This window comes from Tubulanus polymorphus, chromosome 8 (genome assembly GCF_964204645.1).
Source record: "Tubulanus polymorphus chromosome 8, tnTubPoly1.2, whole genome shotgun sequence".
NCBI classification, from domain to species: Eukaryota; Metazoa; Nemertea; class Palaeonemertea; order Tubulaniformes; family Tubulanidae; genus Tubulanus; species Tubulanus polymorphus.
In genome coordinates, this window is record NC_134032.1 from 8,645,441 (window position 1) to 8,717,529 (window position 72,089).

The 72,089-nt window shown below is 38.1% G+C and overlaps 4 protein-coding genes and 2 long non-coding RNA genes across 8 annotated transcripts in view; 2 read left to right on the top strand and 4 right to left on the bottom strand.

The window, feature by feature from the left end:
- LOC141909655 (neuronal cell adhesion molecule-like) overlaps nucleotides 1–557 on the bottom strand; it is a 12,664-nt gene extending 12,107 nt beyond the window's left edge. For both annotated transcript variants that reach the window (XM_074800206.1, XM_074800204.1), the window contains exon 1: nucleotides 393–557. In XM_074800206.1, coding sequence (XP_074656307.1) covers nucleotides 393–520 — 128 coding nt within the window. In that variant the 5' untranslated portion in view covers nucleotides 521–557. The remainder of the gene's footprint in view (nucleotides 1–392) is intronic.
- A 4,034-nt stretch (nucleotides 558–4,591) lies between these two features.
- LOC141909743 (neural cell adhesion molecule L1-like) lies at nucleotides 4,592–9,747 on the bottom strand. Its single transcript, XM_074800341.1, has 9 exons — nucleotides 9,619–9,747; nucleotides 9,098–9,306; nucleotides 8,363–8,494; nucleotides 7,985–8,090; nucleotides 7,599–7,783; nucleotides 6,808–6,939; nucleotides 6,105–6,272; nucleotides 5,555–5,893; nucleotides 4,592–5,440 (listed from the first exon to the last, which is right to left on the bottom strand). The coding sequence occupies exons 2-9, from the start codon at nucleotides 9,225–9,227 to the stop codon at nucleotides 5,427–5,429; spliced, it is 1,206 nt and encodes a 401-aa protein (XP_074656442.1). The 5' UTR covers nucleotides 9,228–9,306; nucleotides 9,619–9,747; the 3' UTR covers nucleotides 4,592–5,426.
- Nucleotides 9,699–23,922, bottom strand: LOC141910332 (uncharacterized). The gene is made up of 12 exons (XM_074801066.1): nucleotides 22,524–23,922; nucleotides 17,103–17,205; nucleotides 16,746–16,939; nucleotides 16,140–16,349; nucleotides 15,076–15,213; nucleotides 14,796–14,901; nucleotides 14,070–14,254; nucleotides 13,086–13,217; nucleotides 12,505–12,663; nucleotides 11,896–12,246; nucleotides 11,626–11,726; nucleotides 9,699–9,857 (listed from the first exon to the last, which is right to left on the bottom strand). The coding sequence occupies exons 1-12, from the start codon at nucleotides 23,920–23,922 to the stop codon at nucleotides 9,831–9,833; spliced, it is 3,105 nt and encodes a 1,034-aa protein (XP_074657167.1). The 3' UTR covers nucleotides 9,699–9,830.
- Nucleotides 23,923–25,225: 1,303 nt separating this feature from the next.
- On the top strand, nucleotides 25,226–39,518 carry LOC141909610 (YTH domain-containing family protein 1-like). Of its 2 annotated transcripts, XM_074800116.1 has the most exons (5): nucleotides 25,226–25,445; nucleotides 26,704–26,728; nucleotides 34,671–34,732; nucleotides 36,143–37,699; nucleotides 37,896–39,518. In XM_074800116.1, exons 1-5 carry the CDS (start codon nucleotides 25,422–25,424, stop codon nucleotides 37,959–37,961), a joined length of 1,734 nt encoding a protein of 577 aa, XP_074656217.1. In that variant the 5' UTR covers nucleotides 25,226–25,421; the 3' UTR covers nucleotides 37,962–39,518. The 2 variants fall into 2 exon arrangements, with proteins under 2 accessions (XP_074656217.1, XP_074656216.1); XM_074800115.1 differs by lacking the exons at nucleotides 25,226–25,445; nucleotides 26,704–26,728 and adding an exon at nucleotides 32,748–33,434.
- Nucleotides 39,519–48,062: 8,544 nt separating this feature from the next.
- LOC141910259 (uncharacterized) lies at nucleotides 48,063–49,815 on the top strand. Its single transcript, XR_012619889.1, has 3 exons — nucleotides 48,063–48,127; nucleotides 49,557–49,693; nucleotides 49,777–49,815. It is a non-coding gene; the product is annotated as an uncharacterized LOC141910259 (long non-coding RNA).
- A 12,581-nt stretch (nucleotides 49,816–62,396) lies between these two features.
- LOC141910237 (uncharacterized) lies at nucleotides 62,397–67,283 on the bottom strand. The gene is made up of 3 exons (XR_012619879.1): nucleotides 67,219–67,283; nucleotides 62,643–62,713; nucleotides 62,397–62,553 (listed from the first exon to the last, which is right to left on the bottom strand). It is a non-coding gene; the product is annotated as an uncharacterized LOC141910237 (long non-coding RNA).
- Between the last annotated feature and the right edge of the window lie 4,806 nt (nucleotides 67,284–72,089).

Sequence of the window (72,089 nt, forward strand, 5' to 3'; positions counted from 1 at the left end):
ATTGCTGCCATAAAGTTGGTTCGAAAAACGGTATCAAAGAACTCGAACCCCTCGGGACTCTGTGACCGAAATTCCCCAATCATGTACTTTGATTCAAACAAAAAATGTTGTTAATTCGACCGACGATCGCTCATCTATATATCTGTAGTACTATTTCTCCCGGTGCGGTGGGCTCGTTAAGGGACTCCAAACAAAGCAAATCAAACGAAATCTACCAATCAAATAAATAATCGGATCAAACCCTGTTTTAAGATCATCAGTTAAAACAATCTATAGTAATCCTATCAGATTAAAAGAATCTACAATGTAATTTGAACCGGCGTCTTTGGAACTGGGTGCGGCCGTTGGCAGGGAACTAGATCGAGAAGGCACGGGAGACTTTAAAGACCTACCACCATAGTTCTTCGCTACCGTTAATGTGTTCTGCGCCAAGAAGGTGATCACTGCGACTGACACCAACGTTAAAAACCTCACTATCGGCGACATGTTTTCTACTTGTTCGGATTTCGAGTTTTAACATCCGATCCACACGAAATCTGCACGTGGAATGCGACTCTGTTGACAATATACCTGATAAACGAGCTAAGAAATTGTTCGACATTTTGAGTAAGGAGATTAGGGGCTTACAATTTTGCCGAATCAGGCCGCGAGAATTGATCGCGGGAATTTCCCGTTTCTCGCTAAAAATATAAAGACCAATCACGGCGACTTTTAAACAGACACAAATCGATAACAGCAAACGATAAACCGATGATTACTTGGAAAACGGAAGTCAATAGAATTTTTCTTTTTATCGTGATCCGCCAACTTCCGCGAATCAATGAATCATAGCAATTTTTCTAAATTCTATGAATTTCCATGAAGTATACAAAATTGCGGCCTACAACTGTGTGCTGGCCAAAAGAGCCCACAGAGCCCTACTACCAATCTGACCCAAGTTACCAACTGTTTTGTTACAACCTTCCGATTATCTAGTGTGTTTCTCCCTGGGTTATGAAATGTATACCATCATGGACTATAATGATCGTAGATTATTTTAATCAAACTGAACGAATCATGAATAAAGTAACGGTAATTTAAGAATTAACTTAATCATACCTACGCTTTGAATGTTTTTTGATGATCGTTGTTAGTTTGTATACGTTAACGAATGGTTCACACGTCCCTAGGTAAGCGGTGTTTCGCCCGATCGTCCTCAGAAGGAATTACTGCGGTTCGTCTGTTCGCCCGTTTGTCCGAAGATTCAGTTAATTTAGGAAGCTTTAAAGACGCAAGACAATAGCCGTCTTGATATTCAGTCTATACGTGTATCTACCCTAGACGCGTCTACAGAAAAAAAACCGGCCCGATTATGTTCAAGATGGCTGTGCGACGGGGATTCTTGCCATTAGTTATTAGGGCAAGAGGCATTTCTGTAGAAAATCCTTTCCTGAATCCAAACTGTGAACCAGTAAATAATTTATATTTGTAAAAAAAACTTGATGATACAGGTATAAACCGGTATTACTTTTCCAGTAATTTCGATATACACGGTAGTGCTGAAATAAGTCGATAATTTGAGAGCCTGTCACGATTTTTGTAGAATTGAGTAATAAGTGTATCTTTGAATAAATTAGGTACAATCCCAGAATATAACTACAAGTATAGCTGTAAAGAAGCGATAACGGGTTTTCTGACAAGCCATGCGGCTAAAATTAAGGAAAATTCAAACGAAATTTACCAACCAAATAAACAACAGGGTCAATCCCTATTTTACGATCAAAAAGACGAAAAAATTGAGGGATATAGAAAATAAAAATATTTTATTTGCGGGATTCGAACTTGATGTGGCAACTTCAGAAATAAAGGTAGGAGATTCGAACCAGATATAACTGAAGACAATGAAAAAATGTCATTGATGAAATTGGCTTCAGACAAAGATTTGGATATTCTCGGAGCATTGCCCTTTTGGACGTATATTTGGCACATGTGCATATGGATAGAAATAATTGTTTAAAGCAGTTTCTAAGTTTGCTATATTTTTGTTTGGAATCAGTTGTTTTCCGGGTTGAAGAGCGTTAAAACAGCAGGTCTTATAACGCTTTAATGAGGTTAAAACCCTTTGTCTTCCATGGCTGCTCGCGTCTTACATACCACGAATCATTGACACGTAGCGAGTAAAACTGAAATCAATGTTCATTTGAGGGCATTTCTACAGCGGATTTTCATACAGAAATATTCACGAATTTCTCGTCCCAGTAAAAGATATATGTAGAAATTTACCGCATAGTTACAAACTTGTAAGTGAACAAATATGTCATATAGAACTTCCCTCTGTTCCGGTGGGATTGGTAACAATGAAGTAATGGCGGATGGGAGTAAGAATATAGCAAATGCGAGTGAAACTGTTACAAGCATTATTGTTGTACGTTTTGAATTTGTAGTTTTCCGATCTGACGAAACCATTTTTGAACCTCTGAATAGCTGAACTATTATAGCGGTATTTGATATCACAATGAAGGATAAAGGCAGTATATAACCGTAGATAACAGATACCACAAAATATGTTATTTGGTCCAATAACTTATAGGAACATGCGAAAAACTGGTCGTTGAAATGTATCGACAATGCAGGTGTGAAATATATAACAAGTACATTCACTGAAGTGATTATCAGTATAGCAAATCTAGCGAATCCCGGTGTACATATTAGACGAGATGTGAACGGGAAGAGAACAACTGCCGCGCGTTCTAAAGATATCGCTACTATCAACCACGAACCATTGGCGGCTGCAAGCGCCATTATAAATTCATAGATTTGACAACCGATCACTGAATTTATCACATATATTGGGCCAGTGCTGAGATGAAAGAGAGCGAACTGTAAAACAGGCAACAGCGCCAGGCTTTCACTGTATACAAAATCACAGACTGACAGAACGATCAGATAGTTAGCGTACGATAAACCGCGGAATCTACGACTTATCATTACCAGGAAAGTAGCTGAATTTCCAAACGCTCCAAACAGGAAGATGATGGGCAGAATGACCAGTGACACGGTACGGCGGATTCCAGACCTGTTCACCACTGACATGAGAACGATGTAGCTGTTATACGTTTTGCCGATTTCTATCCGTGTAGAATTCATGATTCATATGAATATCAAATGAGAATACATCGACTGTCCGAGAGAGACGGACTATAGGAGGGCGCTCTGCTGGCTGTTTGAGTGTGTACGGACTGTCTGAGAATGACATTCTGAGATCGAGTGTGTTGACATTCTGAGAGTGTATTGACATTCTGAGAGTGACTGTTTTAGAATGCGCTGCCTGTCCCGAGAATGTACTGTAGCTGTGTCCTGTCGGGTATCAGAAAATCAATTTAACATATGTATGAAGATATCATTAAAGTCTTTATATTACAGCTACAGCTCATTTGTAAGATTTATTGCTGCGAATAGAATATCAGTCCTCAGAAATCTGACACTATTCACTCGGATTTAATGAAAGTTTAGTTGTATCTTATAAAAATGGAATATATTCGTGACAATAATCGTGACGATAAATTCGTGAATATTTCTGTAAATTTCCGTATTCATATTACAGTGGTTCATTTCTAATGATTTATGTCAGCAGTCAAATATCAACATCAACAGTTGCCAGTATCCAGTAACACAGTTTTGTGGAAACATTATGCCGCTTAATTCTGAGATTAGAAACCTCACAATCGGCGACTTATTTTCTACTAGTACGGTTTTCGAGTTTTAACATGCAATCGACAATGAATCTGTACGTGGAATGTGACTTCGTTGACAATATACCTGATAAGTGAGCCAAGATGTTGTTCGATAGTTCGAGTTAGGAGATAAGGGGCTTAAGATTTTACCGAATCAGGCTGTGCGAATTAATCGCTGGAATTTCCCGTTTGTCGCCAAAAAATAGAGACGAATCACGGCAACTTTTAAACAGACACAGACAATAACAGGAACGAAACGATAAACCGATGATTATTAGAAAAAACGGAAGACATTTGAATTCACCTTTTTTACGGTGATCATCGAAATTCCGAATCAATGTCATAGGAAATTCTAAGAATTTCCTTTGAATTATACCCACAGCTGTGGATCTGGGATCAGAGTTAACTGATATACCATAATCGACGGACAATAAAGATTCCGTACATTATCTTGATAATGGGATTTCATTCCACCTGGGTTTCTTATACTTTTGTATCGAAGTGGACCACACATTATCAAGTTTCACTTCTCTATCCTCGGAATCAATTAATTAACATGCGGTAAAGTTGAGGAAAATTTGATCTCAAATTGCAGTTACGCGGAACTATACAAGCAAAACGTTGTAGACCCTCACTTGCGACATGTGGAATCCTTCATTGCCACGGCCCTAGTTGATGTCCTCTCCTGTACTTGAGTGACACCTGATGGATCCTCGTGGAATTCTTTGCCAACAGTGGGCTACTCATTTGCCAAAATTACGTATTCTAGTTGTTCTACTGCAAACTAGCGTAAATCTGTTGTTGTTAGGATTCAGGCTAGAATACTGCTCTAAAGAAACGATCGTAAGATGAACCGATAAATAGACAACACGATGGCATTTCGATACTTGAATATTACATGATCAATCGAATTAATCAAACTTTATTTCATATATTTATTCACTTGGCTATGAATGAGCTATGATACTCGAGCTAGTATTTGTTGTATTAAAATCTTACGGAAAAATTTAGCATTAAGAGTCTTAGTTTAAGATTTGTTCATAGATTAGATATTACGGCGTCTAGATAAATTGACAACACAATGATGATAATCAGGTGAGATAATATTGTTTATCTTTTTTAAATTGCCAGGATATTTTCTGTGTAGACCTTCTGATGTACCTTCCATCATAGAACTAGAATTGAACGGAACGCCGACTCCATGACGTCATTTTATGAAATTGCGATTTTCAAAATTTCAGCACCCTCACCGTTAGCCATAAACAATAGATTATTCGGTGATAATTCGATATATTTTTCCCGCGAGCATTGATGATACAATTTAACCAAATGTTGAACAGTAAAGTTTGGACTAGTTAAAAATATGTGCCTCTATAGATGAATATCGTTGACAATGAATTATAAAATATGAGCAGAATGATATTCACGATTGATAATTTATTTGAGTTATATGTATATCGACTGTTGAATTGAATTGACCGGCGACCAGTCTAGTCCCGCGATATTGATGACGCAGAGCACATCCACTCAAAACTTTATTGCTAACGGCGTGGGGCTGTAAAAAACACAAGATTCCATGATAATCCGGAAAGATAAGAATTTTCTAAGTTTTAGCGGGGCGTGGTAAATTCCTTTAAGGAGTCGGCATCCACATTCGCTTATATTTCTATGCTTCCATTCGTCATTATTGATTGGTGAAGTTAACCGTATTGTTTACTTCAGGAATGCTGGAAAAAAAATAAAACAGACACTTTTCATTCATCTTTTTTGAAACTATCGACGAAGAAAGCCGCCGGTAGTTACTCTCGGTGTTTAAAGGGTTAACCAACGTAGACACATACCTGTCTTGTCTTCGAACGCGAGCGTATAGGTGCCGCGTACTTCCTGTACGGGTGTCATAGTCCTAGCGACGCACGTGTAGTCACCGCGTAGGTCTTCTTCCGTGATGTATTTCCACGAGTTGATATGCAGCGAGTTGTCGGCGTTGTCCTGCCAGATTTGATTCTCGATGTAGTCGATCGGGCTACCGTTGTACAACCATTCTATCTGCGGAATCGTCGCCGGATCAGACTCCGTTTTGCACGGAAGGATGACGGTATCTGTGAATTCGAACGTCATCACCGAAGCGTTCTTGCCGTTCTTGCTGTCGCTCGGTTTCGGTTCTCGCATGATGAGCGGCACTGCGGAGACAATAACGAAAAAGCCACGTTCAACTTTTACCAAATAATTCTAACGATAATGAGATGATTATCATTAGTATTTTTCATAGGTTTGAACATCATAATCATCACCGGTCGACATCGAAAATAAACTGACTCATCGAAGTAACCAAAATGAGATTAAGTTGCCATCAATAGGCGCTAATCATATATTGATTCTAATGATACTTACGGACAACATTTATATATCCGTTAGCTATGATGCTACCATGAATATTTGAAGCCCGACACTGGACGACTCTCATATCTGGAGTGTTCACGCTGCCATCCCCGCCGCGGATCAGGTGACGCAATATGTAAGTATTCGCGGTTACCGTCAATCTGTTATCATTCTTCGTATCTGAACAAAAATCATTGGAATTTGTTGATTCAAATATGTTTTCTCGAACTGTCTTTGAATTTGACTCAAATCAGCTCATTTTCGATTAGCTGACTTGAATAACAATAGGGGCATTTTGTCCAGTGACTTGACTGAAGTTTTCTGGAATTATTGACACTATAAAAATATCCGTTGAACTAGATTAACTGACACACAGTCTTGACCCTTGAGTCAAAATCTCTTCATGTCAAATCTTTCAAATAGGCAGTCAAAATTTAAACCTACTAGATTTTTAAACTCTAGAGACGAAATTACTAACTAGATTCGCTTGAGTCAAATTCTGGTCGTCCCATAGACCCACTGGTGCCGGTAGTCCATTTTCGAGAGTTAAGTTAGAAGTGATGTAAACGCCATTCTGCTTTTATAAGATATAAATCGACAAATTGGAATTGCCAACACATCAATGAGTATAAAACGTCTCCTTTCAAGTTTTCGAGCCGTGTTTAAGTTTTGACCCCACACTAAAACCCCATTTAACGATTGTCTCTGCACTTACGGTCAACTGGGACGAGATTTTCGAGCCATTCAGTAGTCGGGGTCGGGTTACCGGTCGCTTCGCATTCGAATCTAGCCGTGTCACCGATGACGTAAGTAGAATCGACCGGTTTCTTGGTGAACTTCGGTAAAGCTTAAATCAAAATTGTCGGCAATTAACAAGGATTTCATCGAGTTTTCCGGAAAATAGTATTATCTTTTTCTCTTTTACATGAAACTTTTAGAGATGGGAACGATTTCTGAAACCGTAATTATCGGTTTTGATTCGCAGCAAAACAAAAAATAAAAGCTTCTATCCGTGATGGAATTCTTCAATCTTAAAGTGGGATTTTCCTCATTATCCATTTGATTGGTAGATTTGGTCTGATTACTTCTCATTTCGTGTCCCTCAACAAACCCACTACACCTGCCGGGAGCGAAACATTCTTTGCCAGAACCAAGTGCACATGGAACCAAGGAGAGGACAACTTTGAATATCGTGACTTCTCAGAGCTCCAACAGGAAAATAAACAGCTCTTGAAATGGCAATTTAGATATCCTTGGAGTCATCCCTAGATAATGTTATGGCTTCAGAAACCATGATTGGGATATTGTTGGAGCCACCCACTTAAGAGAGGTTTAAAAGGCATGATTGTGAGAGTGATGACTGAATTTTTGATGATTTGGGCGTCTTTGTAGCCATCCTAATTTCCTTCAAAACTTCACATCAAATTCAAACTGTCATTGTGAAATATCATTAAGCTTTGAATCATACATTTTTCATGTTGATTTAGATTATAAAACAAAACTTACTGATGATTTCGACGCGGGTTCTGGACGTTTTACTGCCCATCCAGTTCGACACCGTACACTCGTACTCGCCGGCGTAACTCGGGGCAAAATTTATCAAATACAAGTGAACGTTGCCGTTCGAATACGAACGATTCGTAGGCATCGTCTTGCCGTCGAGGCGACGCCACGAAACGGTAGCGACCGGCCTGTAAAAAAATATGCAAGAATATATACACACCTTACCATCGCGCATCCTCGCTTTCCAGGGTTTGATTACCATCCGCTGACGTTCACGCCAAAAACCCTGGCCGCAAACCAGGTATCTTGGCCATTACGCTGGCCAAGATACCTTTGGCGGACAGGTTGAAACACCGGACTACTAAACTGAATAGGTTTAAGCATCTTACTTGGTGCTTGAAATACAATACAAATCGATCACATCGCGTTCTAACGCGCTTACAACCGGCGGTGGATTCGCAATCAACGCTGGAGGCTTGTTCGGCACGTTGGGATCTGCAATCGAAAAATATTGATATTTCGAAAGAAATCATTGAGCAAAGTATAAGCAAATTGGGGGGTAGTCAACAAATGACAAACAACGTTAACTTTTCGCAATTTTGAATTTCGGTCGGAACTTCCAATATTTCGAGGAAAAGAAACAAACTTTGAATTCGGGAAACATCGGAATCAAATACTCTATTCGAGATATTATCATATATTTAGAACAGAATATCTGTCAATATTGGTATGGAATAAACGAAATGAAATTTTCCATTTTGACTTACTTGGTTTCACTTTGATGGAAATCGGACTGCCCTGTTTGATAACACCCTGAGCGGCGTTATTGTACTGACAGACGTACGACTCATCCGGTTTGGTCGCGTCGGATGGTAAAATGTGCGAGAAAAACAGGTTACCTACGAACGAAGAGTTTACGCACGCTTTTAGAAAACATGGTCACGTAGATAGATCCTATCAGATCATCGTGAAGTTAAGCCTTCAGACATTTTCAGAAAATATGACTGCCAGTGACATCATTAAATTTACTAGGCATTTTCGAAAAAGATGACTGCCTTAGACATTTCCATATGACACCATAAAAATACACTTTGACACTGCCCCGGAAAAATGGCTGACATTAATTCCAAATTCATGGAACAATCTATACATCCTGATATTGAATTTTTTAAGTTAGCTGTGAAAAATTACATATTTTCGAAATCCAATATGATACCGTATTTTATTTACACTGCTCTGATACGCAGTTATGGGTTTATAAATGAATGGTGTTACATGTATCATCTATCATTATGGTACCAACGTACAAATAGTAGACTCCGCTCTTCTCGGTACCGGTCGACGAGATAACCGGCTGCGTCGGTGAAATTCCATTCTGATCCCTGTCGTAAAATTCCTAGACCTACCGGTCTCTATGTCGGTATTCGGTTCCAAGTAGAACCAAGTTAGGTGGAGTCTACTGTATATTGTTTCTGCAGATCGAACTATTTTTGAACTCTTACCGTTTGGACCGATCATAACCCTCGTTAGGTGGTGATCGCGCGTACGGTGCTGTCGTCGACCGTTCCGTACCCTTTGATGATCAACCACGAAGTGATGGCTCGCTTCGGGAACGAGTCCGGAGGGTTGCATTTCAACTCGGTGAACGAGCCTTCCTGCAAGAGCAACATCGGTTTCACCTTCTTATTCTCCGGGCTGAAGTCACCGGTATCTTAAGGAGAGCACAAAGTTGTCGTTTAAAATTTTCTGCAGCCCAGACCCAGAAATCGACATGGTTTATCAAAATGTTTATCAAGAAAAGAACAGGAAAATGATCCAGTGATCAGTTGTCGTACGGCCGGGGCTGCTTAAGTTCGGAGATTCTTTTAAATCTAAGAGAGCGTAGGGCTTAGTTCGCAAAAGGACTATTTATTCGATAGCCACCAACCGAAGAGTGAAAGGATAGGGAGAGATGAGAGGCGGAGGAAGTGAGTGTTTGACATTTTATCATCGATCTGAATGGCGATTGTAGTTGTAAACTTACATTTCTCATCGACGACCACGTTGTTTGACGCCGCTTTCCCGAAATCGTTCTCGGCGTAGCACGCGTATTTAACGTTCTCCGGTGGATTCTTCGCGGCCAACTCGTTGTTGCGACTCGGTCGCACCTTCAACTGCGTGCGATCGCGCGTTCCGTCCGGTTTAATCGGGAACTCGTAGACTCCAGGGATGTGAGTGATCTGAGTGAAATTGCCGTCACCGTAACTGACCATCCATCGGATCCTAAACGAAAAAGATAATGCGAATACGATGACCAGCTAATTCTAAGCACATAGAGGTCACCCTCAAGGCGGCATAAATGGGAGAGAGCCTCATTGACCATAAAGAGATGAACTTATCCTTTTGCAAGTATGAAATATATTTCGATGACTCATGACTTCTCTAGGACATTTCAGACTCGTGACCTCTTCTAGCATGTGGATTCATTTTAGTTATGCCATCATCAGATACCAGGTGGCACATACGTAGTATTGGAAGACGCAAGATGTTTTGCGGGTCAATTTTGGTCCTGGTTCATTGGATTTAACATGAATTTCCTCTTTGATGATGATTTCTTATTCAATACATTTATGATTATGATGTTATTGTTTGTTCTTTGGAGTCGAAGATGACAATAACTTCATTTCCAGGTCATGTGGGTTCTCGGGTGAATGATGAGGCCAAGTTTGGCTCTTAAGCAAGTTGAAAATTGTGTGCTATACAGAAGCTGGGTCGGGTGTAGCCTTTCCGAGAGTACGTTTCTGTATTGGCTCATCAGATCACCTGTTTTCGGTGCTCGTTGGCCCTTGTTGGATCGTGCTTCTGAAGCTAGCTCTGTCAAGGCAGGGCTATCCCAGCTTTTGGCATTGATAGCAAACGTAACATTTTTCGGCTGTCCTTGTAGCGATCCGTTTGCCCACCTGGTCATTGGACATTTTGCCAGAGGCAAGTTTACCAAATAGGAACTGTTTTGAGATGCGGACCATCTGACTTGTGCAATCTGAATCTAGGTATAGGTACTTTGGAGGCCTGCTGTGATGTGGAAATCAGTATTGAGGATTCTATCTTGCCATCTTATTTGAAGGATCCTGCGAAGACATCTCATGTGGAAGTGGTTTAGCTGATTTGCAGGTCTAATATCGACAGTCCAGGTCTCGCAGGCCTAGCCGTGATGCGAGGACGATGGCACGGTATACTGAGTAAGTTCTTGGTCATGGTTGTTATCCTTCTGCTGTCTCCCAGACGCATGTTTAAGTCTACATAAAGCAGAGCTGGCAGCGTGTTCACTAGGTAGACTTATAAGTGGCCAACTCCAACCAGGTTTATCCCATTTAATCTGAATTGCAGGCTTGGTGTAAAGTTTCTCGGATGCGGGTTGACAAAGTAATTTGTCTTTGGGATGGACATATAGCGAGACCGAACTTATCGCAGGCTGAAGAAAGGCGAGCCATGTCACGCTGCAAACTGCGTTAAGTGATGGTATACAATGCGGTATCGTCGACGAAGAAGATATTCCAGAGTTTCTTTTAACTCTATATATGATTCGTAAGTTGAACAGCCCTAAATCAGTTTTTGAATTGACCTTTATACCCTAGAGAGTCGCAAAATGCACAACAGAGCATTGTAGTGGCCAGAACACCCCCTCTACGTCCTACATTTTCCGTAAGCTGGTTTAACCTCTATATCTTGTACAGGATGTTGTTGAAATAGCTATTTTATATATCAAAGATGACCACCAGTCAGCCATCTTGAAAGGTTTTTTCGGTGATAAAGCTATTTCATCAGGGCTTTCCTGGAAGGTAGAAACTCTCAAATCAATAGGATTCTTCCCAACATAATGTCATAAATGTCAAAGGAATCTTAGGTGGGTCGCGCTACCCGCGGCGTTGCACTATGACAAATATTTTCTGGAGCTGTTCAAAATCGCTGATTTTTTAATGAGGCCTTGAAAACACATAACTTATAGGTAAGATACCGTCAACGTAGTAGTAACAGGTGGTGGGCTACCTACCTGGGTTTTGGGGAACCGCTTGCTTTGCACCTTAACGTGGCACGATACCTCGACGATCAGACAATTCCCTGACACCAAATCGATTGATGGTGGGATTCGCACTGAAATTTTAAAAAGCACACTGCTGCCTAATGAAGTGATGCAAAAATGAGATATAGAATGAAGTATCCGTTATCATCGAAAGTGGTATGAATTATTATTTGTCCATAGTCCTACATTTTGCTAAAGTGATGAATTTAAAAACAATAGAAATTTCAAAATTTCAATTACATTTGCGGCTATTTTCTACTTCCTTTCCGATCACGCTTTCGGACGCGAGCCTATAGGTGCCGCGTACTTCCTGTACGGGTGTTGTAGTCCTGGCGACGCACGTGTAGTCACCGCGTAGGTCTTCTTCCGTGTTGTATGTCCACGAGTTGATATGCAGCGAGTTGTCGGACTTGTCCTGCCAGATTTGATTCTCGATGTAGATGATCGGGCTACCGTTGTACAACCATTCGATTCGCGGAATCCTCGCCGGATCAGATTGCGTTTTGCACGGCAGGATGACGGTATCTGTGAATTTGAACGTCATCATCGACGCCCCGTTACTCGGTTTCGGTTCTTGCATCTCGAGAGGCACTTTGAATACAACGTATGAACTTGAAAAAATTTATTCATAAAAAGAGGGTCATACTTTATCATAGGTTTTAATATAATCAGAGGTTCGACTTCAGTAACAGATCATAATCTTACTGAATAACGTTCTGGATTGAAGACATTGAAAATTAGAAGGTCGTCATTATAGAAACTAATCATAATCTTTGAAATCATCGATAATGATAAGATTGCCACAAGTAGCCGCCTTAAATCATTAACAATGATTTTACTAATACTTACAAACAACATTAATATATCCGTTCGCTATGATGCTACCATGAATATTTGAAGCCCGACATTGGACAACTCTCATATCTGAAGCGCCTTCCCCGCCACGGGTCAGGTTACGCAATTCGTAAGTGTTCGCGGTTACCGTCAATTTGTTATCATTATTCGTCGCTGAATAAAATGCAATGTTTCTATAAATTTGCTGTCTTGGACTCTTTGGAGTTATTTCGATTTTATATGAAATTACCTCGATCATTTCGATTAGCTGACTCATAAATCATTTACTAACCGAAATGGCATTTTGCCAAATTAATCTGTTAAACTAGATCCAGGACCCATTTTCAAATTTTTTGAACATATTTCTAATCTTTAATCTCTCGAGTTGGAAACGTTAGGTACCGTTTGTCTATGTCGGACAGACAGTAAGACGTTATGTAAACGCGATTCTGATTTTATAAGAATAGACACAATATCCGTAAATCGACAAATTAGAACTCCCGATACTAATCAGTAAACATTTAAAAGTTCCCCAGCCGTAATTAAGGTTTGAGGTTACGACCTCCATTTCTATTCAAAATGTTTTCTTTACTTACGGGGTACTGGGACGAGATTTTCGAGCCATTCAGTAGTCGGAGTCGGGTTACCGGTCGCCACGCATTCGAATTTAGCCGTGTCGCCGATAACGTACGTCGAATCGACCGGTTTCTTGATGAACTTCGGTAAAGCTTAAAATGAAATGTTGGAAATTAACAAAGATTTCCTCGCGATTTCACGAATATAAACTATTTTTTTCTGTTTTACAAAATATTTCTGAAACCGTCATTATCGGTTTCGATTCGCAGCAAAAAAAAATCCTAATGGCGAATATTTCTTTACACACCAGGCTCGCCATTTTGTGACGGGCTATCACATGTTCTTGACATATAAATAAATTAACTTATACAATCCTCAGTTTAAGTCGGTACCGACAACCATATGGCCAAAAGACTTCTCTGCCATCAGATCTCAGCAGAATCTATGAAAAATGTATTCTAATTGCTAAACAATCAAGCCCAGTCCTATCTCTTCTTACAATATTGTCAAAGAAAGTATATAAGAAAATATGATACGAAATGAGAGAGCATGACTAATTAGTTTGACAGGGATTAACCTATTGTCACGTGAAGAGAGAAAAATTTGAAATCTTACATAATGCAAAATGAGACTCTTTATATTTTGATAATACAGCAGTTACGAAGAGCAAGACTTCAGAATGATTATTGCACTATACAAAGTAGGGTTACAGCAGTTTACTAACTAAAACTAACAGATTTGTCACGAAAGTGCCGCACTTGAAATATACAACCACTACGGGATTCGAACAGACCAACAAAAGACCAACCAGGTGTGAAAAAAATCGCTTCTAAATGCCGAATGAAAATATCTTAGGAAGTGTTGAATGAAACCCTCGATGCGGGTATTTTCGCAGCCATCCTAATTTCATTCAAAACTTCACGGTATATTCAGCTTGTCATTTGAAATATTTTCGCTGTGAATCATTAATTCTTTATTTTCATTTACTTATAAAAAAAACTTACTCATGATTTCGATGCGGGATCTGGACGTTTTACTGCCCATCGAGTTCGACACCGTGCACTCGTACTCGCCGGCGTAACTCGGGGCGACATTTTTCAATAGCAAGTGATCGAAACCATTCGAATACGAATGAGTTGGAGGCATACGCTTGCCGTCGACTCGACGCCAAGAAACTATAGCAATTGGGCTGGAAAATATGAAAAATGTACACAACTCGTTTGCGCAAAATAAACCGCTATCGCATAATGACTTTGGCTTCGGTCGATATTAGTTCATTATCAATTCTCAACTTTGAGCTGGAAAATAAGAATCGAATTGGTCCGACAAATGCTTTCAGACGAGCCTCGAAAAGATATATAGTGCGTAAAGATTCACTCTTCTACCCCCGGTATTTGGCGTCGTGTAGTATTCACTGACAATTGATCTACCAGAAGCCGAGGAAAATATGATTCGATTTTGTGCAGAACCGAGTAACTAGTAACGAAACGTGGTAGATCCTCATTTGCCACAAGAGTGGAATCCTTTATTGCTACGGTAGTTGATGTCCTAATTGACACCTGGTGGATCTTCACTGACCTCAAATGGATTCCTGTTTTCTATTGCCACGGTAGTTGATGTCCTGGTACCGGAATGATTAAACCTTGCAGTTTTGACTCGTCTCATGGAGTCAGACATGAGAAATAAACTAATTTTGACTATTCCGAACTGCTTAACCGAAATAAACTTACTTTGCACTAGAAATACAATATAAATCGATCGTTTCAGTTTCTAAGGCGCGTACAACAGCTGGCGAATTGGCAATCAATGTCGGAGGTCTGTGCGGCACATTGGCGTCTAGAATTGGAAAAATATCGATATTTCGAACAAAATCATTGAACAAAATCATTCTAAAAGATTGGTAGCAAATATTTCCCCAGATATTTGTAATGAACAAAATTCCATAGAACAGAGAGAAAGTAAACGGAAACTATTATTCATGTTTTTCAAATTCGACGTATTTTGACTTACTCGGTCTAACTTTGATGGTAACCGGACTGCCCTGTTTGATAACCCCAAGAGCGGAGTGAAGGTATTGACAGACGTACGTCTCGTCCGAGTTCGGTTTGGTCGCGTCGGTCGGTAAAACTTGTGAAAAATACAGGTTACCTATGAATAGAATGTTTAAAAGCACGGTTACAAAACATGGTCACCACGACAGATCCCTATGGTATCATCAAATTACCCCCATTTCCAGAAGATTCTGGCAGCTTTCGTAAATCCCCCATCAAATTGACCATAGAGGCCCTTTCGGGAAAGATGGCTAACTTCTATATGACCTCTATATGACCTTATCAAAATACCCCTGTAGACACTTCCAAAAAGATGACTGCCACCATCAAATCCCCTTGATATCATCAAGCTAGCATAAAACCAGAACGTTAGCTTCAAGATACGCGAAGCAGAATGTTGCCATAGCGCTACAAATAGGATAGGTGACAAATTACAGTTATATGTATGAAATCCGTTGGTCCTGGGAGACATATTGATGATTAAAATAGGGAATTCCCTGGATTGTTTATGTTCGAACCAATCATGGTAACGTTCCCTTTCATATTCGGCCCGGATGTATACTGGCACACCTGTACTGGGATACTCGTCCTTTCTTAAGGTGTGATTATTTCAATAATTCGTTTCTGTGTGTGGGGCTAAAACCGCTTCAATGCGTAGCTAATATGGCCTAGCTGCAGATTTCCCCTGGACTTATGCGCTTATATATGAACTTAACGCTTAAAAATCTTGTTTTTACTATGAAAGATTTCGGACTAGTATCTGTACTCTGTTACCCCTAATGTTTTGCCTCAGATGATCAAGTTTCATCGGAAAATCTACTTTTTAATTCTCGCAGCTGCGTCAGATATTGACGAATTTACGTGTTGTGTGAAAACTTACCTTTTTACAAAGATTTATTCGTAATTCATTATGAGGCCGTAAGCTTGTAAACTGCTCTGATACGCAGTGAAGAGTGGCATACGAATAATGATCTCATCTATCATGATATTAACGTATATCATTTCTGCGGATTGAACTCTTACCGGATGGACCGATCATAACCCTCGAATCGGGGATGATCGCACGTACGGTCCTGGCGTCAAACCTTCCGTAGCCTTTGATAATCAACGACGAGATGATGGCTCGCTTCGGGAACGAGTCCGGAGGGTTACATTTCAATTCGACCATCTCTCTTTCCTGTACCTGCAACGTCGGTTTCACCTTTAAATTCTCCGGGCTAAAATCACCTATATCTGAAGCAGATCATAAAGCGGTCGTTTGAAATTTCCTGCAGCCCACAATTTTCATCGAGAAAAATCTACAAACGAACATCCAGGACCTACGTAGTTGTAGTACGACCATGGTTGCTTTAGTGTGAAAATGGGTTCAAATCTAATGGATGATCGAGCTAAGGAGGTCTTATTCTAAGTCTTGATTGTCGAGTTAAGCCAAAAAAGATTCACTTCGAGCGTACAGGTGAACAACACCGTTTCTACCAACTATCACACGGTTATAAGTAATATTGGGGAGTGGAAGGGGAGATGGGAGAGAGAGGAGAATGGGAGGGGTCATTTCTAATTGATCTAAATACATCTAAAAGATGATAAACGGGATAGGGCACCTGGTAGGGAGGACGGTCATAAACTTACATTTCTCATTGACGACCACGGTTTTCGACACCGTTTTTCCGTAATCGTTCTCGGCGTAGCACGCGTATCTAACGTTCACCAGTGGATTTTTGGCGGCCAACTCGTTGTTGCGAGTTGGTCGCACCCTCAACTGCGTGTGATCGCGCGTTCCATCCGGTTTAATCGGGAGTAGGGATGTAAGTGACCGGAGTGAACTCGCTGTTACCGGAACTCATCATCCAGCGGATCCTAAAAGAAAGAAGACGACCGTGCGGGCAACTATTCGAAGTTCGGTTCAACCAACAAGCAATTATCTAAATATCATAGATAATTGCTCGTAGGTTCAACTGTCGACCTGACCAGCCAAAGGGTACTTACGTCGGTTTCGGAATGCCGCTGGCTTTGCACGTCAACGTGGCGTATTCGTACGACGACACCAGGGAACTTTTCGACACCGAATCGATCGACGGTGGAATCCGTACTGAAAACACAAATGAATGACCAACAGCTTGGTTTCGATTGACTATATGATCTCTGGAATATGATTTCGGATTTGACGCTTCTGATGATAGCATTTAATATGGACTTCATCAATAAGTTATCCAGTTTCATTGATTAATGCGTTTATTCAACGAATGAACCGTGCTGTTATACTGAGAATGTAACTCGTGATAGTTGAGTTTTTGTTGATTTGTTGAAAGGTAATGGAAATGAAAATTATTAGATGGTAATAACCCATAGCTGCAAAGAAATGAAATATAATGAGTTTTCTGTACAGCTGCAACTTTCGCATTCGTTCTAAAGAGAATTAAAACATTTGGAGAAAGATATCATCGCCGAACGATGTAACTGGAATTAATGCACGGTGTTACTGAAACGAATGCTACCTTGATTAATAACTTGGAGCCGCCCTCTCTCTTTGACTCATAAATGCGATTATCTCAATGGGTAAAGTGTTTGTAGCAATGTAGTGAAAGGACTATTCACGCATGTGCGAATTAGTCGGTGTTGTCGGCATTTTTATGCTTCATTCAAAGAGCAATACTGTACAGGGATCTACATGTTCAGACAGATTAAAATGCATTTCTGTAAGCATTTGCAAAGCGAAAGTAGTTGAATTTGACAGGAGACGAATCTATCAATGAAAAAAGCTGGGAAAAGTAAAATTATGATAATGCTTCGCTGAATAACCATAGGGTTTTCTGCCGAATTTGACAAAACCGCAATACAATCTAATAATAATGAAGTGGGGTTTAGTTTACGTTGGATTGTTCAGAAACTTGGTGAAGGGCTTGTGTGGTCGCGTGGTGGTGGTATTTTTCTTTTTGAAGCTCGGTAGGCCATCGATGGTGTAATAATTCCTGAGGTGGTTTTTTTGGAATGCAGGCTAGATTTAGCGGGAAGGGATCACGTGGTCGAAACTTGGTAGTAGATGACAGTAGGGGGTAGAGACGGTAGAACGGTACTGGCAACCATCAGTAAAGGACGCATTTCAAAATTTCGCATATCCTCGCTGTTGTTGGTAATTTTGTAGAGGATCGGATTCAGTCGTCACGCTTTTTATCTGAACGTATGTTTTTGAAAAGAAGTAGAAATATATGTAGAATATCTTTTCCGAGTAGAAAATGTTTTCATCATAGATCACAAGTGTTTTAAAGATAAACAAGATCGGATTCAATTGTTCACGCCGATCGCGCGATTTATTTTATCTTATGTTATGAAAAGAAGTAAAAATAAATATTGAATATCTTTTCGTGTCGATAAATTTTTTTTATAGGTTTCGAAGTTCATAGATCACGAAGCCATTTGCGACGGAAGGAATTTGTTCCAGCATTCAGCACCGCTAAACGAACAGCAACTTAACGTTAGCAACTGAACGTCCTATCCGAGATCGTCCAGAATTTGCTTATTTAGATTTTGGCTATTAGTTCCTGTCGGCAGACATTTCCTCGCATTTTCCTTGTGAATACAGTCAACCTCAATCCGTATAACTTGGGACCGAGCTTTTTAGTACGGATCGAGTGACTTACGGATAACCCTAATTCTAATTCTACGAATCAATGACCATTCGTCTAAGCACATAAAGCGTTAAATAGCCGGTCTAAAGATCACTAAATCGCCTCTTAAAATCATATGGCTACTGAAGATACTTTAAAGCAATGCGATAATGCACCATTATTAAATGTAGGAGCTATATATAGACTGACATTAGGTGGATTACTTCAGCGTTTTCGAGAATAGTAACATATATAACACATTGACCACAAACCTCATTACAATTGTTTTTATCTCTTTTTACTATATCCTCAACAGCTGGATTACACATTAGGCTTTACATAGAAATTGGATAACGGGACCACGTAAGTGAAAATACGGATAATGAATACGAATTATAGAGACAGATTTTTGAAGGGAATAACGTTAGTTGAAAAGATCGGGGCCGACCGATTTGCTATATAATCGCTATATTGGAAAAACGTTCATGAAATCGCATCTGAGTTGTCAAAACACTTTGAGAGTCCTGTTGTACTACATGATTGTGTTCAAGTGTTCAAGTATCACCCAGAACCTTTTCGATTTGATAGCTATTAGAATAGATAACTACATGTTCTTATAAGCAAGAAAATTAACTTGAAAGTTTATTGACGCCTTGAAAAAAAATACACACATTGCTTAATATTGTCGACAATAAAAAATATGATATCAAATGTAATGTCAAGGATCAACTAACTTATTTCAAATGACAGGCAACCAGTCTAACCCCGATATATTAATGACGTAACGCACATTCTCTCAAAAATAGGTATCAAATTTATTCATAAAAAATTTTATGAAATATTTTCAGTCACAAAATAAATGCCAAAATTCACAATTGTTATTTTGAAACGCCAATATTGATGACGTAGTGCTCATCGACGCACACAGAGCCCTCATATAACGCATACTAGGTATCAATGTGTATGAACATTATTGTAATGGTTTTTACGGTGTCAAGAAATATTCCATATTGCATTCATCCTGATCTAACAAAAGAACATCATTTAGATTTGCGCCAATAAGAACCCGTTCGCGGTCATAAAGAAACAAACTGGTACGTGGCATATTACATAAACCGCGTTTACACACCACTAACTTGTTGTACCAGTCCAAATGGGTCCGCCCCTGGAACCGGACAAATTTGGAACGTAACCAAATAGAGTGGGCGTTCATATACACGTTGCTAAATTGGTTACGCAGAGTTATGACTTGCCCCGCAATTTAAACAAAAAAATGCTGTAAATTCGACCGTCGATAACTGTACTTAGATTTACGATTTCAAAATCAAACCCCCCAATTCATTTCACTCTCGGCAGGGTGGGTTTATTAAAGGGACACAAATAAAAAAAAAATCAAACAAAATCTACTAATCAAATAGATAACATGGTAAATCCCTGTTTTAAGATTTTAAAAGAATCTAGAGTAAGATTTGATGTGGCTTCTATAGAACTGGGTCCGGTCGTTGGTTTGCCGCGAGCTAGATCGAGAAGACACGGGAGACTTTAAAACCTACCAGAGTCCTTCGGTACTGTTAATGTGCTCTGCGCTGAGATGGCGATCACTGCAACTGACACCAACGTTAGAAACCTCACAATCGGCGACATGTTTTCTACTTTCGATTCGGTTTTCGAATTTTCAACATCCGATCGGCACGAAATCTGTACGTGGAATGCGACTCCGTTGACACAATACCTAACGTATACCCATATACACTAAGTGAAGAAAAAAATTGTTCGAAAGTTCGAGTGAGCAGATTTGGGGCTTAAAATTCTATCGAATCAAGCTGTGAGAATAAATCATCACTCAAAAAAGGAGAGCAATCACGAGGACTTTTAACCAGACATAAATCAATAATAGCAAATGATAAACCGATGATTATTCGGAAAAGCGGAAGCAAATAGAATTTTCATTATTTTACGGTGATCTACCCACAACACTGTGGAAATGGGTACAAAGTTAAATACCATAATGGACAATAAAGATACCATACATTATCTCAATAAGACTAAATGAATGATAATTTACGAAAATTTAAGTGATCATTACTATTATGCCTACTACGCGTTGATGAAAAAATTCATGATCGTTGTTAGTTGGTATACGAATGAAAGGTTGGCAAACGTCCCAAAGTAACTGGCGTAGTTACCGTGGTTCGTTCGTTCGCCCGAAGACCCAGTTATTTTGGGAAGTTTGGGAAGACTAAGTTAATGCATTGTTCTACGCCCCCTAGTGGCTATATGCAAAAACCAAAGACCTTGAAACTCACCACGATCATAGACCATGTCATGAGCTACAACTTTCAAATCGATTATGGTAACAAAATATGCTTAGGTATCGATATAATGTGGATAAACTTTTTTCCACCTACGAATGAGTACTGATGACACCAAGATGGCTGCAAATTATGCATAACTTCCTGATCATATGTACTTGTCTCGAGTATAAAAGATCCCTTTCCAAAGAATAACCATCACAAATTGCACTGAAAAATGGACAGCCATCTTGAGTCCGATCGACCCAATTTTTCTCATGCTGATGGGCCCTTGGGGATGCAAATACATACGAACGATCAAGGTAAATGATAAAAGGGTCTTCAGAATTTACCTCGAAAACTTCGAAAATGTGTAAAAAGTGCTGATTTTGGCGAACAAAAATGGTTGCCAGTCGGCCATCTTATATCTGACAGGACCAAGACATTACCTTGAAGCATCTTCAAAATCTTCTCAAAATAACTGGATTCCGTCTACGGACGGACGACGGACGAAAAGTGAACGCAATAGCCCGCTGGGACTAAAGTCCCAAGCGGGGAAAAAAACTGGTCCGATCTTATTCAAGATAGCTGTATGTCGGCTATTCTTGTTTACCGAAATTATAGAACTTTTTTCGATTTTTCTAATAGGTTTTACAAGCGGGCGTTCAACAGAATTGAAATTGTTAGGCATTTCGTTAAGCTCACTCCACGTGACGCCTCTATGTATATTGGATTTAGTTAATTCATATTCATCGTTTTCTAGAAATTGTTTCGACGTGCAAAATTATATTTTACATTCTGGTTGTTTGTCAGAATGTATTCAAATCTTCTCAAATTTGTAAATCCGGTTGTATCACGGATCAATATGTTACATCATAAATCATAATCTATTTCCCTCTAGTATTCAAATCGTCCACATCACCAGTGACTATAGCGTTGTATAATCAATCTTCCAGACCGCACGTACAAGCTGTGCATTTGATATCCTTTTGAAAAATCACCCTCACGCATTCAAATGCTCCCTCGAACAAAGCGATATGCCTTCCAATGTTTTAGTTTTAGTTCTGGAAATTCCCGAAAGATCAATCGTCATTTGTTTGTAGGTACCAGTTCAACAGACCATTCAGTCGCTTGCCGGTTCAGGCTGGTTGGAAGATTGTTAAACAGGCACCGAAACTGCGAAATTTTCAATTATATGTATGCACTTCGATTTTAACAAAGAATTCAACCGGCGATGACATGATGTACTTCGATTTTGATTTTCAAAATCTAAATCCCCGTTTCGGTCCTGGCAGGTGTTGTGGCTTTGTAGGAAACACCATTTATGTGAAACCAGATGGGACACGATAGAAACTGAAGCGAAGAAATTATTAATAATGAGTAAAGACTGATCATTACGAATTTTTTTATTCGTCATGAATTTCCGATTTATTTCGATGTTTCTGAATTATTTTCTATCTTTGATGATAAATCTCCATTACAGGTGGCGTCGTGTGTTGATTTAAACGTACTGTAATGCAACTCTCCATTTCCAGTTCCGTTTTGGATTACCTTCAGATCGTTTGTAGTTCTGTGACGCGCTAGCTTAGATTGTTTATCCCAGTCTAAAACAAATATGGCGTACGGAACGAATATCATCGTATTCAAAACGCACGAACATTGATATCCCAACACCACACTCAAAGCGCCTAAGCGAGTAAAATACAATAAAATCAAACCTAACGATGTTCCTATAATCAAAGAAATGAGACACGTAATCGAAATCAAGGCTATTTTAGCGCATCCTCGAATTGCAGCGTTAAATACAGCATCAACAGCAAATACGGGCAGACTCGCTCCGATGTACAGAAACGTGAATTTCAGTTTGTTTTCGACCGGTTTATCGCTAGCAAATCCCCGAGCGAAAACAGCGTGAAGCGAACAAATTAGTACACCTAAAACTACAGCGACCGTCATCGAAATACCTTGATAAAACAACAGAGCTCGCTTAGCCGTCTGACCGTCCCTGGATGATAACAGGAAACCGACTCTTATACAACACGCTTCTGATATACCCCAAATTATATTCAGGTTTATATAAATCACTTGCAACGAGACGCTTAGCGTTACGAGTTCGACCATACCAAAAGTACCGGTCAAAATTATACCGATTGTCAGAGATGTAGAAATAGACATTAGTGACACTACTGACCCGAGAGCCATACTAATGATCTCCCATAGATTCTTAAATATGTCCGCATTAACTCTGTATACAGCCATTGTATCTTTATTTACCAGAGAAGACGCAATAGCCATGGTAACCGTTCCGAGGACAAAAAATACAAGCAAAGAGATGGCCCCTAGCCTGGGCAAACGTAGGACGATGACTGTGACGTAACAGATAACTGCGCTGACAACGTTATTACATATCGCTACTGTAACGACTGGTATAACAATATTCTGAGACATTAGAAAACGCGTGAAAATGTCATTCGCGAGCACAAAAATGTTAGCGGGTGACATCACCATCAGTATCTTTCCAGCCTCTGCGGCAACGGTTGCATTTTGGCCGAGCAGTACGAATATTCTATCAGCAGTAAAATTTAGCGGTAGCATAGCTAAACTGATAAAAACCAGTATCAGCAACCCTCTCTGTAACAACAAGCGTAAATAACGATAGTTTTTGGCGCCGAAAGCTTGCGAGAATAATCCTTCTATACCCATCGCCATACCCATACCGAAAGTGTATATGAGTCCGAGGAGCGTGTCTACCAGAGAAAAAGCGGCTTGCGAAATCAAATTCGATTGCGCAACTATCATACAACACGTTATATACGGTAAATCGATTAAAACAGGAACGACTACAATCGGCCAAGACGCCACGAGAAAGAAACGCAATTCCTCGCCTAACCAATCCGGAAGCGCGTTCATTTTCGATTTGTATCCTTTTGCCCCTTGTTTTCTTGTTGAATCGCTGTTTTGGAATTCGATATCCACATGTAGCCAACTACACTCTGCTTTCCTTCTGGTAGGCTATATACCTGAATTTGAGCCGTTTATATTCTGTGCACAGCAGTTAAGAGTATAAAACGTAATATATTTATGCTGATCTATTCAACGAAGAAAAAAGTCATATATGATAAAAAGAAACGTTTAATTGCAAATGCTGGAATTTTGTTATAAGCTGTTTTTCAATTGGCCGTTGAAATGAATACCGTTTATTACATGTAGGCGTCTACAGCCGCGTGTCACATTTTCCTGTCGTTTCTATATCAGTTCATTTCTACGGATATGTCTGTAGGCCTACCTCTGGACTGACTCAACTGGTTCTACAAACAACACCCACCCGGTGGCACATCTAGTGAGTGAATATTTATTTACCCGAATCAAAAAGTCTGAATGAAGCATCGGTTTTCACATCCATTGTGTTAATTGAAGAATTGGCCAAAAGTCTTCTTTGATTCAAGTTGACTAAAGAGACTAGAAAAGTGGCACCATTTTTTTTTGAATGTTTAACAATATGTTTGGCCTGGAAATCGAGGGGCGGTAGACTCAATTTCACATCTAGTCATATCAAAGACTGATTTGAGGTGTGTACTCCAAAAATGCGGAGGCCGGACGGATCCTTCTCCGCAGAATCCGGTCCCCATTCCCCACCGCCACTTGTTCGGCACCGTCGATGCAATCATCCGGTACAAGCGTCTATTCAATTTTTCTGTTTTCTCCCTTTTGTAAGGTGCCAGCGTTGTGTAACCATGCTTTGCTTGGCCTGCATGTTCCAACTGTGTGCGAAAAATGTATTTGTATTGTATTGTATCCAGCACTGGCACGTGAGTCTCGACAGCTGACACTACCGAATATCTCCTAGGCGTGAAAAATCAAATTAATCAGTAATAGAAACGATGCAAAAAGTCTTATTTGAGGTATTTGTTTTGAAAATTAAAACAAAAGTCGTATTTTCAAATAACGATGAAATTGGTCAATAGCGTAGTTACTAGATGACGTAAGCGCTAACAAACGAGCACCTGGCAAGCGAGTCTCCACGACTGACGAAAATCGCCGGGGCGAAAAACTATCAATAGTCTGAAAGAATTTATTAAAAATTCAAGACAGAGCTTACGAAAAGCCGAAGATTTGAAAATTATTCGGAGGCATCTTAATTGTAATTAGCTCCGAATTAACCCGGGATCGAAATTAATTAAAGATGACGTCACCGCGCGAGCGGTCACGTGATTCCGCCATATTGTCGAGCTCGGTGAGGATTCTCGGTGAATTTTAGTGAATTTCGGACCCGATTTCGGACCTAAGGAGCCACGACAGACTACCGATAGCAACTGATTCGCATTCAGACGTCGGCTAGGATTAATTACGGACAGATTTTGACTGTATAAACGGTGTGAATATTGGATTAAACGGCGTGTTTTAAAGTGATGTCTAACGGACTCGATCACCAGGTGTGTGTGGCTACACGAGACAGACCTAGTTCTCTCTCTCTGCTCGTCTATCCTAGAGATTCATGCAGCCTTTTTAGGGATATCTCGCAGATTTCCACGCGTCTACGGATTCAAATATTAGTTTGAAGGGTTTACCGGGGTTTAGAAGTGTTCAGAAGAGCTCTTGTTTTTTGTTAACATCACAATTCTCTAAATTGCTGCCCCCTTTTTTAAAGCCTTTTCGATCCTAATCCTTGGCCTTTCGTCATTGACCGCAATCTTATAATGGACTCACGTCGAGCGGATCTTCATCCAATGTTGTTAGACTGCAGCCTCTTTGACTCTACCGGCTATTCGTCACACGTCGTGACTTAAAAAGTCGTTGCGGTCAGACTGGTTTCGAAGCGTATGTTCCAGTGAAGGAAAAATAGCTTTTTCTGATAACAAATTCCCTACCAACCAATTTTTTTATCGAGTTTACATAAAATACTTATTCCTGGGTCGGTAGAGCGTATTATGCAGCGGTAATATCAAATATGGTTATGGTCGAAATTCCGGAAACATGACCTACCGATCGAAACCTGTCACTCAGATGACAGACCTACGTCAAAGCCCTGTATTCCAATGATGCTACGTCTATGACCGAGGGGCCAGTTGCGCGGTGGTGACTCCAGTCCAAATGTCGTCTTAAATCTTTTCAAAACTGATCTTAAATAGTTAGATTGGCTCTAGAGCTAAGTTGGTCTTAGGCTGGTCTTAAGCCTAAACCATGACTATGCAACCGGCCCCTGCTCCCTTGCTGACCTTTGTATCCAGATCCCCTTCTTATCATAGTCGACTCCTTGTAAAGGATTCAAAACAAATCGCCACATGCATTCTTCTACAGCTTAACTAGTAAAAATGACAAAAACTTCATGCGCCCTATGACTCCTTGTTTCCCTGAAGACCTCCTATTAGAAATAGGTAATCAGAAATTAGTGTAGTTTTGGTAGTTGCACAATAAATAGGCTACGCCTTAGACCGGTACAGATGGGACCTGGAACATTGTTTTTTACCTGTTTAGGTGGTAACTTAATTAGAAACAGAGTTTATGTAGGCCTATGTGATTCCGGACCGACCAGTACCCCGGGAACCGAGGCTGCGACCAGTAGTTTCGTGAATAGATAGACTCGTCGGCGACGTTAGAATAACATTTCGATTAACGTGCGTTTGTTTGTTTTCTCTTTTCTTTTCATGTTCTGCTTCGTCGATTCAAAAACTGGTCTCATTCATCGCGCAGAGAAATAAAGGGCAATCTAGCATAGGTATGTATGGTAAAACTATCCGCGCTATCACGCGGTACTACCACCCCCCCCTTTCTAGCCTATCGCTTAATGAATCGTATACAGATCTCAGAAAATTGGAAGGCTGGAGTCCAGTTCCACGGTTGTAAGTTAGAGTTAACACTTAAGTTAAAGTTAGTTCATTTTCATCATGAGTTTACTCGCAGTTAAATCTTAACTCGGAACTGTGGAACTGGACTCTCGAGTCCGGAAGAAAAAAATGAAGGCATTCTTCGGATAAAGTCACTAGTGGGGTATCTCCCTCAGTCCCTTTTCGATATTTTTGAAGGAATGCATAGGCCCTATAATTACGAAATGATGCAGTTTCCTTGAGTGAGATGAGCGCCAAATTTGCAGCTACCTTCGTATGGCAGCATCAGGGTCAGATCGTCGACACCTGTTTATCCTGAATATTGATATGAACTTCGTAATTGCTGTGTAATGCTGCCCAGTTTTGAGTAGGCCTATAGCAGATGGGTTGGTAGATATGTTGATTCTGGATACCTTAATTTCTGGGCTTTTTTAAGTTTTTAAATATAGTCGAACCTGCTTAATCTGGATTTTAGTCTAATTGCAGTACGTTTGTTCATCATTTTACATGAGAATGACTTAAAATTCGCATTTCCCGTAAACTGGATAAATTTTGTTGTTGTTCTGAATGATCTGAATTCGGCGTTTCTGGTCGAACCTACGTCGGGGTATGATGTTCGTGACGTGGGAAAACGAAAAATCGTCGGACCTCCCGAAAATCGTATCGACCATTCGATAAAAGCAATTCCATAATTACCTAAAACATTTCGGCTGATGCCACAAGTTTATGCATGTGTGGTCAGCGCCACCACACAACAGATAGCTCAGACAATGCTTGAATAATGTGGACAAGTTCAACTTTAAAAAGTGGAAACGCGTGTTTATTACCTGAGAAATGAATACGAGATCGTGAAATTTTATGTCGTATAACTGGGAGTTTAACGTGATATCGTACTTAGGCAGACATTTTTATAGGAAAATCCTTTAAGAAATTCCGGGAATTCTATAATTCGACGTTTTCGTATACCTGAAGGCCTTCTACATGAGAGGAAAAATCCGAAACAAGGAAAATATGTCCAAAAAAGGGCGGCTCTTTTTAAAAGAAGCTGCCTTTTTGGAAATCTTATTAAAAAGCCGGCTTTTCATCCGTGTAGATGCACGACCAATGAAAAGGCGACTCGGTTAAGTTCCTTAACAGATGGCAGCACTGTTCTTAGCTACCTCCTTATTTCCGGGTTACGATGTCGATAAAGTAAAACTTGAGGGAACAGCATCCATGTTATGCAAAGCAACGAAGCGCTCCATTATTATGATATATTGGTTAAGAATTCCTTTGATTAACCGATCAAAAATTCTTTTAACATGTTCAACCCGGGAATTAAACGGGTAGTACAATCACCACATCACAACGTTTGTGTAACCGAACATCTCACTTTCCCGAATTCGAGCGCGCCTTTCAAAATACGGGCTGCGCAAAAGCCAGTTCGAACGGAGCCGGCTTTTTAGTGCCTCCGCGTAGTAGATGGGCCTTGGGGTTTTCATAACAGGTCGAATCGTACCAATGCCTGTCTGCTGTTTGGATCTCATTCAAAACCTACTTGTCCTCACTTGGTGCAACAGGATTTAATGTTTACTGAAGGGGTGGTTCCGGGTCGTAGGTTGAAGCACGATACGGCTGTGTATTAGCTCGAATTCAAGTGTGGTTAGCAAGTGTGGTTTTTTTTTTTTTTTCGAGTCAACAAGGAACTGATTAGCCGGCTATGACTAGCCTATAGACCGCTCGACGAATATACGAATTTCTTTCCTAATTTGGGTGTAAGGTTTCTAAAAAAAAAACTACTCGCGTGGGGACAGGGTTGTAAATGTCAAGTTCATCTCGAAGAAAAGCGTTTAAAAAATGGGATTCACTCGAATGAATATCGGGGGGATTGAGCTGGATGGAAAAGTTTAGTAAAGCTAAATGACATTGTTTGTTTTGCTCAGTTAGTTGACAAACTAATAATTTGGTCAGTTTGATTTTATTTAGGCCTACATGTCTGAGACAGTAAAGACCTGTACTGGCACTAATCGGTGAAAGTAATAGTTTTGTTAAAAGATTAGTCTATAGCTTGAAATTAATTTATTTAATAATTTAACATCATCTTAAGTATAAAGGGCGGTCTGTGTTTGGAATGGAGTTCTTATTACCAAAAGGACATTCTACCAACTGAGCAATAGGCCTATTCGGATCGAAAAATATAAGATCATTTGAGGGTTTTGCTTAAAAACCGTGCTGTCCAATTCAGTGAAAAACTTAATGGATATAGTTAGAGTAATTATAAATTATAACGCATCAATATATATATATATTATCTGCTTAAGACTTATCGATTAAAGTCGTTTATTTGGCATCGAATGGCAATCGGTTAATTAATTAGATTTAGTTTATTCTCGACGAGATCGGTGGCTTCGGCCCGATGACGGCGACGGCTGGTTTATCGGTTGCCACGGTAACGGCTTCCCAGGGTTTCCACGGCAGCTGCGACGGGATGGAGCGAGATATTAGACAACGATTTCGTCGGTGATAAGAGGAGCGAACGCGCGGGGTCGGCGCGAGGACGCGGTCGAGTTCGTCGAGCGCTTGCAGAGTCGAGGAACTCGACTCGGTGTCTCTAGTCGTGGTAAAGCTGAGATTGTCGTGAAAATCTATCTCTTATTGCGGTAAAGTTGTGGTGCCCCTGATCTGAAATTCTGCCCCGGGTTTGCTGGAAATACCACGTAGGAGTTTGTGACGTGCAGAAGACACTGGCCTTATCTTACCGCGGTAAAGTTCGAGTCTCTTCCCTGAAATTCTACCCAGACTATAGAGCTTGCGTCAAATACGGGGTAAGAGTTTGCGGAATGTTAGACTCTGTCTCTTCTGCTGATAAAGTTGAGACCGATATGAAATTCTAATCCGAGTTTGCGTCAAATGCCCAGTGTACGAGTTTGAAAATACAGTTCAGTGTTTCCTACTGCGGTATAGTCGACAACGGGAAAGTTCTCAACCGAATTGGTGCCGAATAGCGGGTTTGAGATATACGGATTGACTTTCGTTCCTTACTGCTGTGAAGTCAAGAATCGTAAAGTTCTGAACTCGAACTGAGTTAGTGTCAAATAATGAGTTTAGAGAGTTTTAAACCGGGCTGTCTCTGCGTGAAGCTGTCTTTTAAGCTGACTCAAATTCTGAGTAAATGGTTAGGAGTAATACTGTAGACTCTGTCTCTTACTGCGGTATAGTTGAGACTGGTAAAGATCTACCCCGAGTTGGTGTCAAATCCTGTGCAATGAATTTATGCAATATAGTAGACTGTCTCTTATTGCGGTATAGTTGAGACTGGTAAAGATCTACCCCGAGTTGGTGTCAAATCCTGTGCAATGAATTTGTGCAATTCAGTAGACCGTCTCTTACTGCGGTATAGTTGAGACTGGTATAGATCTACCCCGTGTTGGTGTCAAATCCTGTGCAATGAATTTGTGCAATTCAGTAGACCGTCTCTTACTGCGGTATAGTTGAGACTGGTAAAAATCTACCCCGAGTTGGTGTCAAATCCTGTGCGATGAATTTGTGCAATACAGTAGACTCTTACTGCGGTATAGTTGAGACTGGTAAAGATCTACCCCCGAGTTGGTGTCCAGTCAAATCCTGAGTAATGAACTTGTGCGATATACAGTTGTTGACTCTGCCTGTAGTTCAAACTCCGAGAATAAGCACAAACCACAGCAGTCGGAGCAATCCCCATCTATTGGGTGGCTCCTAGGTCGCCCTCGAAATGCCCATATTATCGAAAACAGAAAATGTTATCAATTCGGAGAAAGCCCCGTGCCCCGAGGGAGGAGGGATGGCGAGTGCAGTGAGTAGATCATCGCGATGTTGGAGAGCCGAGGTATCAGGCATTTATTAGCACACAGTCTACAGTGCTATGGTCGCTCCCACCCGCCCTCGTACCAGCCAGCAACGCGCACAGTGTTGAATCCCGACACCGATAGTGATTAAGTTATGCGAGGAATGAATGCTATGGATATTCGCATTGTACACATTACACACACACACACACAAGCTTGCAAGCACACACAGATACACTCAGCTAGTGTATACAGTAGTCTAGTCTGGAATGGTCTCTTTCTCCGCGTGTGATAGCACTCGTTCATTCATGTCTGCGACGTGAATTCGTGATCGATGTCTTCGCGTACCGTGCCCTTTCTCGGAATCGCGTGGGAATAAATCTCGGGTCGCGCGGCCCCGTTATAACCTTTTCGGTTTTTTTCGACGGAGCCGCCGTGGATTAAAAAAAAAGAAGAAGTTTCTCGCTCGATATCGAGTTGAGCGCGCGCTTTAGTGTGACCGCTCGGTTGTCGCGAGCATTACGGAGCAGCCGGTTTCCCGACCCTATGTACGACCCGTGCGATCGCGCTCTGTTCGTACGAAGGGCACGACCGGTTGCTCGGAATATTAACCCATTAGCACTCAGGAATTTCTCTACTGTAGTATCAATAACTACTCGGAAAATTCAAGGGAAAATCCGAGTTCATCGCGATACCGAATAGCTCATTCGCTGTTTATTTTTGCGTTTGATGATTTTTTAGTAAATAATCGAGGCTTTCGCGTGATGTAAGATTCGAATGAGGTGGGCCACCAAAATCGTGTCCTTTTGGCCCCCCTTACGAAATTCATCCTGATTTACTACTTGGATTTGGAGTGTTCATACTCGAAATACTGGAGAATTTAGAATAGGAGGATGTTGATTTCTGTTTGGTCTTTCGAGGACTTAAGCGTCTAGTTTATCATAAGCTATCGGGTTCGAATCTCACTATAACCGTTTTTGTGCAGCGTATGAAAAAAGTGGAGGGGTGGATTGAGCAGTAAGGTAGGGCGGATACGGGCCACCCGAGAGTGCTAATGGACTAAAAACCAGCGAAGGTGATCTAAGATTTTCGATTTCGTTCTTCGTACGTTGAGGCTCGGATCGAGATATAGACGTCGGGTTGCTTTCTTAAACCTCTTATAGGTAACCATTTCGAGGTCCCGGTTCGTTTTTCCAGGGACGAAGCGCCGGGCTATTCGCGGCCGAAGTCGACTTTTAGGCGTCCGAATCCGAAAATTATCGAACGAGTCGTTGAATAGAAATTTAAGGTCCACTTTGGGGGCGTACTGAAAGCCAGAGTTGTTTTTGTGCCTATTTCACGGATAGCTGCGTATCACAGTGTGCCTAAAAACTGCGTATGCAAATGGCAGAGTGCAGTTTTCAGCTCGTCTGCACGGGCCTTTTCAAACGCATTTTGTCTGTCATTCGCCAAATATTTGACATGTTTGATATTTTTGACGCAGCATCGACTGCACTCTCGTGTGCGGGCAACTCAGCGCTATTTGCGTTTCATTCGTTGTCAATGCGCATGTGTCATTACTAAAAGAAAATGATGATAGCAGATAGCACCTGGAGGACTATCGCGGAATCCTCGCTTGCCTCGGTAGATGCCATTAAATTTACCGTCTCGTCAACTTGAAGTTCAAGCGCGTTGGACCCGATTCCGTGGACCTTTGTTTCAAATATAGGGACATAAGAATACTTCTCAGTTGCGGATTTGTGAATTGTATTAATATAAGGGGGTTTGTATTAGCGGGCCTTCTCTCTCTACTCTGCGGGTGGTTGGTCGCTAAAATGATGAATCCGCACCTCCTCTCGCTCCGGAAACGAATTAATGTCGTAAGAAATTAGCGCGTTTTTAATGATGCGAAAATCGCCGTTAAATTCGATATTATTTAAAGTCGGGAGGTGGGTGATTTTGTAAAGAAAAAGCTAGAAATCGGAGGAATCTGCCGAGATTTAAGTAGGTCACGCGTGTTGCATGAAATTGCATCCGTTGTGTGACATATTGTATTGTTGTTAATCGATTGGACTCTTATTTAGATCATGTCTGGTGGGGGGTTGGGGTGTTTGGCGGAAACAATGTGCATTTTTTTATCGGTGATTTGTGGGGTAAAAAGTAGGGAAAATATGAGTGGTTGTACCTAAAATACGCTGGTTGTACCTGCCGGTCTCTATGAAATATACGCTAGTTGCTATTTGTCATGATTCTGCGATGATCCGCTAAATGGCTTCAATTTCTCGCGCGTTTCAGTTTTAAACTCGAACCAATTTTCGATATGTATATAAACCGTGCACTGAGTGAGAAAGTGAATTTATCGATTACTCGATTATTTTCGTCTATAGATTTGGGGGCGCGTAAAAATCCGGTCGAAATTTCGAGAAATCGACGAATTTCCGCTACTAGCCACGAACAACCGATCGTATCGTCACACGCCATCTGGTGTCTGTCGAGCGTCGTCTAATTTTAAACCGTCGTCACACGCCATCTGGTGTCTGTCGAGCGTCGTCTAATTTTAAACCGTCGGTCGCGGTCGTCGGGCCGTTGTTGGCGGCGGCGACTGATTGTTGGACGTATTTTCAGTGGTCACCTCGTCGATTAGATCAGCGACCGGTGAATATAATTTGTTGGCTTGTAAATTGCAATCTTTAATTTACGGCGACGGAAGGATTTACACGGTTCGTCGTGGGAGAGAACGACCAGAGAGAGAGAGAGATGGAATTTCGCTACGCGGGTGCTGCAACCGCGATCACCACTGCCCATTATTACAGAGGTAAAAAAAAACCTAGACCGCGGGGGAGGGAGGGGGTGGTGGCCGCTTACCTGGAAATCGAGGAATGATCGAGGAAATTTGTTGAGATTGCTGTGTCGCGTATGATACACAGGGTTTCCGTCTTTTTCGTACGTATTTGATTGTGGTAATTGAGAGTTCTCCACGACCGTTTTTTGGAGGGCGGCCCGCTTTATTCACCCCTCTGAAAATCGTTGAACGGCGTTGTGTCGTTTGAAAAACGTGACAAAAACGACGGCTTTAAATCAACTGGCGCGCGATGGCTTCTCGTGTTTGATTCGTAGTATATGCTGTTTGTAGTTGAGATATGTATCTGGTAGTGTTAGGTCTTCTTTGTTCTGAGAATAAATTATACTGCTATATATATATATATATATATATATATATATATATATATATATATATATATATATATATATAATATATATATATATATATATATATATATATATATATATATATATGTATAAAATATTCAAAACTTGTGTTCTGGTATTTGTGCGTATTTAGAACGTATAAAGAACCCAGTGTTGATTGAATGGTTATGAATGGTTACTACACTGTATGGTGACTGACCTATTTAATTCGATACATGGCAGAAGGGTCAATGATAGATGATTCTTAATGTGATCTATCTATCTATTTTTTTATATGGGAAACCACCAGTATTTTATTAGCCCTTGAACAACAACAAGGAAGATTCTATACTTTCCCAGCTTATTGAGGGCCATATTTATTGTTACAGACTTTTCTGTGGAACCAGCGTCTAAATGATCAATATTTACCACGTGGATTTTTTAATGAAGGCGTATATTTTACCAATGCGGCTTCATTACTGTAGGCGCTATTTTGCTGATAACTATGATAAGATGATAAGATAAACTGATAAAAATAACAGAATTATTTTATGAGGTTTAGGATTTCAATAGGGTGAGGGGTAGGTTTAGGGTTTGTTTACAAGGATAGGGTTAGGGTAAGGTTGAGTGCTATGTGTAGTTAAAACATTTGGTGGGATTCCTTGAGCCTCAGTCTGGTGGTACGACGCTATGCTAGCGACATGCCAGCCTGGGTTCGAATAACTGCTATGTCCGCTCTTTTTACTCCTGTGTTCCGCACTTTCCTTGAATTTTTTAGAAGTCGGTGTGCGTGCCGCGTCGGCAAAATATCACCAGCCGTTTTTAATTGCGAACATCGTTTGCGTTTGATTTCTCGTTTCAGTTGCCAATGGATCTAAAGACCCGGTAAAGGATAGCTTCGACTCTTACCTCCAGCCTCACCAGGTAATGTACTCAAACGGATCGATTAACCCTTTCAGTGCTGACTAATCAATACCCTATAGTGCTGGAGATAATTTGAAAATTTTCGAAAATTCCACCCTAGTGTGCTGAATAACGGGAATACCACTATAGTGCATCTACACCGCGGCGCAGTGTATCTATTTCACTATGTTTGAGGTGCTGCCATTTTTCTAGAGAGATAATTACTAATTACATCAATACACCGCATTGCGGTGTATCTATCATTGATTTATACACTGCACTGCGGTGTAGACACACTGAAAGAGTTAAAGATTCGAACTAATTGCGACGTTTCGTCGTCTCCTTTCCTTAAACGGCATCCGCCTTTGCGATTCCCAGTGTAGCCTCTCTCAAGTGGGACAAGCGTTCACTGAGAAATGATATCCGACTTGAGCGTGTCTAGTGTAACTATATTAACGTGAACTCAGAATTAGCTCCGACGAATTTTGTCTGGTTCTAAAAGATCCCTACTTGCGGGGCGACCGGTACCGTCCTCCCGCTCGTATATAGCCTATCAATTTCAAGTCGGACATGTCATCGTTCTAGGACTTGACTTTCGAAGAGTCCAACATCTGATGTGGCTCTATTAACAGGGATGAAAATCTTCCGACCATAATAGACGGATTTCCGACCTCTTCTAACATTTTCTTTATTCCCGAGTTCAATGTAAATCGCCTCGATCGAACACTTCAATCGCATGCGTCACATCGGAGTGCTCCGTAGTTAGGAGTGCTCCCAAAGACGGTTTTCTGTGGTAGTTAGCACAACTGTGAAGTCGGAGAAACCAATATGGCGTCTCATTCAAAAAGCGGCTCTAATACAGACCCAAACTATTAACATTTTGACCAAAAGAAAGCTAGTTTTTTGGCTGAAAGTGACTGATTTTTGTTCCCCCGAAAAATTCTTTAAGAAAAAAAATATTTTCCGACTTTTTCAATATGGGCCGTTTTCAGCCCTGTATTAAAGACAGTCAGAAGATCTGACTTGAGCCGTCAATCTATGTCCAACTGTCCAACCGTCCAACTCGAATAGCACTTTCAAGTCAGACGTATAGAGCTGGAGAGTTCTGGACCCAGTTCCACAGTTGTGAGTTAGAGTTAACTCTTGAGTTAAAATTAGTTCATTTTGAATGAGTTCTGAGTTAAATCTTAACTCTGAACTGTGGAACTGGACCCTGGAAAGACCCGGACATCGCTTTTGAGAAAGCAGTCAATTTTCCAAAAAAGGAAAACTCATTAAAAATGGCTGAGATTACAAATTTGATTTTTTTTTTTCGAAAAAAATAGTACTCAAATTTCGTTAATTTCTCCTTTCCGAATACACTATTCTCGTTTGCCAGACGTTACCTAATGATCTATTTTCTAAAGGCGTTTTTCTTGCATCTCGTTTCAGACCGGTGTGTATAATTCAGGTCCGATGTCGAACGCGGCGAACGTGTCGTCCGACCCGTACATGAGTTACTACCCATCGTTTCCGTACTTGAACCAGGGCCTCGGCGACGGCGCCTGGTCGAACGGCGGCGACCCGATGTTCTCGATCGGCGGCTACGGCCAGGCGGTCAACAACGAGTACATGTCGAGCAACGGCATGTTCGGCGGCTTCGGCTACGGGCAGCCGGGCTTCGGTGGCTGGGACTTCCCGACGAGCGACTACACGTCGTGGGCGACGAGCTCGCAGCCGCAGCAGCAGCAGCAGCCGCCGGCGCTGTCGTCGTCGCGTAAGCCGGACACGCGCGCCGCGCCCGTCTACGAGGACTATTACAGCCACCCGGTCGACATGATGGTCGGCATGGACCCGTACGGCACGATGAACGGCGAGTCGGACTTATCGATGAAGGTGATCGATCACGGTTTAAAAAGCGTCACGATCAACGATCACCACCACCACCACCACGTGTCGGCCGTCGAGTCGGCGTCTTCGATTAAGGAGAACATTAAACCGCTACCCGGCGACAACCACGCGTCGTCGGCGGCGGTGTCGGGTGGCGTTGTGAGCGTCAGCGCCACCGGCGGCAGCGGTTCGAACGCGCCGAAGAAAATGTCGTGGGCGAGCATCGCGTCGCAGCCGCCGAAGCCGCAGCCGAAGTTGGCACCGCGTAGTTTCCCGCGCGCGCCCGTGCTGCCGTCGCGCGGCAACAACATGGACATCGGCACGTGGGATACGAAGGCACCGCCGCAAGCGCGTCAGGCGTGGAGCGCGACGACGCGCGGACGTGGGGGCGGCGGTGCGTACGCGAACGGACCTTCGCAGGCGGCGAGCGCGCACTCGCACGGCGGCGGCCCAGCGTCGAATAACAATAACACGGCGTTGGCGTCGTCGATGAATGCGGCGTCGTCGGGCGGCGGCGGCGCAGGCTTGGCGTCGAACGCGGCGGCGGTCGCCACGTCGAATCCCGTTCTGGAGAAGTTGAAGTCGGCGAATCAGTACAATCCGAAGGATTTCAATTTGCCGAAGAATGCGCGATTTTTCATCATCAAATCGTACTCGGAGGACGATATACACAGGAGTATCAAATACAGCATCTGGTGCAGCACCGAACACGGTAACAAACGTCTCGACCAGGCGTACCGCGACTGTGAGCGCAAGTACCCGATATTCTTGTACTTCAGCGTCAACGGTTCCGGACACTTTTGCGGCATGGGCCAGATGATGTCGAACTTGGACTACAACACGAACAGCAGCGTGTGGGCGCAGGACAAGTGGAAGGGACAGTTCGAGGTGAAGTGGATCTACGTGAAGGACGTGCCGAACAGCCAGCTGCGGCACATCCGGCTTGAGAACAACGAAAACAAGCCGGTGACGAACTCGCGCGACACGCAGGAGGTGAAATACGAGAAGGGCAAACAGGTGTGGAAGATCATGCACAACTATCGGCACACGACGTCCATATTCGACGATTTCATCCATTATGAAAAACGACAACAAGAAGACGAAGGGAAGCCGAATAAGGTACGCTTAGTTATTTTTTATCGCGGAAGGGAAGCAGGTTGTTTTAGTGGTGGGGAGGGGTTCTATATGCTAGGACTTGTTTCGCCGTTGGAAAGGGGGATAAGGGTGATTTCCGGTATACGGAGAACGCTGGTAAAGTGGTCTCGGCGGAAAGAAGTATCCCTCTTACAAATTGATTTCGATTATCTCGTTTCAGGGTGCGATGGACCAATCGCGTAGTTCCGGTCGCAACAACAAGGGCTCCTCGTCCAATCAGAATTAACTCCGCACGCGTGCGCGGACGTACGTACGTCGAGCCGAGAGATCGCGCGAGTAACGAGCGTCATTTTAATCAGGAATGAATAAGAAAAAAACTACGCGCAACAATCTACGACTACACTACTACTAAACTACTATTATTGCTATTACTACTACTACTACTACTTATGTTACAATGGTTAACGGGATCTGTGTTTATTAACGGAAAAACGTGCTGTAGTCGTATGCCCGCTCCGGCGGCCAGAGATTTTACGTCGTCGCTGTCACACACCGGGCGGGCGGTTTCGTTAGTTGTTGTTATTGTTGTTGCGTGCGTGTCATCGATGTCTCTCGGCTGCGGACGACAACGTCGACGACGGAAGAAAGATAATAATAATGATAATATGTTATACGATTTACGATACGAAAAAAATATTCGACGAATAATAAAGAAAGAACTTCTCTCGGATCGGAAAAAGAGAATAATAATAATAATAATGATTATAACGTTTATCTCACGTGAAATTGCGAAAACAATAAGAAGGACGACGGCAACCACTACGACGAGGGGCGTTCGGCAGGAAAACGAGCGAATTTATATTTGGTCGCGTTGTTTTTCATCGACGCAACGAGTTCGCTTGCGTTTTCCTTTTAATCTATATATTTTTTGCCTTTTTTTTTAAAGGTCGAAACCTACGCGGCGACCGATTCCGAAAAATGTTACGACGAATTCTCGATGGAAAAAGAAATGTGATTTTTTTTTTGTTTTGTTTTTTTTACGCTGGCTCGGCAAAAAATTTGTGATCTCCGATTGTTATTCGATGTGCGTGGATTTTTTTTTTTTTTTCGTAGTTTTTTCTCGTGCTCGGTTGTGTAAGTTCGTTTAGATTTGTCGCCGATAGATGGCAGCACTTACGTGCGTATCCACAACGCCGCTGCAGTAAACGTGGCTGTAGCTCGAGGCACAACTGGGACCGGCTAACTCGGTGCGAGGTAATGGAAGTCAGGAGTTAAGGGTAGGAAAAAATAAGTTATGTAGTCGTCAAGTTGGTTTTTACCGAGTTAGTCATAGGGTCCGAGTCGGCCGATGTTTACTGTACCAGCGTAACAATGGAGTTGATCCCTGTCCCTTGATTGTTAGATATAATATCGATGATAATTAGTGTTCGGGATTTCTGATAGGGGGGGTGCGGTGGTTGGGGTTGCCTAATGATTTATAAAACGCCCCCGTCCGGGAAAAATCGGAAGAAATTTTTTTAAAATTGCTGGCGCCTCGGGAGGGGCACTAGAGACATTTTTTAAATGCGGAAAGAAAGGGTTTGTGGGGTACGTAAAAATGTGCTGGTAAAAATCTACATGTGTGGGGGGGGCGGACGGGAGGAAGAGGGTCTGTTCGTGTCTCTGTGATTTTAAAATTGGTGAAGCCACAGCAACCACCAGGGGGAGCCATGTGTCTGCTCCTCGTACTGGATTATTATTATTATGAAAATTGTGACGTCATAAGAACAGTGAAAGAAGCAACGTTATTGTAAAATTATGATTATTATTTGAGTCCAATAAAAATTTGCTTTCAAAAATAGCGTGGGATAAAAGAGTGTTTAAGTCTTGTGTTTTGATTTTGTTGTTGAAAAGCGAAGGTCCCCGGTACGAATGTCCCAGCCTACTGCTGCGGATTCTGTATCTTAGGATAATGCGGCATCCCGCTTCCAAACGCTGTATTTCGACTTCGATGCTGGCTAGAGGATAAACAAGGATGTCCCAGTTATAAACGCTCCGTGCACTGGTACTGATTGTTCACAGGGGCGGATCCGGGGTCCTATCTCGAGGGGGTTCATGCGGGAAGGCACTTTCTGTGTTAAATCATGGTAAACAAGGGCACTGAACTTAACATCAAATTTGTGGTTTTTGAGGGGCACTAACTACGCCGATTAAAGCCCCTTACATGTCTAATTCACGGATTAAGGAGAATCTGGGGCACAGACAAAGCTCGACTGTATTCTATATTTTGGTGGTGATTCTGATCATTTGGTTGCTGAAAGAGGACCTATAGGATTGGACTAGATTAGAATCTGATGTGTCGAGTTCAATAGACGCTGATGCTAAATAGACGATATCAGCCGCGTCCACTAGCGCCAAGTCTATCGAATCAGGGAAGTGTAATCAGATGCCCTGTTTGAATACAGTCCCACCTGAAACGAATACGAATATTTTTTACACTCCAACCATTCCCATGGTATATGGAGGAAAATAACAGTATTTACATTTATTTACAAAAACAGTAGATAAAAGCACTTAGAAACATAACAAACATTATTTTACAACGTGCTATGTACACACACTACCGGAGGGACCTATATACATCTAGACCTAATATGATAAATTTAGCAAGTTTAAAAGTTGGATTTTTTAGAACATCAAGATTCCGAAAGGTATTTGAATTTAGGTAGCTTTCACGGAATACGATAAGTAATTCACAGTCAAAAATGAAATGTAGTTCGTCTGAAATTCCTATGACATGATCGCCATCTATTGGAATATTGCCGAACTATCAAATTTTTAGATTTGACAACTAAAACGTATCCATAATTCGCATTTAACAACCGCCACCTATCGTATTTATTTAGAACTTGCAAATGATAGCGGCGGCAAATCGATCCGTTTCTGGGATTTTGCACGCTTAAAGCAAGACCAAGGAATTTTTACGGGAGGGACCAACATTAGTTAGTTACCTAATCGTTGGTGGTAAGCTTTTTATAATCGGATGGGCACCATGTGGTTTGTGAAAATATCCGATCGTGAAACTAAACCACAGACAGGTTACTGACTAGACAAAGATATGAAGTGCAGCCTTTTGCGTGGTAAGGGCTACCCCGGCGACGCATACGCGCCCGAAGTCTGTGGGTCCTCCTAACTAGATTCAGTTTCTTGTCAGATTAACTAGTTTCTCGTTAGGCGCATATGCGTACGAGCAACCCTCCCCTTCGCAGCATAATCCCGAGTTCTGCTATGTTTATACACTAAATACTTTCTTTTTGATTTTGATCACGAATCATGAGCCAAAATCATTGTCCATTTCTATTCGTCGAAATTTGGGGGCAAAATGGCCCCTTGGTACTTTGTATCCGCCCTTGGATCTACGTTGAACTGGTGCAGTGTCTACGTTGAACTAGTGCAGTGGCTAAACAATTACATGCCTCCGAACATGCCGAGAAACGACTGCATCTGTGTCACAGAAATCCCAACTAATATGAGAAGTGATTATACATAGCCTGACTAACTAAACAAGTAATTCTAATACGTAATAGATAGATTTATTCAAAATATTGGAAATCTTTTTAATTTTCGGGATGCCTTCATCTCATTGGCTTAACACAAAGACTGGTGGCCGCTGAGCGGCTACCCTTTCGCCCAAGAAATCTTGGCCGGTGTAGGCCAAGGTAGGGTCTGCGTCCAGGCTTTGTGCTGTGGTGCGAGCTTCGTTGGAGGAGGGCAATCAAACGCTGGTAAGCGAGGATGGAAATCTATGAAAAGATCATGCGTATATGGGTTTTATACGCACGATCTACAGTCATGAAACCAATTCATCCGCAAAAAATAATCTAATCGTTAGATTTTGGATGTTAAAAAATACACAATTTGTAGAAGATTCACTTTAGAGCTTTCGACACAATTCTAATTCTATTGACTGATTAATAGTTCAGATTCTGAGGTATCCCAGCTTCTGCACACCGACGGCAAATGATACTCCGAAGATATGAAGGACGTGTTCTTGCTCGACTCTTCAAGAAAGGCGAATTTAAAACAACCATGGCAACTCCGAAGAGAAGGTATTCACAGAAATGGGGGTCTCCCCATGTTCTGGAAAATTCACTACGTATGCATGCGCATGCCTGGGTTAACACCCTTTCGTTACGTGGTGCACAGTCACCGATGCCCTGCATTTTCATAGGGAATTGTCATGACACCCATGCGCCATCTTACGGTATCTTTATACCAGGGTTAGGAAAATCACCAAAAATTTCGATTTCTAGCTCAGTACAGTGAGTGAGTATAAGGCCAGTACCGAAAGGGTTGATCATACGATCCATGGATTTTCTCTAAAAGAATCAATTTTCAACGTTCACAATATAGGATTTATTGTGTTGTGATAGTTTAATTCGCTGAAAATCGCTGAGAGAGCGCATAAACTCACAGCACCAGAATCAATCAATATCATTAGACCGGGTTCGGACCTGGGTCACTCCTGGTTATTTAGGCATGAAGAAACCGGTTACAGTCATCGTCGCTTGTCTATATTTCAAGCCAATCGGATGCGCGTGGCAAAGCTGCCAGTGAAAAACGACGTGTCTGATTGGCTGAATACGTAGACTGTCGGCCGCGTTCACCGGCAACCTGTCCCCCCAAGAAATCGTGGGCAATGTAATGAACCAACGAAGGGTTTGCGGCCTAGGTTTGTGTTGGGCGTGGAAGGTTCGGCGGGCAGCAATCAAATCCTGACAAGCGAGGATAGTTACAATCATCCAATGCACGATCTAGAATTCATTAAATCTATCAATGATAGCTGAAAGCAATTTCTTAATGAATATTTCATCTTTTTCTTCGGAATATCTTCGGCACATTATTTCCGTTTGCATAGGCCTATAGTCCCTTTCATCAGACCCTCGACTGCCAGAAGTAGATTCTCTCTATTGCCAGAGGCAAATTCTCTCTTATTTGCCACACGGTAAAACTCTCAGTTCGACTTCATATCATACCAGTAACCTGATTCGGATTGGTGGGGAGGGGCTGACATTCATTCAATTATTCACTAAAAAAGTATGATACAAAAATACAGTCATCTAGGAGAAAAAGTGTGACTTTCTCAATTCTATGTACCAGGAGCGGCGCAACTTGTTTTGAATAAAAGGAGGACCCAGAATTTGTCCTCACATGGAACCTGTGCACAGAATAAGCCATTTAAGGCAATTATAGATAATTAATTGATTATGAAAATTTTGTTGAGACTAGCGGGGGCGCCGCTCTGATGCGCAAATCTAAATAAATGAATTCTCAACAACGTTCGATTGTATAATTTCAGTCAGTATATCGTTTTTCAACTTACTTACGTCAGAAACGGATTTCGATTGATTCTAATGTAAGACGCATTTTATTTGACACGTAGTTCTATCGACTCAGAGTAGAACAGATGCGAATTGAGCATCGAATTCAAAAATGCGGAAAATTCGAATCAATACCTATTGAAATAGGTATTAATAACGGCCGGTTGAATTGTCGATCGGATTTCTCGGACGCCATATGTTTGTTGGTATGTGTGTCCATTACGCATGTTCCATCCCGCAACACCAGAAGTCTGTTGATTTGGTTTGAGAAATTGCCGAAACTACCAAGGTGTAAGTTATAAGCTCTTCATTTTTTTTTCTTTTATCACCAGCTGATATTCGTGTTGTCTCACAGAAACGTTTTGAATCGGATATCAGATGTTATTTAGGTATAGGGCTAAAAAGATGATACCTTGTTTCTCCTAATCGGCCGGGTCATTTCGTAAAATGCAATAACATTTGTAATCAGTTCATTTATATAGGTGCCGAGTCTGTTGTGGTTAGCTTAATTATGGTTTAAAAATGTTACGTATGTACAGTGTAGAGGTGACCGGTCGGGTTAACTTTATAGCTCAGAGCAGAAATAAGAAACAATGTATCATTTTTTAGCCTTAATTTGCAGCCTGGGACCAACTCCTCTCTCTTCATTAAAGTGTGAAGTTTGGTCAACAATTCTGACAAATGTCTCATGTCTGGTGTTTGAGGTTCATTTGCAGTTAAAGGTCCCGTTGAACACGTGTGAGGCGTGGGTGATCACATTTTGAAAGTGCGATTCTGGTGAATTGTCAAATGTCTGGTGTTTGTAGTAGGCCTATATTTGAAACGGAAAAATGACTCCTTTTTGAAAACCTTGTGAAGCTCTGAAAGTGCGCTCCAGATAAATTGCCCAATGGCGCGGCAATGAGCAAGAAAACTAACTTGAAAGTTTTTTTGATGCCTTGAAAAATAACACACATATTGCTAAATACGGTCGACCTTAAAAAATGATGATATTAACTATATTCACATGTAATACCGTGGTTCATTTAAGTTGCTTTAGATTTGAATATATCAATGATTGAATGGAATTGACCGGCAACCAGTCTAACCCCGATATATCGATGACGTAGCACACATCCTCTCGAATCCAAATTTATCAAAAACAAAATAAGAGTTATGAAATATATTTAGTTGTTCTAAAATCCTTCTCTAAATATTTTATTTCAAGGTTTTTTTAAACGTAAAAATAAACACCTGCCTCGTTCATCACTTTTTAGAAACCAATGTGATCAAAAACACGGTCATCAATTTTGAATGGCCTCAAGGAACAGTATTTCAAAGTTAAACTAACTAAAACATCGATTATCTTTTAGATTATAGATTTGAAGATGAATCTCGTGAAAATCGTCTGCGTGTTGCTTTTGTCTGCGTTGTTCCTCACAGGTAAAAAAAAAAGGTTTTGAAAAACAGCTTTGAATATCTCACGTTGCGACTCATTCGCATTCGAGAGAGCCCCATGTGGCGATGACGTAATTGTCCATACGCGCTACAGAGTAAGTTCAAACTACGAGCAAACATGTCAAATGATTGCCCGTAGGTCCAAACGAAACTTGTATTAGGAAAGTTATATTCATTCAATAATTTATGAGTAACAGCAGCTATAGGTTTAGAGCAAAATTCATAGTTCCTGGTATCGTTGATAAACTCAGTTTGAACCGAACTAATTCAGCCGTGAAAACCATTCAGTTTTGGGTCGCAAGTTCTTCATAAATCATTGCTTTAATATCAGATCAGCATATGGTTTTCACATTAGTTTCAGTTGCTACCAGGGACTATAATCACTGAATTAATAAAGTTAAACAGTTGCTGTTATCATAAAAGGGAATTCATATAGTTGGTGCTCGCGCGACGTGGCAGTACTGCGACGTGGCAGTTTCGTGGCAGTTTCCGAGTGCCTATATAAGGGAGGTCCCTGAAACAGAGACACACAGAAAGAGAGGGACAGAGACCGAGAGAAACACCGGAACCTGGAGCAGCCATAAGTAGTATAAAAATAAAAAGCATATATCAACTGGAGAATAGTCTTCCAACTTTCATTTACTATCACTTGCAACAAGTGGAATCCTTGATTGCCGCAGCAGTTTGAGTTCAATTCAAAAAGCAATTCAAAAAGTTTTGAATTCTTGCGCGAGAAAGTAAAGTCCCTCCTCTGAATTCTTCCACAGGTCACGTGAAAGGACGACGTGGAAAAAAAGCCAACGTGGCCACGGGTAAGTTTGGGATCCCGATAGCTAGCCGCGTAAATTTTCGAATAAATTCCAAAAATTTAATAATCGTTTTCTACTTTGTTTTCTTTTTAAATTCAGATCAGAGGTTATTTTCCCCACCAGGTAGGTCCCGAATCGACATCGTGGTGCCAGTGATTTGTCGGAGTGACCTGTCGATCTTAGAGCTAGAAGCGGTATGAGTGTTATGAAATGAGTCATCTTGTTGCTTATGGACGCAACAAAGAGACGTCGTGTGTGTGCGTTTGTGTGCGTGCGTGCGTGTGTTTTGGCTGCGTGCGTGCGTGTGTGGAAAAGCCCTTCGGGTATTGCTTGGAAATCCCTCTAGAAGGGTTTTCCCAGTGACATCATTATCAAGAACGTTTTACCATGTACCTGTGCCTTATAGCGGATGAATCCCTATCCAAACCAAGACATTTCAGCTAATCCTTATCTATTCATCGTAGAAACATTGTGTACCGAAGATTACTGCAAGAACGACGGTCTATGCGAATTCGACAGCGAAGACACGCGTCGCGCTACCTGCCAGTGCCAGGATGGTTTCAGCGGTGTTCGCTGCGAAATCGGTAAGCGGCCAGATTTTCTGATCGGTCAATCGTGTGTCGCGTGCCTATTCGAAATCCAACCCGTTAAAAACTATAGAGTGGAATATATTAGCTTTATATTTGTTTTTTTTTTGTTTTGTTTTCGTATTACAGATCTGGCGCAGTGGTCTAACAAAGGTTAGTTACACAATACCTACCTTCCATGACCAGGTTCCACAGTCCTGTATTCACTCAATTTCTTCACTCAATTGGCGGAGTTACAACTAGAAGTACAGTCAAAATCCGTTATGAATTATCCTTTATAACGGATTTTGTAATCAAATGTTTTTCCTATCCTATCAAACATCACATGTATCACATGAAATACTTTCTTGCTCAAAGTTTTCCCTGAAAAAAATACTATATGAAATGTAAAACATTCATTATGGTAGATAACAAGTAGGTTGCTATGGAGACGGATTGTTGCATGTGACCCCCTATATCAGATAAATTGTTGCACTATCCTGAAACTAGAGATGATAGGCTTTCAAATTATGCCAGTCGCTATCTAATAATACTCAGTCATACGGAATTCCATATTTTGCGGGGTCGTGTTCCTGACTATAACGCTATTGCCCGCTTAACGCCAACATTGATTTTGCAGAGAACAAAATTAGTTTGCCCAACCTTACTCAAATTAATGAAAGTACCATTGCCACTGATAGCTTTACCGTGAAATTTGCCCCGGCGATTATACAACGAGCAATCTGATTGGTGCCGTACGTTTTCGTGCGGCCACCCTGCGCATGTATCCGCGCAGCTGGTATAGTGTGGAAGGGGTTCGTGCCGTGGCTGAGTCTAGCTACGACATTAGGTTCGAATCCCAGCCAAGGGAGGATATGACAGGTCACGACGGCCATTTTTGTTCCGCTTGCAATTTAACCGATTTACAACCTGAGACTAGGGACCAGTTGTATATTCATAGCTTTGATTTAGCACCAGTTTAAGCCATCTCAGTTCTTAAGTTAGTCTAACGTAACAAGTTAAGACCTGTCATAAGACTGTCACGACTGGGTCGTCATGGCATTAATATTAGATCAGCCTAAGACTATCAGTGCATGTTCTAACGGTTTAAGCCTTTGTCTTTGACGAGTCAATCTCTAAGTCCAGTGTTGTAAGTTTAGACCGCTTTTGGGACTATGACTCGTGTAAATGCTCTCACGGCAGTTGTTTTTAGGTTTATGATCGTTGTATTACAGAATGTGCTACTGGTTGGATTGTCACGGGTAACGTACGCACTTGTATCGGAAAGGTACCCATGACGAGAGCTGCGGCGCGTGATGAATGTGAAAAGCAGGGATTGACGTTTTTCGGGTACGATCTCCAATCAACCGAAAAAGATATCATCAATGAATTTACGCGTAAGTAAAATACCTCTAGCCACCATTCACGAGCTATGTATCATTAAATTTCCCGATGTTCCTTTCTCGAAAAACGAGCCTCTCAATGCTCCCCTTTCAAAACGCCATATGAAAATAAAAGCGAACATTTGTAATTTTTTTTCACTGCTACATCATCTTTGACATCACACACAGATACACGACGGAGTACAATGGCGTTCTATATTGGATAAATTTGTCGGGTCCGTTCTGTAAATAGCGTCACTTGCAAAAATGGAGGCGTCAGTTGTGAGTGTAGGCAGTAAAAAGACAATATTCAGGCTAAAAAATGATACCTTGTGTCTCCAGTCTGCCCGGCCGTCCGCCTATCGACCTTGTACATTACTTTTTCATAAACATGATCAGCCTAACCATAACAGATCCGGCAGCCATAGAAATGAACTGATTACAAATTCTATTGGAATTTAGAAAATGCTTTATTAGAAACAAGTAATCATTTTTAGCCTCATAATCTAAAACGATCTTCAAAAAAGCAACTTTTCAAATCCCCTCTCCGATCCGAGAAAATAGCTACGAATTCAATGTTTTAAGAAAAACATTATGAAAAAGATTTTTGACCACCTCTGCAATTATTTCAAGTCCATCAAATCCGTAATCCAACTTATAATTAAAGAATGGCCTGATGGGTAGTGTGCTGATGATATCATAGGGAATATATGGAGGCAGGCAGCCGTTTGCACCCTACTGCAATAAATAGCCTAAGAATTCAACATTCAAACTGGGATCATCATAACTTACGTGATTTAGTCTGGTAATCTAGGTTTTTCATATTTTATCAGGTGAAGCATATGACCGAACATACGGGATGTTTAGTGTTCAAAGGAACAAGAGATCGAAAAGTCCGGTATAGTATGATATAAATGTGTGGAACCTATAATAGTGGCTGATAAGGGCCATCGCGAAAAATTTCTCGTATGCAAAACAGGGCACCAGAACGCCAGAACGCCAAAACGAAAAAAAATGTCTAATTTTCTCTGAAAGTCCGTTTTGGCGCGCCAAAACAAAGAAAATTCCATTTTGGCGCCCCCGCCAAAACAAACATTCAACCACAGTGAAATTATTTTTCAATTTTGCGCGTTGACCCTGAGTTTAATTTGCATAAATTTGCATGAATTATTTTACGTGGTTGAAAGTTCGTTTTGGCGGGGACGCCAAAACGAAAGTTTGTTTTGGCGTGGGTGCCAAAACGGAATATTCTTTGTTTTGGCGTGCCAAAACGGATTTTTAGAGAAATTTCGACGTTTTTCGTTGTTTTGGCGGGGGCGCCAAAGCGAAAGTATCACCAATTTGTATAACCTCGAAAATCCACGACCAGGGGTGATGCTCAAAAGTTACTTAGATATCCAGTTCCACAGTTCTGAGTTAAGATTTGACTCAGAGTTAACTCATTGAAAGTAAATTTATTTTATCTCAAAGTTAACTCAAACTCACAGAACTGTGGAACTGAGCCAAGGATAGTTGGTACATTGACTGTCTTTTATTAGATACTTTGTATTTATCCGACGGTCATCTTTTGCGAACATTTGAACAACTGGCAACAAAATTTCTCATTGTCTACTTCTAAAAAATTGAAGGAGTTTTAAACGAGTTTTGGGAATTTTGCACATATTCAAGGAGTTTCAAACACCTCTTAAATCATTTTCCGTTTAGAAATTATTTCTAAGCAATCAAGGACTAGTTGGTTAATAATAATGATAATGATAATAACAATAACAATAACAATAACAATAACAATAACAATAACAATAACAATAACAATAACAATAATAATAATAATAATAATAATAATAATAATAATAATAATAATAATAATAATAATAATAATAATAATGTGCCAGCGTACAGTAGGTCAGTAGTAACTTATTGTGGCAATAACGAGTTCCCCTTGTGGCAAATGAGGGTCAATCAGGTACCCCACCCATTAGCATGGCTGCCAATTTCTGAGAAGTGGAATCAGTAACAAATCAAAAAATTTTCCAGTTACATTTGTTAATCACTGAAATATGAAAGAAAATGTTCGAATTAATCAGTAATCCACATCTTTCGTGTTCCAGTATGCATCAAACAAATCGAATCAACATTTCTCGTTACAGAATAGTAACAAATACTGAAAATCAGGAACAGTCCGCAGCTCTGCGTTATTAGATTTTCTGACAGCTGGAGTGCCCCGTTCTAAATGATCTAATTCTGCAGGAATCAAATAAAATATTGCGTCTGAAATCGGGAAAGTTGTCAAAACGGTTAGGTCAGATGTTTCTTCTTTTTGTTTCTAGAAAAAATGCTGGGTTTTAGACATATCCAGCGGCAAGCCTAAACCTAGACAGGAATTGTGTACAGTAGTTAACAGCTACGCATGCTCAGAAGTCAAAGCGTAAACAAGGAAGCAAGGACTTATTCTTAGCGTGTCAAGGTCGATATTCTTTCAAACTGTCTCATGAATAAGATCTTGGATCTTTCATTCTTCATTAATTCAATATATTTCATTTCTTGCAGTTTTGCCAGTTCTGACCCGATCTTAACTTTTTTTGTCCGTTCCATTTTCTTTCGAATATCTCATCTGAATGAAATAAACAACTCGCCTGAGAACAAGAAACCACATTTCTTTCATCCATTCTTATGACGTCATCCAGTTGTCCGTACTGTCGTAGTTTCCTTAGTGAGCAGATGAAATATAGACCCGCAAAAGAACGAACGAACGATGCTGATTCTCTATACAGAACAGGACAGCGCACCGAATGTAAACTTTATTCCTCAAATATATTCAACCCAAGATGATCGGTGTGAAATCCATGTATTTCTTTTGCAGGATTATCTGACACATTTGTCTAATACAATATTCAGTTTTACGATACATTCTATATACTATTCAGTACTGTATAGCTTACAATCGAAAGAAACAATTCAACCTTCGACAAGTATAGAAGTAATTAGGAAGTAGGCTTTCATACCAGAGGTCGAGCGGTCGAGACACCACTCATCACCACAAGTAATTTTTTTTCCTAATAAATGGGGGAGAATGAACACCAGCCAGAAAACAATAATGTTAATAAAAATCAATATTATTGCCAATATTGTAAAAAATACATCGATAAATCCCAAAAATCACGACATGAAAAAACTGCAAATCATATAAAAAATGTAATAGATTTTGAAACTCCAGAAAATTCCAATGAAAGAAAAGAAAGATTAGAAAATATGAATGTGGATGAAATAAAATGTGAAGTTTGTAATGAATTTATAGTAAAAAGGAATTATAATAGACACCTCGAATCACAAAAACACCGCCAAAATTTGAGTAATAATGTTTTAGGAAAACATTATTTTGATGATAAACCTCAACAAGTAAAAAAACCAACTTCAAAAACTAAATCCATTTCAAATAAACCTTACATGGAAAATGTTAGAAATTATATTGATTCACTAGAAATAAAAGATACAATTGAAATTTTAGAAACATTAAATAGTAAAATTGGTCCTGCAGCTATTATATTTAGATTTTTCAAAGGAACAACAATAGAAGATTATAGTAAATTTAATGAAATAATAGAAAAAATACTAGATTTGATAACAGATGTTGAATATCCAAAAATTAGTATCTCTGGGAAAGTAAGTTTTATAAAGTCAGAAGAAAAATTAAATTATAATATTCAAACACACTCTGAAGAAATAATTTCAAAAACACAAATAAAAGAGAAGTTAGAAAAAATATTTAATGAATTTAAACGTCATATTGAAGAAAGATATTTTGAGGGTTCTGGCTTAACATTGAATGAAATTATATATTTAGATTTAAATGTTTACAATACAAAAAGGAATAAAACATCAAAAAGTAATAAAATGTTTAAAAATGATTCAAACTTTACAACAGAAAAGGATATTAAAGCATCATCTTATATTAAATTACCATTTACAACAAAAGCAGCAATAAATGTTCAAAATGAAGATAATAAATGTTTTCTATGGTCAATTATTAGCTGTTTACACCCAACAGAAGATATGACGCATAGTTTTAGAATAACAAATTACCCGAAATATGAAACATTATATAAAATTGATCAATATCCAGTAACTATAAAAATGATTCCTAAAATAGAAAAAGTTAATAATTTAAAAATAAATGTATTTGAATTAATGCAATTACCAAAGACAAAAGGTGAAAATATTAAAGATTATACATTGGAAGCTTTATATTTAACAGAATATTATGATGATGAAAATTCTATAGATTCTTTATATTACAAAAAAGATGAAAATGAACATTATATGTGGTTAAAACAAATTGATTTATGCTTTAGAACAGAAAGTGATCACCATAATAAAATTTATCTATGTAGAAAATGTTTATCTAAATTTATGACTGAGAATACATTATTAAAACATAAAGAATTATGTGATAATAAAGATTTCTGCAAATAAATAATGCCAACAGAAAAAGATTATAAATTGAAATTTACTAATCATAAATTTAAGAATATTGTTCCATTTGTAATTTATGGGGATTTTGAATCGTTGAATAAAGAATTAACCGATCAAGATAGAAAAGAAATATATAACAAAAAGCAATTATTAAAATCAATGGATAAAGGAAATGAATTAAATGAAGACACAACACAAGACCCACCAATTATAAATACAATTAAAAAAGTTCATCAAAGAGCTGCTGCTTATGGAATTTACATCAAATCAAATTATCCCGAATTATATGAAAGTCAATATATTTCTTTTAGAGGTGAAAATGTAGTTAATGATTTTTGTGATAAAATGATTGAATTAGAAAGTGATTTTGCAAAATTATTAAACAAAAATAAAAGAATAGTTATGAAAAAAGAAGATGAAATTGATTTTAATTATGCAACTCATTGTTGTTATTGTGAAAAACGTTTTTATTCATTTGATCAAAAAGTTAGAGATCATGATCATTTAAATTCAAAATATCGTGGAGCTGCTCATGAAGATTGCAATTTACAAGCTAAGAAAGTTAATTTCGTACCAATATTATTTCATAATTTATCAGGCTATGATACCAACAGTATATTTATAAAACAATTATCGGGAAAATTGGGTGCAATTAATCAAGAAATAGAAGAATATAATGCTACGAATGGTGTAAATGTAAGAAAATATGATTTTAAACTATTAGCTAAAACATCTGAAAATTATATTTCATTTCAATTTGGTTGCATTAGATTTTTAGATTTTTATAGATTTCTAGCAAGTTCATTAGATAATTTATCAAAAAGTTTAGTTGATAATGATTTTGTTATAACTCGATATTATTATCCAAATGAACAAGATTTTAAATTATTGAGATATAAAGGTGCAATTCCTTATTCATTTTATAAAACACACAATGATTTTAATGTAACAGAATTATTAAAAGATCAATTTTAAGATCAATTAAAAGAGGAGTATGTGAAAGACGAAGTGTTTAATAGAACATTAAATATTTGGAACCATTTTAAGATGAAAAATCATGGTGAATTAGTTGATTTATATTCAAAATCAGATGTTATGATATTGGCTGACATATTTGAAAAATTTAGAGAAGTTAATTTGAATCATTTTAATGTTGATCCTTGTTATTGCTAGTCCTGGTTTAACCTGGCAATGTGGTTTAAAATATACAAATGTAGAATTAGATTTATTAAAAGAACCAGATATGGTTTTATTATTTGAAAAATCAATTAGAGGTGGAATTAGTGGTGTTATGGGAGATAGGTATTTTAAAGCAAATGATGAATATAAATTATTATATATTGACGCCAATAATTTATATGGTTGGGCAATGATGCAACCTCAACCATATAAAAATTTTATATTAACAGAAGTTGAAAATGATGATAAAACTAATTGGGAAAGCGCAATTATGAGTTTAGAAGATGAAGCACCAATTGGTTATTTCTTTGTAGTTGATTTAGAATATCCTGAAAATATAAAGTTTAAAACAAGAAACTTACCTTATTGCCCAGAACATTTAACTGTAGATGATAGTTATTTAAGTGAATACCAGAAGAAAATAAAACCGAAAGATCATGTTTTTACAGAAAAATTAATACTTACTCAAAATAATAAATACAATTATATTGTTCATTATAGAATGTTAAAATTTTATCTAAAACAAGGAATGAAATTAAAGAAAGTACATAGATATATTGAATTTAATCAATCGAAGTGGTTAGAAAAATATATAGATTTCAATACTCAACAGAGAACAATATCAAAAACAGATTTTGAAAAAGATTTCATCAAATTAATGAATAGTAGTTTTTATGGTAAAACATGTGAAAATATTAGAAATAGAAATGATATTGAATTAGTAAATAATTCTGAACGATTAAGACATTTACAATCAAGTCCTAGACATTTAGGAAATAAAAGATTTGAAGATTATTTAACAGCAGTTAAATTAAAAAGAACGTCAATGAAATTTAATAAACCTATATTTATTGGTTCAACTGTTTTAGAAGTATCAAAATTATTAATGTATGATTTTTATTATAATGTTTTAAAACCACTTTTTGGGGAAAAGCATATTGAAATATTATATTTTGATTCTGTAACAGCTGACACCCCAATATTATTAAAATGTAATGATAAAATATTGATAAGAAGAATTTCAGAAATAATTCCAAAACAAAATGTTATATTTCATATGGTGAAAAAGAATTAATACAAATAAATGGTTTAATAGATGTTTGGACAAGAAATGGATGGAAAAAATTAAAGAATATTATTAGGCATAAAACAAATAAGAAAATCTATAGAGTTAGAACTAAATTAGGATTTGTAGATGTTACAGAAGATCATAGTTTAATTAAACGAAATGGTGATGAAATAAAATGAACTGATATAAAAATTGGAGATGAATTATTACATAAAAGATTTTTCCAAAGAATGAATCATATGTCATTTGATGAAATAATTGATAATATTTATAATATAGAACCCGAAACATTAGAAGAAAAAAAATATTTTATCAAAGGATTTTTCATGGGTGATGGTTCAGCAGGTGTGTATAATTATGTTTGGGGTAATAAATATTGTTGGTATTTATGCAATAAAGACTTAAAATTATTAGAAAGAATTAAGAAATTCTGTGAAGAAGTTTATCCAAATAAAACATTTAAAATCATGGATGTTATGAAATCAACAGCAGTTTATAGAATACTTGTAAATAATCCTAAAGATTTTGCTATAAAATATAATGATGAATTCTATATTCATGCAATAGTTAAAAGTAATACTTCAACAAAAGAAAAGATAGTTCCAGATTATGTATTAAATGCAAAAAATAATTTAAGAAAATGGTTCTTCATTGGATTCTATGCTGCAGATGGTTCAAAAAGTTTCAAAAACCGCAAAACAATATCTTTAGCTCAAAAAGGAAAAGTTGCTATATCAGGATTGAATATATTATGCAGTTCATTAGGATTTAATATGAATATAGAATTAATTAAATCTAAACCAAATTGTTTTAATTTAAGGCATGTAGAAAAAGATTTAACTGAAGAAGTTAAAGATTTATTTGAAATATATAACCCAACTGACTATGTTTATGATTTATCAACAGATGATGGAACATTCAATTCTGGGTTCCCATTAATCCAAAAAAATACCGATGCGTACATACTAAAAATCAAGACAAATGACATAACAAAAGACTTAAAAACATTAAAACATCATTTTGATTTTAGCAATTATCCCAAAGATCATGAACTATTTAGCAATGATAATAAAAAGATTCCTGGTAAGTTTAAAGATGAATTAAGGGGTGATGAAATGATTGAATTTGTTGGGATAAGAAGTAAAATGTATAGTTACAGAACAAAAGATCATGAAGCTAAAAAGTTAAAAGGAATAACAAAACATGTGGTTGATAAACATATAGAATTTCAAGATTATTTAAAGTGTTCATATAACTCAATTGTAATGAAACACAAAATGAATTGTTTAAGATCAGAAGATCATGAGATGTACATTAATGAAGTTGAAAAAACTAGTTTAAATCCATTTGATGATAAAAGACATATTTCAGATGATGGTATAAAAACATTACCTTATGGCCATTAAAACAGAAAATCAATATCATCATACTCGAAATCACTATTGGCTTCTTCATTTTCATCTAATTGTTCTTGTATAATTTGTTTAGGTTCTTCCATTTCATTTTTCTCATTTAAATAACGTGTTATATTATTCCACATTTCATCTCGCTCTCTTTGTTTCTTTTTGTTTGTTAATTCATCAAATGGAATTATAATATCTATGTTTAAATAATTTACAATCTTATTTAAAAAGAATTCATAATTTATTGAATCTGTTATTCTATTTTCCAAATGATACATTAATATTTGTTTAAATATTTTTTTTATATTTTCCATATCTTCTTCTGTTAATTTAGGTTTTTCATAATAATCGTTAAATAATAAATATAAATACATTTTCTTTTGTTTTGTGTTAAATGTTGACGGAATAATTGTTTTTATAATATCTTTTTTAGTTATTTCCCCATTTTTATTTTCTATTATTTTCATTTTTTCAAGCCATTGCTTATATTCTGGTGTATAATCCTCTGTAGAAAATATTTTAAAAATTTCATCTACATAATTTAATTTTGGTTCTATGAGAAAATTTCTAGTTTTTTCTTCACCCCATAAATTCTTTTGCCATCCACAATCAACACAAAATAACACAGTACCTTCTTGTCTTAAGGCCGCATAACTACATTGTGGACATTTTCGTTTATAATTTATTGGTAATAGATCTTCATTAAGCTCCTGGTATTTTCTTACGTATTCTTTATGTTTTATTGTTCTATTATGTAGATTTGAATTACTTGTTGTAATAATCAATTTACAATATTTACAATAATATGTTTTTCTTGTTAATTCATTATATTGTTTTTCTAACTTTTCAACTGTTTCTTTATTATCTGGTAACGTTTTCTCATATTTTATTTTTTCTAATATATTATTTTTTCTTTCATTGAATTCTGCTTCAAATTTATTAGAAATTTTATCTATATGTGCTTTACGAAATTGATGATTCTCCCAATCTTCTATATTTTCAGGGTTATATTTTATTCGACAAGGCTCGCAGAAATGATCTTTTATATTATCCTTATCATAGAATAAGAAAGGTCTTTTCCAAATAATATCAGGTTCAACTTCAACAGAATTACTATTACTTTCATTACTATCAACATTAGCCGTTGCGCCATTAATTTTACACTTCTCTGAATGTTTTTTAACATAATTTCTTGAGAATAATTTATTACATTTTGGGCAGTTTAGTTTAGGGGGTTTATTTTCATCATGTTTTTTCATATGTCGAGCCATATTACTTTTTCTTAGAAGTTCACCACAAATTTCGCATGGTATCTTCTCATCCATTTATTAAGGAAAAATTTTATTAAAATTAATCTTTAGTGATGAGCGGTAATTTTTTTATGTTATAAATAATGGTAGAATTAAAAGAATACAGAATATTTGTTGATTCTAGAAAACTTACAAATAATAAATCATATAATTTAATAGTTCAATTAGATAGAGAATTTAAGAATTGTGTTGATTTAAAATTAGTAAATATAAGTTTATGTAACTCATTTTACAATATATCGGATAAAAGTCTAGAACATTTAATTTTTTCAATCTTTTACAAAAAAAGGAATAAATGGTTTTTTATATATTTAAAACTAGGATTATATAATTTAGATACATTAGCACAAGAAATTAATAGAAAAGCTCGAGCTAAATTAGGGAGTGATTCCGGATTTAGTATTAGAATTTTAAAAAGTGATAGTTCTAATAAAATAAAGATTAGGTTAGCTAATGACGAACAATTTAAATTTACAGTAAGAAAACCTTTAGGTAAACTGTTAGGAATTAACCCAGATATTGTTACAGCATACGCAGAAGGTAGATCAAACTTAATACCTTTTACACACTTATATTTATTGCAATTTAATTGATCCTACAAAAACATTCGAAGCAACTAAAGATACAATTTGTAATTCTAGTATATTAAATATTTTACCATTAAAGAATGTCAAACAATTTGGAACGCAAATAAATTATAATTTGACCGAATGTGATTTTAAACCTTGTATTCCTCAATTTAATATTTTTAAATTAGAAATAAGAAATCATAATGGTTATTCAATTGATTTGAATAACTTTCCTGTGATATATGAATTAGTTATAAGATGTAGAGAGTAATTTTTTCACTATATAAATGAATATAACTGTTGGACCGAGTATATGTTTTGGATTTGATTTTAAACGTGAGAAAGAAATGAAATTTAACATTAATGATGTAATTACACATATTAAAAGTATTGCATTTACTAATGAAACAACATTTGAGTATGAAACAACAATAGATAAAGAAACTTTAAATGTAGAAAAGATTACTAATTTAATTAGAGAATCTTTAAGATTTTATGAATTAGATGAAGATTTTATCATAGATGATATTAAAAACATATTAACCGAAATATATGATAATCATAAAAGTAGTAATGAAATAAATGTTGAATTAATCATAAATAAGTTAACTAAATATTTTGAAGATAGTAATTTTTTTGATTAATAAATGAGTGATAATAAGTGGATAATAACAGGATTATATAATGGAGCATTACTATCAGTTGGAACTGTTGGTTATTCAATGGTATTAAAAAAAGTATTTAAAATGGGAAGTGTTAATGTTGATAGATTTGTTCTAAATCGACGAAACGAATCCTCGAAAATCTATTGAACACGAAAGCACAGCTACATTTCAAACTCAGCGTGTTTATTTTAGCAACTAACGATGCTGCACTATGCCATATAATGCCGGTTTGCTACAAATATGAAAATATATATATAAGTAATCAATTCAATTTATGCAAAGAAAACTAACCCACAGCAAATCTAAAAATTCGTTACTTACAATTACTGTAGCTCCTCGAGCAAGTTTCTACGAAAATGACCAATGCTCAACTGTGAGATATTCAATATATACTGTATATATAATGTACTAGACTTAGTAACAACAAAGCATGGAGAGGTTCAATGAAGGGTTACAAATCCTACAGTACTAAAGCTAAACTCGACTACAATAAAATTCTATAGCAGCAAACCGGACTTCAATTTACAACACAGCACCTCCTAAACATCCGTATCAGACGGTGTTTGAAAATATAACGATATCATATTACAAAGATTACATGATTACTTCAAATACATATTATTGTCGTATCAAATATAAGTAATTATCTCGCACATACAAATACAAATTTAATCAAGATAATTATACAATACTCTCTTCCAATACGCAAAGCTTAACTACTGGTCGAACATATTCTGACGAAGAGGTTTTTACTTTTACCGAACGAATTCGTCCATCATTAGGACTAGGATAAACTTCAATAATACGACCCAATGGCCAATGACCACGAGGAATGTCTTTGTCTTTGATTAACACTAAGTCACCTAATTTGACATTTTCTGTATTTTCTAGCCACTTGCTTCTCATGGTTAAGGGTGGCAAATACTCTTTCAGCCAGCGACGCCAAAAGTGGTCTGCCAGAACCTGGGACTGACGCCATCTTTTTCTACTGTTGATTTCACGCTCATGAAATACTCCAAGGGCCACGACAGAACTAGCACCCCCGTGTAAAAAGTGGTTTGGTGTAATGGGTGTAAAATCTGCAGGATCCACGCTATTATAAGTTAAAGGTCGACTATTAACAGATGCTTCCACCTCTATAAGCGTTGTTCGCAGCACGTTTTCAGGAAATGATTGTCCTTTAAGGACTGATTTGATAGCCGCCTTTACCGTTCGAACCAATCTCTCCCAAACCCCACCAAAATGGGGGGGCACAGGGACTATTAAAGGTCCATTTAATACCCTTTTCATGACAAAAATTAGAAATACGAGATTGATTTAATTGTGTTAAACATTCTCTTAACTCTCTCTCAGCTCCAACAAAGTTGGAACCATTGTCACTATAAATATGACTCGGCTGACCACGTCGCCCAATGAAATTCCTCAGAATTAGTAAAAATGTGTCAGTTTCCATTGAGTCAGCTACTTCCAAATGTACTGCACGAGTTACTAAACACGTGAATAAGCAAACCCATACTTTGATTGTAGAACGCCCTCTTTTGATATATAAAGGGCCAAAATAGTCTACCCCACTAAATTGAAAGGGTCTGCAATGGCTAGTAATTCTATGTGCGGGTAAATCCGACATAAAAGGAACTCTAGGCTTAGCTAATCGACGACGACAACCGAAGCACCGCGAAATCGCACGCTTTGCGACAGATCTAGCTTTAATTGGCCAGTACTTTTGACGAACTAATGAAATCAAGTGCTCTGGACCAGCATGGAAATGAATAAGGTGTTCTTTTCGTACAAGAAGCTCCGTGATATGATGAGAGAAAGGGAGAAGCAACTGATGGCGCGCCTCTGCGGAAACATTTGGAGCATTGTGAATCCTTCCACCTACTCTGATACAGGAGCCATCAAAACTGGATCAAGACAGCGCAAAGAACTATGATCCTTTAACTTCCCCTTTTTAAGGAAAGAGAACTCCTCTGGGAATGAGTCACGTTGGGCTTGAGAAACTAAGCATGTTTCCGCAAAATCAAAATCTTCCACTGTCAAAGTTTTTGCTTTTACAGCTTAACGTGGAACGTGTGAGGCAAAATTCCTGATAGCCCTTAAAATCCAAGCTGTTCTGCGTAACAAAGGGTACCAACGAGAATAATCCTCCGGCTGTACAAGACCCGTTAAGTCAATGACTGGCTCAGCCTGAGGAAATGCTAAGACTTTATTCACTAGCTTAGTTTTCTTGAGATTTTCATCTATATCTGAAATGATACCTAGATCAGGCTGAGACGGCCATTGCTTTTCAGGAACACGGAGAAATTCTGGACCTGCAAACCAACGATGCGAAAAAGTCAGATCAGAAAGTTCTCAATTTGTCGTGAGAGTGAATTTTCATCAACAAGAGAGCATTCCGAAACAATTGAATGGACGTGAACATCGCACAAGTCATTTGACATGTTCCCAAACAAACACCACCCTAATCTAGTCCGAATAGCTAAGGGCTGATTTGATGTCCCTTCCCTTACCTCTAATTGTATATGTGCTCTAGGTACATTTGCACCCAAAAGTACTTTAACCTGACGTGGGAATGTATCAGGAAATCGCAGACCCTCTAAATGTTTCAACTTATGAGGAGAAAATTCATTATATTTCTGAAGTGGACAACTGATATTACCAGATGTAGTCCATGCTTGGGACACATGAATGATTTCTGACAAAGGATCATTGCTTCGAACGGTAAAGGAAACACGGCGAGATAACTGTGCATCGCTTGAGTGAAGTGTGTTGATAGTCAATACTTGTTTTTTACCAGACAACCCTAAATCAATAGCCAGATCTTCACGGATTAATGTCACGTCACTCCCAGAATCCAGCAGACCATACGTCGATATACGTCTTCCGTTAGCACCCTGAACCACAATCGGCAAAACCTGAAAATACACGTCAGAACAATTACTATCGAGACCAAGAACTATATTGCGTTCTATTGCGCTAGGTGCTACACCTTGACTACTACTGGCTTGCGATTCACTATTACAAGTGTCTAGATTCTGAGTTTGATTCTTTTGTTCAATATCATTAATTTTGATTTTACGTTTAACATGAAGCAGTGTATGATGTCTCTTGCCACACCCTGGTTCTTTACAGCAAGAAAGAGATTTGCAAGTCGCAATGAAATGACCAGGTGACAAACAATTAATACACAAACGTAATCTCTTGACTAGAGCAAATCTTTCATCTACCGATTTATCAATGAAATCTCCACAATTACTCACAGAATGACTACCTGAACAAATAACACATTCAAATATTTTCCCACCTGACACGCAACTGCTAGACATCTGTTTCGTGGAATTATTCACATTGATTTTCCGTGATCCTAAAGCATTACTAGAAAAATTATTACGTTTCAATTTCAACCTATTTTGTTGTAATGAAAATGGACCGAAGTCAGCGTCAACACAATCTTTGAGCCAACTTTCTAGATCAAACAATGTAGGATCTCGTTGTCGAGATATACGTCTAACGAATTCGTTCCATTTTGAACGCTTGTCAATCGGGATACGTTTTACAACTTTCTGTAATAAATCACTACTGCCAATTTCAGAAAGATAATTCATTTGTTTTAGAGTAATTAAGCAATCTCTCACACTAATGTAAAAGGAACGTAATGATATTGAATCATATGAATTTGTGGGTGGACCGTTCGTAATTGATTCAATATAAGCCCTAGCTACGTGTACTCTGTGTCCAAACACAAACTTTAGCTCCTTAAGGGAGCGTGCATAATTACAACCACTAAACCCAAGACCTTGAATGAGCTCTCTGGCCTCACCTTTCACATGCGACTGCAGAAGGTCTTGACGTCTGGAATCTTTGATCCCGGGACGATTATGTATATATACTTGCACATAAAACTGCTCAATGAACCTTGGCCATACAAGTGGTGAACCGTCGAACATCGGGAGACCAATTTTCGGTAAATCTCGATCAATCTCCATCTTGATAACGGCTTCTTCCAGGGAGGTTGATGATTCCACATTTACTATAGTTTCGACTCCTTCGACCAAATCATCGATCCACGCATCAATGGTCCTAAGCGACGAGTTGTTTACAGCATTCGTCACGACATTCTCTGAAAGATCCTCTGCAAATGGATGCGACACGGAAGATGTAGACGACGCTTGGAAAACGGGTGCATTCGGATCAAGAGACGAGTCTCTTTTAGCAAAATTGTCTAACCTTTCTAAAGCAACCATAGCTTTATCGAAATAACACTCCATCCAACGCCCAGCGGTTTCGATTTCTTCTTCATTCTCGAGTACAGACATGAACTTGTCGTGAGCAGTTTGCAGATTTTGCAAACATCCAGTGATACGTTGCTTTGCCGGTTCAACAGCCGCCGATATGCGAACTGAATCCGCAGCATCAATAGCACGAGTAAGCCAACCAGCGAGACTTGTACGAGTGGCTTTCAACGACTTACTTTTACTAGTATTTGAATCTTCGTTATCGGTCATGATGAGCTTTCGAGTAATTCAAACTATAATGTTCTAAATCGACGAAACGAATCCTCGAAAATCTATTGAACACGAAAGCACAGCTACATTTCAAACTCAGCGTGTTTATTTTAGCAACTAACGATGCTGCACTATGCCATATAATGCCGGTTTGCTACAAATATGAAAATATATATATAAGTAATCAATTCAATTTATGCAAAGAAAACTAACCCACAGCAAATCTAAAAATTCGTTACTTACAATTACTGTAGCTCCTCGAGCAAGTTTCTACGAAAATGACCAATGCTCAACTGTGAGATATTCAATATATACTGTATATATAATGTACAAGACTTAGTAACAACAAAGCATGGAGAGGTTCAATGAAGGGTTACAAATCCTACAGTACTAAAGCTAAACTCGACTACAATAAAATTCTATAGCAGCAAACCGGACTTCAATTTACAACAGATTTGATATAAATGATATTTCAAAATTAACATTAGCAGTTACTTTATCTAATTTAACTATTGATTATTTAGAAAAACAAAAATATATTCCTCCCATATAAATGCATAATTTTTTTGCTAAATAAATGGCTTCTGCAATTATAACTATTATAGGATCGGCAATTGTTAACGCTTTAGCATTTACTGGTGGCGGTTATTTATTTAAGCATATTGATAAAAATAGTTCATTAGGAGAACAAAGAAGACATAATTTAGCATTAGAGAAATATAATAAAGCAGCAGAAGAATACAGAGAAAAACGACAAAACTATATGGATTATATTAACAAGGAATTATATGATCAGAAGATTTCACATAGAGATTTTCAATCAGTTGATGATGCAATGAGTTTATATAACGCAGTAACCAATAAAGAAAAATTACATCTATACAAACCTAAATTATCAGATTATTATACCCCAAGTAAAGAACAACAGAAATATGAAATAATTTGGATTTTAGGTGGAACAGTTATTGTTATATTTGTAGCATATAAATTTACTAATTAGTAATTTTTTTTCTAAATAAATGGAAGATAAAGTTGATAGTATTGATATTATTCCTCATGATATAAATAAAACTAAATTAAAAATATATTTAGAAAAACAAATATTAGAATTTGAAAGTGACTTAAAGATAAAAAAGAAAAAATATTTAAAAAGTAAAATTATATATTATCTTATTATTAGTGGTTCGGTTACAATTAGTTCTGTAATAACATTTCTAGCAATATTCAGTCCATTAACACCTTTAACTATATCAATTGGTGTATTAGGATTAACTTCAAGTGTTTTAACTGGTATAAGTTCAAAATTAAATATAAAAAGTAATAAAGAAATAATTAAAACTAATATAAAAGAAATTAATAAATTGAAGAATACACTAGATTATATAATAAGTTTAAATGGTCATATAACAGTTGAAGAACAAGATAATTTATTAAAAGAATTAATAAATTATTAATTTTTTAATTAAATAAATGGTAGATAGTTTTCCAAAAGCTTTCCAATATAATAAATCAATTAAATATAATATTCCTGCAATAGATTTTAATAAAGATATTACATATAGAAATGAAGTTTTAGATTCATTAACTAATTTAGAAATTTATGTTACTGAAACTAATAATTTTAATGCAAAGATGGAAAATATATTTCATGTATATTTAATTAATTTTAAAAAATTGAAAGATGAAAAACAATGGTTATTAAAATCTAATATGAAGTATTGGCAGAACCAATTAAATTTTGCTGTTTATTGTGCAACAACAGGTTGTGGAATTAGTTGGAATGATCATTTGAATAATTCTAAATATAAATTAATTCAAAGTTTATTTAGATTTCATACATACTTTCAAATCAGAATAATATTAAATGAATTAGAGTGCGCTTTACCAAAATATATATATAATTACACTCATCCATTCATCCACTCATCCAATTCATCCAATTCATCCAATTCATCCACTCATCCATCAATATACAGTGAATTCTATAATATTTTGAATTAGGATTTTATTTTATAAATTTATATTCTTGTTAAATCTATTTGAATAGAAATCAAAAAGATTTAAATAAAAAAACAATAAGTTACTTTATCTAATACTAACTTATTTAACTTATTGTTTTTTTATTTAAATCTTTTTGGATTTCTATTCAAATAGATTTAACAAGAAATTCAATAACTTTAACTGTTAGTATCACTCTTGTATTATTTCATTGTTTCTCTTATTGAATAAGCCAACTAACTAATATCACTCTTGTATTATCCTAGTCAATTGTAAAGAATTTACAATATCATACTTGAATGAATTAAAACATAAATTACTTCTGTTACTTCATTTTCAGAAATAAAGCATAATATGTATTCAATACCATTAATACGTATTTAATACCATCAATACGTATTTGATACGTATTTAATACATGGTATTAGGGTATCTAATAGGGTATCTAATACATTGATACCTCAACCCCCCTTTTTTATTAACTTTTATTTTCATACATTTCAACTAATATATTTTATATTTTCAGCTAATTTAACAGTCGATTTCTTATTTTGATTCATATAATTTTTCATCAAGTTCATGAATATACATGTGATTTCTCAAACTCTTTTTATTTTTATATCTTTTATTGCATATTTCACAGCATTTAATATTATTCAATCTATCTGAAATATAATTCATATTTTCTATTAATTCAGTGTATCTAATTTTACAGCAATCATAGAATTCTAACAACTGTTTTATACTATAAATTGAAAAAGAAAATAAACCTGTAAGCATAATAATTGATTTAATATTCTGTTGATTTTTATATATTAGATGTAATAAGTTTAATATATTTTCACTCATTTATTTATTTAATTAATTCACTAATCTGATTCAATAACTTTTTTATGATTATTTTTATTTCCATTTAATTTTTTCAATTTCTTGCTCAATTTTATATTTTCATTCATCAAATCCTTACTAATATTCTCATAGTATAAATAAAGCGCAGCCAATATTAATCCTCCTGCTACAAGATAATGTTTCAAATCACTTTTCCCAGTTGGGATGAAACCATCCATTTATTTAAGAAAGAAATTAAACAGTTTATAAAATATTTGCTAGTTTTTAATTAAATATTTTATAATCATTTTAAAAATATTAAATTTTTAAATGATTAAATCAAATAACAATTAAATTTACAGCCAAACAATTTAACATTTCAACTGTCAAACAATTTATCATTTCAACTGTCTTATCATTTCAACTGTCAAACAATTTATCATTTCAACTGTCAAACAATTTATCATTTCAACTGTCAAACAATTTATCATTTCAACTGTCAAACAATTTATCATTTCAACTGTCAAACAATTTATCATTTCAACTGTCAAACAATTTAACATTTCAACTGTCAAACAATTTATCATTTCAACTGTCAAACAATTTATCATTTCAACTGTCAAACAATTTATCATTTTAACAGTCTATTAGATATTTAAATCATTTAACTCAATTCAATAATTATAATGTAGAATTGTTACTCTTTACACCAGTTTTTATGTTGAATTGTTTCATAATGCTTTGATTTATGTGATTTTAAATATTTACCTCCGCAATAACAATGCACTTTTTCATTAGGATTGAATTTTCTAAATTCATCATCTAATTTACATTGAACTGCAATATCTTTAAATGATTTTTCATTATCTAATTCACATTGAATGCCAATATTTGATGAATTTTCATTATAGATAATTTGTTTATTATCAAAATTGAAATAATATAATTGTCTTTTTTCAATTCTTAAGTTAATCAAATCATTGTAATCTTTTGAAAGTATTATATCATCATTTCTTTCATTGAAAGGAGTTTTAAGAATATTAATTATGTTTTCATCTAAAGTTCCTTTAAAATTTAAAACTGTATTGAATACTTTAGGATTTTTAACACCATTATCAAAAGTATCTACTAGTTCAGTAATTAAATATGTTTCATTTGATAATATTTGATTAATTACAGTAATATTTTCAATTTTATAATACCTTGCGGACACTAAATTTGTTGCCGAAATATAATTTTTAATGTAAAACTGTGAAAATGATTTATTGGTTTCATTGATTTCGATTTTAAAGTTGGGTTCTTCTTCTTCTTTCTTCATTTTTACAACAAAATTTTTATTAAAACTCATTCAAATATAAATATTCAATGTTTTAAATATGAATTATTTCACTCACACTTTTATATTGAATAATCTATCAATTTATATGTTATTCATATATATTTTATTCATGTATATGATTATTTTAAGAGTAATAGGGGTAATGGGCTTTCAGGTTAAAGGTTGAATGGTCGAGTTCATTAAAAAATGAAAAACATGAAAATAATAACAATTTCTACTTGAATTAGGAGTGAAACTCATAAAAAATGAAAAATAATTCTCACACGCTCGAATTTATTTCACTCACACTTTACTCACACTTTTTTCTAGCGAGTAAAAATGAAAAATAAATTCGAGTGTGTGAGAATTATTTTTCATTTTTTATGAGTTTCGCGACTAATTCAAGTAGAAATTGTTATTATTTTCATGTTTTTCATTTTTTACGAGCTCGACCGTTCGACCTTTGGCTTGAAAGCCCATTACCCCTATTACTATTAGGCGCCTTTAATATAATGTGTTTCCTGTCAACCATTGAAGGAGAATTGGTGAGGTGTGGGTCACAGGGGTGTAATTAGAAATGCTTGGGGATAGGTATCTCGTGGCGCCTCTCAATAACGGGATGCTTATCCCCTAAAAACTCTGTGAGTCAAGTCGGGTGGTTTTGCTAAAACTTACCGTAAAAACATTGAAATATTCCTTTTAATCACGAGAGAGAATGTATCCTCCTGTCCTGTGTGTGTTGTATGTACTGCGTGCTTATTATATAACTGCTATAACAACAACGTTGAATTGCAACACCTGTTTGATCGATCAATATGTAACAGATGTTTGACTGTATGATTGTAGTTGTTTGTAAAACGACTAAGGTCATTTTGGATTCTAGATATTCATTATTTTTATCTCTTATTTAATCAACAATTTCTAAATCATGATGACCGTCTTCATTTTTCCCATGGTGGATTATTTTAAATCTTTCTAAATCTTTTAATTCCTCTGTACTCAATGAAACCCATTTATCAGGTAAAAATACTTTAAATTCTCGCGATGTACTAACATTACAGTAGCTTAAATTCGCTGATACTTTCTCTCCATATTTAGTTTTTATCTTTTCTAATTTCAATATTTTATGTTCAATTTCTTTTGTAACATCAACTAACTTTTTTATTTCAAATTGTTTTTTTGCTGGTTTAATTCTGTTATTTATTGTTGCTAAGAATGCTTTTCTATCTCCCATTTATTAGGAAAAAAAATTACTTGTGGTAATGAATGGTGTCTCGACCGCTCGACCTCTGGTATGAAAGCCTACTTTCCCAATTACTTATAGACAATTCCATCCTCCCTCGGCAGGGATTTGAACCTGATGGCATCGCTACACTCAGCCACGGCACTAACCCCTGCCACACTAGACCGGGTGCGCAGGTACATGCGAAGCTTTGCCGCACGAAAACTTGCGGCACCAATCAGATTGCTCGTTGCATAATCGCTGAGGTAAATTTAACGGAAGAACTATAAATGGGAAAACCCGGGCTGAAATAAAACGGGATATCTGATCGGCTAATAATGACATCATCTAGGCTGCGCATGTAGCTGCACACTCGGTCTAGTGTGGCAGGGTTTCGTACCGAGGCAATCTCAATCTCGGGGGAGGATGAGACAAATCTGGAAAGGATGGCTGCTTCAATAAATCGCCCCAAGTACATAAAACCCATAGATAGATTTTATCGCATTAGGCGGATTACACAATAGAGCGGTCCGAATGGATTACCGGCCAGACCGGTACCGGTTTAGGTGCAGACTGTCCGATAAAATATACATACCACCAATCAAAAATCTCGGCGCTAGTCCAGTATACGACATTATAGTGCGTGCGTAGAGTTACACTGCGTTATTCGGTCAGTGTTCACAGCAGTTGACCGTTGACAGTCGACACCTAAAGTAAACTATGAGAACAGGTGGCAACCTATCAACCCGTCATCCAGCACTGAAGTATAACAGTTTTTCCACCCCTTTAATTGCTATTTGTCTTCATAATTTTCATCGTCTCTCATAAATCCATTGCGTATTATGAAGTTGCGGATGATTCGGATGATATCGTCATTTCGAAACACAAAAAGGCATGTATATATAACATTCAAATATAATATATCTAGATAGCTATTAAAATTGGTGGAAGGGTGGTTTTTTATGTTGATTTGACAAATCGTTGGTCCTAAATAACCTTGGGAAGGTTTTTAGCATAGTTTAAAATGTGAATGATTAGGGTTAGGGTTCGGGTTAGGTTTAGAGTTAAGGGTTACTATGAGGCTTCAATTCAGGAATCAGTGAACTATACTATTGGCAGTTGGGATACTTTTTCTCTGTTAAGGAACATGAATATATCATTTAATATTATAGACATGTGACGCTGCTGTATGTCTCCACTGATGTGTATGTCTGCACATCAACCAACCTATCGAAGACAAGTTTCCGGCAAGTATATAATTAAATGATATATAAAATATTATATCAATTGATTTTTGGGAATAATTGATTAGGAAGATGTCCTCGAAACAGAAGACTAGACGATTAGTATACGCGTTCACACGGAATCTAGGTGAGAGGCCTGTCGTTAACCGTCCGGTACAGTTATCACCTTACTGAGGGTGTCTACCTGTCATCCATTCTGTGCGATCATCACCTAACTGTTGTGTAGGGTGTCTACCTGTCAACCGTCCTGTGCAGTCATCACCTAACTGTTGTATTGGGTGTCTACCGGTTAACCGTTCTGTGCAGTCATTACCTTACTGTTGTATAGGGTGTCTACCTGAAGTCCGTCCTGTGCAGTCATCACCTAACTGTTATGTAGGGTGTCAGCTGTCAACCGTCCTTTGGAGTCGTCACCTAACTTGTGTGTAGGGTGTCATCTGTCAACCGTCATTTAGAGTCATCACCCTAGTATGTAAGGTGTCGCGTGTCATCAGCTGTAAAATATGATCCCCATCAAGGATCTATTTTCATGGAACTTCTTTTAGTTCCATATTACTACGCTTTTATATTTCAGCTTGCGCATTAATTCCCCGATTTACTCCAAAAGTATCTCTACACGTTGCACTATAATGTCGTATATCGGACTTGGGCCGAAATCTCGTTAGATTTTCGGGTTTAACCATGAAATTTTCCTGGGCGATTATACAAAGGTCAATCTGATTCCATCAGGTTCGAACCCTGCCCAGGGTAAACAAGGATTTCCGGCGTATAAATGGAAATGATAGGAAAATTTCAAATATATTACATTCAGTCGACTCCGCTCATGTCGGATATTTTGGGACCGTAAAAAATGTGTCCGACTATAGTGATATCCAAGTTGGTGATACGTATTTCTTAAATATTGTCACAAAAAATATTTCAACAAACATCTGAATTGAACGGTTATTCGATTCGGTTGGATGATTCACGTATCAGGCTGGGTGGGTAAAATATCAGGTGTCATCGCTCTTATGTTTGCGCTTGTCAGTGAAATGTAATTTTGATTGTGGCGTAAATCAAATTTCAGCCGTTCAGCAATAAAGAATCAAACTTCCAACGCGTTAGAGTTACGTGCATTGGGAATGTCGTATGCTGTTGTTGTTGTTGCATTCATCGGAATCATTGCCTAATATTTATGCAATGTACAAAGTTATCGGTCAGGCGCCGATTCAGACGGTAGCACCGTAGGTACGTGCTACCGCCGCAATAATCTTGTGCCCTTTTTTCACGCCCAAAGCAGAAAAGGGCACTTTTTACAAGACGAGGTAGATAATTTTAAACAAAAAGCACATAATTCTTCAGGATTTTGTCTTTATATAAATTGATAACATTATTAGAGTACACTCCCAGATTCCTGACAGTGGTTGTCTCCACAGTGACCTTTGTCGCTCTACGATCCTAGTATACCTATCTGTGGTACATCAGACACTAAGGTTCCAGTGAACGGTTAAGGTGCGGTAGATTCATGTATGGTCTTTTTATTCTAATATGTCTAATAGTAAATTCAGACTTGCTGTCGTTGGGTTGATGACCACTAATGTAAGAAATGTAAACCTTGTCGCGTTCAAGAAGGAAAGTTAACCGAGTAAAAGTTAATGGTAAATTTGGAAGTGGGGTCTAATTTTCTCAAGAATGATTAAAGCGTTTATTACCGATTAGCTGTCTAGGTGGTGGACTGTGCTCCACTGAATCCATGAGGTGGCGCTGTGATCAAGCCATGTCGGTATTTTTCCTCTCGTAATATTCTATAAAGTAATTCAAGTTCCACGTTTCTGAACTGCTCAACAGTAACGTCGTCAAATAGCCAACAGTAGTAAGAGCTCCTCGTATATCTATGTAAGTCACTACCAGTTATTTTTAGAGTGATTCTCCGCCGAAATCCGGTCTTCACGCCGCGCGTGTTTCAATAAAATCAAATATGGCGCCGAAAGTCTCCTTTTTTGCCGTCGCCGTCGGTCGCCGAATCAGCCTATTCGTAGACTGGGACTTTTGTGAACAAAGTGTGAAGGGTTTCTCGAACAGTGTACACAAGAAATTCCCGTCCATTAAACTAGCCTGCGAGTTTTTGAATGTGGAAGCTGGCCTCCAGGTGCCCGATATTTTCGTGCATACGATCGATACGTTGGGCGCAGTGAAATCGATCCCTTCACGTGAATACTGTATTAATAACAATTTTGAGATTCCGCGTCTCCCAAGCTACGACCAGGGGTCACCTGTAAACAGCCCCCAGCCGGACGAGGGGCTAAGCCTACCACCTGATGGTTGCATTTGCGGACGGCTGGATGATGACGAACTTATGATACAATGCTTTAAATGCGCACACTGGGTACATTACGGATGTACGAAGCTGCCAGTGTACCAGCTGTTCCTTCTGTGCAAAACCTCAAGGAAATTCCAGTGTGAAAGTTGTACAGACGTAGACTGTGATTTCGCCGCGAACTGTTCCGTCTCAAGTGCTGCGGCACCACATGACTTGCTTTTATCCGATGCCGGAACACAATGTTGTCTTAAGCCAAAATCTGTCTCGTCCGGAATGCAATGTTGTCTTAAGCCGAAAACTCTCGCGTCCGGAACGCAATGTTGTCTCAAACCGGAAACTGCCTCGTCGGGAACGCAATGCTGCGCACCGATTGCTGCCGAGCAGGAGACTGCCTCGTCTAGATTGCAATGTCTTCCCAGCACAGTATACCCGACTAACGACGCAATCCGAGATCTAGAAACACGTCTTGCGGATAAACTCCTTAAAGCAACCCAAGATATCGAGGTGCTGAAAAAACAGACGCTGGAAAAAGAACTGTCACACGCAAACAAACGAGTAAAGGAGCTGACCACTGCCTTGCGCTCCGCGGAGGAGAAAAGTGGGGCCCTGGAAATACGCCTTGTTAGTTTGTGCGATAAGATCCTGAGTCTCACACCGGGTAACCATTCATGCAATCGCTGCACCGAGCTTGAGGCCAAATGCTCGGCGCTAGAGCTGGAGGCTTCGCAAGCTCTCTCCCTGAGGGACAACGCTATGAGAAAGCAAGACGACTTGAACAGTG

Bases quoted from the DNA above. Each gene is read 5' to 3' on its own strand.
- LOC141909610 (XM_074800115.1), top strand. From the start codon at position 33,377: ATGGAATTTCGCTACGCGGGTGCTGCAACCGCGATCACCACTGCCCAT. The intron at 33,435-34,670 runs GTAAAAAAAAAC...TTCTCGTTTCAG, and splicing joins CACTGCCCATTATTACAGAG to TTGCCAATGGATCTAAAGAC. The intron at 34,733-36,142 runs GTAATGTACTCA...ATCTCGTTTCAG, and splicing joins CTTACCTCCAGCCTCACCAG to ACCGGTGTGTATAATTCAGG.
- LOC141909743 (XM_074800341.1), bottom strand. From the start codon at position 9,227: ATGCAACCCTCCGGACTCGTTCCCGAAGCGAGCCATCACTTCGTGGTT. The intron at 8,495-9,097 runs GTAAGAGTTCAA...CTTCGTTCGTAG, and splicing joins GGTTATGATCGGTCCAAACG to GTAACCTGTTTTTCTCGCAC. The intron at 6,940-7,598 runs GTAAGTTTTGTT...TTTTGATTTAAG, and splicing joins AACCCGCGTCGAAATCATCA to CTTTACCGAAGTTCACCAAG.
- LOC141910332 (XM_074801066.1), bottom strand. From the start codon at position 23,922: ATGAACGCGCTTCCGGATTGGTTAGGCGAGGAATTGCGTTTCTTTCTC. The intron at 12,664-13,085 runs GTAAGTAAAGAA...CATTTTATTCAG, and splicing joins AAATCTCGTCCCAGTACCCC to CGACGAATAATGATAACAAA. The intron at 9,858-11,625 runs GTAGGTAGCCCA...TTTTTCGTTTAG, and splicing joins AGCGGTTCCCCAAAACCCAG to GATCCGATGGATGGTCAGTT.